The sequence below is a fragment of the Heterocephalus glaber genome, unplaced genomic scaffold (genome assembly GCF_053883595.1).
Source record: "Heterocephalus glaber isolate CG9 unplaced genomic scaffold, H.glaber_assembly_v1.0 deba00001805, whole genome shotgun sequence".
Taxonomy (NCBI): domain Eukaryota; kingdom Metazoa; phylum Chordata; class Mammalia; order Rodentia; family Bathyergidae; genus Heterocephalus; species Heterocephalus glaber.
The window spans coordinates 3,689,377-3,761,465 of NW_028258480.1; the positions used below are offsets into that span (position 1 = coordinate 3,689,377).

The 72,089-nt window shown below is 40.8% G+C and overlaps 2 protein-coding genes and 1 long non-coding RNA gene across 4 annotated transcripts in view; all 3 read left to right on the forward strand.

Annotated features, from left to right (window-relative positions):
* The first annotated feature begins 27,216 nt into the window (after positions 1–27,216).
* LOC147820772 (uncharacterized) lies at positions 27,217–33,773 on the forward strand. Its single transcript, XR_015448253.1, has 3 exons — positions 27,217–27,279; positions 32,423–32,573; positions 33,490–33,773. It is a non-coding gene; the product is annotated as an uncharacterized LOC147820772 (long non-coding RNA).
* Positions 33,774–39,347: 5,574 nt separating this feature from the next.
* Positions 39,348–50,138, forward strand: LOC101716258 (oocyte-secreted protein 2). Its single transcript, XM_004869821.3, has 4 exons — positions 39,348–40,008; positions 41,900–42,081; positions 43,043–43,146; positions 48,661–50,138. Exons 1-4 carry the CDS (start codon positions 39,924–39,926, stop codon positions 48,791–48,793), a joined length of 504 nt encoding a protein of 167 aa, XP_004869878.1. The 5' UTR covers positions 39,348–39,923; the 3' UTR covers positions 48,794–50,138.
* Positions 50,139–64,790: 14,652 nt separating this feature from the next.
* Ms4a2 (membrane spanning 4-domains A2) overlaps positions 64,791–72,089 on the forward strand; it is an 8,567-nt gene continuing 1,268 nt past the window's right edge. The window contains exons 1-7 of one of the 2 annotated variants that reach the window (XM_004869707.3): positions 64,794–64,946; positions 65,755–65,878; positions 66,366–66,500; positions 68,742–68,801; positions 69,598–69,753; positions 70,067–70,165; positions 70,942–72,089. The exon at positions 70,942–72,089 is cut by the window's right edge and continues 1,268 nt beyond it. In XM_004869707.3, coding sequence (XP_004869764.2) covers positions 64,849–64,946; positions 65,755–65,878; positions 66,366–66,500; positions 68,742–68,801; positions 69,598–69,753; positions 70,067–70,165; positions 70,942–71,040 — 771 coding nt within the window. In that variant the 5' untranslated portion in view covers positions 64,794–64,848 and the 3' untranslated portion in view covers positions 71,041–72,089. Of the gene's footprint in view, positions 64,947–65,754; positions 65,879–66,365; positions 66,501–68,741; positions 68,802–69,597; positions 69,754–70,066; positions 70,166–70,941 lie in introns of both variants that reach the window. The other variant, XM_087203594.1, reaches the window with a different exon arrangement.

The window sequence follows — 72,089 nt, forward strand, 5'->3', positions numbered from 1 at the left end:
AGTCAAGGTATAAGCATTAAAAATATAAAGGGCATCTTGGGAAAAGAGGCATGTTTAGAAACTGTCTTGAAGGGACTAAAATAGTGAATGTAACTTGTTGACTGGTAGACCCTCCAACAAATAGAGATCATCTTATCTCAGCTTTTAAAAAAATAGTTTTTCTTAATTTTGACTGTAAAAACATTGAAAACTCTAATAATTTTTAAAAACAATTTTAGCTAAAAAATTTTTAAATTCTTGTTGAACTCGTACAAATATCATCTTCAGGTATACTTTCCAACTGGGTGTTTAAGACCAAGTTACAGAGAGATCTACATTAAATAAAATTAACCTCTTGCTGTCTAACAAGGTCAGTTAAGTCTCCACAGCACAGTCTTCCTGGAACCATGCAGAGAGCCTTTAGCTCCTCTGTCAGTGTCAGCCTTCAGGATACGTCACTCGCCAGACCTGTCTTCTTCTTTTGTTGTGGTTTAATTTTAAATTTTCTGAACTACCAGTAGAGATTGAGTGCATTTCCATCTGATGATTGCTCATAAAATCACATTTATTGGTCATTTGGATGCCTTCTCTTGGGAAATTGTTTCCCCAATTTTCTATTTCATCATCTATACTTTAAACATCAGTTTGTAAGAGTCTTCTATATTCTCTGGAGCTGACTCTTGCTTTATGCATTTTGTGAATAGCTCCCACCACTTTCTAATTGTGAAGGGCAAGTTCGTGTCAATCTGGGCCACAGGATACCAAAGTATTTACTTACACATTATTCCGGAAGTGCCTGTGAGATTGTTTCTCACTGAGGTTAACGTTGGAGTTGGTGAAGCCAGTAAAACAGATTGCCCTCCCTCAAAGTGAATAGGGCATAACGAATACACTGAAGGTCTCAATGGAATTACTCAGTTTTTATTAGGATATATTTGCAATACATAATTGTACTCACTTTGGAGAATGGGTACATGTACACACTGCACCTTAATTATTTGTATTTCCCCTTCTCCCTCATCCTTCTCTCTCCTTACCCAGGTCCCATTCCCATCCCCAAGGAGTCTACCTCCTGTTTCCTACAATCGCTCTTCTGTTTTGCCCTTTACATTATTCATATTTGGGGTCTCTCATTTTAGAGAAACCAGCCGATACTTGAGCTTCTGTATCTGATTTATTTCTTTTAACATTATGGTCTCGAGATCCATCCATTTCCTAAAAATGACCCAAATTTATCCCAAATTTTATCACTCTTTTCTTTTGCTCCTGAAGTTATTTATATGATAGGTCTCTCACAGTAGAGGTACCATGATAGTTAACCTTCTCGGTCTACTAAGAGCTTGAATGAGGGAGATTCCATCTCCCTGCCTGACTGGCTTCAAGCAGGGACCCTGGTGCTCTGACTTGAACTTGGGCTAGAATTCACCATCAACTCTTGGTTCTCCGACTTCTGGAACTGGACTGGGATTAGACCATTGGCTCCCCTGGGTCTCTGCTTTACTCACTAGGTCTTGAAGCTCCATAATCACAGAAGCCAATATGTATATATGTACTTGAGTCTTAGCATCCAGACTGATCCAGTAGAACATTGAGTGAAGAGTTCATTTCTTCATGCTGTATTTTCTAACGATGGGAAACAAAAGAATCAAATGCTGATGTGGTTTATGTGTCTTCTATGCCATAAATTTTTTTTATTAAATTCTTTTATTGGTACATTGTAGGTATACAACACAATTACATTTCTCCTTGGGAATTGTACCTTTACATAATGCATCTTGGTTCTTATTTTTTCCCCATTCCTAGCCCTCCCTTCACACCCTCCACCCTTCCCTATTTACAAAGACTTTATTTCCATTTTTTCCATTTCTCAGCATTTTTTCTTTCCCTTCTTTCCTTTCCCCTGCCCCTCCCACTACCCCTACCCCTTTGGACCTTTTCTTCCTATTTTGCATTATCGATTATTCATTCTAATCATTGGTACATTTTAGGTATACAATATAATGACATTCATCATTGGAAATTTAATGCCATAAAATTTTAATGTAAACATTCACCAAGTTTTGGTCACACTTCCTATGTCAAAGTAGTTTCATTGATTAGAACAAATGTATGACTCAGAGGAGATGTTAACCATTGGAGAGGCTTCATAAGCTTCATAATTATTCCTTTCACAATTGTTTCTTTACATTCTTGGAAAGATTTTGTTCAGTTTATTCCTGGATAGTTGATATTTGATGCTATTGCAATTTTTGCTTCCTATTACATATGATCATTGCCATTGGATGTTTAGATAACCTTCGTCACAATGTGGCAGATTTCTATGGTTATAGCTTCCTCATTTTTATCATCATTGAATATTTAATTTTATCAAATATTTTACTATACTATGGATAGTGTAGTTCTTCTGTTAATGTGGTAACATAACCTGATATATTTTTCTAGTATTAAATTCAAATTTAACTATCAACACAATGTGAGTGATCATTATGAATTTTTAATGGATTTCCTGGCTTGCTCTTTCAAATATTTTATTTGGAAGTTTTACATCGAGCCTTGCTATTGTAATTTATTATTATTATTATCATATTTATTTACTACTCATTTCTTTGAATTCATCTCTTCAAACATCTAGTTTTTTAGCACTATGCTTTTCCACCCTTCTTTTCTAAAGTGCAACTGTAAATTTCTTCAGGTGAGTCTGAGAGGTTTAGAAAACTGATAATGTTCTTACCATCTCTTTGTCACTATCATGCCCTTTCTTTCATTGCTGATTATTTAGAGGTCTTGCTCAATTTCACTACAAGTTAGCTTTTTAAATCCTTTTACTTTTTATTTATTCATCATTTTATCACTGAATTCTAAATTCATCATCAACTATCAGAAAACATATTGTGTACAATTTCAATTTTTATAAGATTGTTCAAAATGTTGTCAATTTTTCTAAATTCGTGTGAGAATAAGAAGGAATATTCTCTACACCGAACACGCTGATCTATACACATCATTAGGTCCATCTTGTTAATTGTGATGTCCAGTTGTCAGAATCCCAAAGCCTTGTGAATAGAGTGTTGTATTATTTACTGTAAAAGGTGCGTTAACACTCTCTTCTCATTGTGGATTTACTTTTTGCTCTTTTGGTGAAGTTTTGTTGATTTTCTTGGATTTTTGATTAACACGTATCAATTGTACATGTGGGTGGAGTTCAGGGTCACACTTCCACACCTACATGCAGCGTGCACTGGTCCAATCAGGGCAGTCAGCATTTCCAAGGTGACTGCTTAGGCTGTGGTCTCCAAACCATTCTCAGGTTTGAGGATCTGCTAGGGGGACTCGCAGGACTAGCACATATTCCGGTCATACTCTTATTTATTTTTCACAGCAGAAAGACACACAGCACAATCAGCGGTGGGAAGGAGTGTAGGAGGCCACGTCCAGAGGGAACCGAGTGCACCCAAGAGTCCTCTCTCAGTGGAGACGCAGGGGACGCGCTGCATTCCTCCTGCGGTGAGCCCTGAGAACGTGTGGGATTGTCTACCAGAAAGGACTTTAGAGATGCAGTGCCCAAGATTTTCACCTGAGGACTCATCACATAGGCCTCCTCTGCCTTCTGTGTGCCCATGTTCCAGATTCTCCAGAAGAGAGCATAAAGCGTGTTGTTTGCACAAACACTTAGGCACAGTCACACCCTATTCTCAGTTGGTCCTCTGGGACGTCTCTCAGCTCTCAGCTCCTAGGTGTGAGCCAAGGGGGCATCCTTGCAAATGGGCCTTCCAAGGGCAGCAGTCTCAGGCCCGCTGGTCTTAAATCCTTCCTGCACACCTTTGAATTCGTGAAATGAAAATCCTGTCTTTTTCAAAGAGCTGATTAACATAAGGAGTAGGAAAAATTCTAAACTCACTGCCTCTGCCTTCTTCTCCCAGACATATTCCAACATTCGTCTAGGTACTTTACAGGTGTCACTAAGAGGAAGAAATGGAACACAGGGAGATCCTCACATACTGTCCGAGGACCTGACGTAATCCTGTGAGTCCTTAGCAGCAAAGCCCTTTCTCTGTCTGGAGAGAGAAGCGAGACTCTCTCAGAAGGAGAAGTCAGAGAGGCTGAAGTGCATGATGCCAGGGTTTCGTCCTGCCATGGTTTCACAAGGGTCCATGTGGGAAGAAGTGTGAGCAGCTGAGAACCACCCCAGCCACGAGCCTGCAGGAGACCAAGGTTTCAGTTCTCCAATTGTGTGGAACTCAATTCTGCCAGTTTGAAATCGTCTAGACATGGAGACACAGCGATGATGAAAAGTTGGTCCCCGTCCTCTGAGACTTAGCCAAGAATCAGGGAGCCAGGTGGCACCTGGACTCCGACTACAGAAACCGTGAGTTAACAGCGGCTGTTATTTAACCTCCAAACTTGTGGTGATTTGTTACAACACCAACAGAAAACTGATTCCCAATCTGTATTCTCACACAGGGAATTTATTATATTTTCCCAACTTTTGCAAGAATTTGGGATTGTAATTCCTGGCTTTATGCTCCAATATCACATTTATGCTAGAGGATGAAAACTCCTGATATCTTTGCTCTCTAACTTTATGTGCACATACATTTGTTTTTTTGTGGCTTGTGGTTTAATAGTTCTTTAGGAGGAGAACAGTGTTGTTTATTATAATTCTTATTTGGTTTTGGTGTTGGATACACACATACACACACATATATCCCCTCAGAGGATAACCAAAGCTAGTAATGCTTCAAGATTATAAGTATTTTTAATTTCATTTTTCCCTCACAAATGAATTGTAGATAGCCTGAATGAATATGAGAGAAAGATTAAAATAAAATTGATTGAAGTTTTAATGCTATTCTTTCATGCACTTCTAGCATCTAAATCTACCAGTAATACTCAGACTTGTAAATAACCCTTTCTAATATGGGTTCACTGTGGCCTCAGAATATTCATCTGTAAATGCAAGAAAACAAGAAAGTGGTGTAAGGTCGTTAGAAGTAGCAGAAATAAACAGGAAACTTGTGAAACTTAGACAAAATTAATAAGATGTGTTAAATACAGGTGAAGGAGTTCCTCACCGGTAAGCTAACAAGGAGAGGCAAGTAGAACATATGGAGGAAACAGGAGTGGCATTCCAAGGGGAAATGAGGGGAATCTTTTTCTGCCATGGCAGCACTGACAGCCAACTTTATAATGCCCAGCCTTCACTGGCGAGTAACATCTAGTGTGGTCCCATTCTGCCCCTCTGTGTCCTGCCTCACAGCTCTCAGATGCACCGGGGAGTCCCTGGTGTTGGGCCACACTGACAGCTGGTGACAGGACTCTGCCTTTGGTAACAAATGCGTCCCTGAGCCCAAGCAGCTTCCATGCTCAGCCTTTTTGCTCGGCCCTCAACAGTGGTCCTGCAAAGCTCATCATCCATCATGCCCCAACCCATAGAGAAGGGTGAAGTAGCAGAGAGAGTAGAGAGCACGTGAACAGGCGTACCCAGGACACTGATACCTCGGTACCTCTACCCTCCTGCCTCCCACCTGTGGCATCTCTCACCTGCCTGCTTTGCTTTTTCCTCACTTTCTTCTGTAATGTGTGCACGCTGTCATGGCAGCATCAGTCATGGACTCTGATCTTGTAGAAGTTCTGTGACTTCCAGAGGACATGGCTTCATACACCTAATTTCCAGTACCATCCTTTTGTTTTCTTTCAGATTTTGATTCTATTAAATATTTTATGAGTCCTCTCCTTTGCTTTCTAGAATTTCAGCAAGCTCAACCTTACTCAGAGATATCACTAGATTGAAAGACTTAAGTAGGTAATAATTAATTTTTAAGCACAGACATTTATTTCCAGGAATCAGCAACTCCTACAGCCACCATATGTTGTGTTCAGTCTCGTCACAATGAGAGACTGGTGAGGTTTACTCCCCAGAGAAGGAAAATGAAAAATAGGCTCTCACAAATTGCAATAAAAATATCTCCTTATGTGGAGCATTAGGGATACTCCATATTGTGATTGTGTCAACACAGCCAGCCCACATTTAGTTGGAGAGGAAAAGGGCGGTGTAGAAATTCGAGAGGAGGAGGATAGCAAGGCAGGGAGGTGTGGGAGGAATGTGCTTGCCTCCTCTTACTACTCAAGAAAGAGTGCATTGGAAACGCTTCTGGACCCCAGTTTCTCAAGAGAATTTGATCCTCGTTCCCTGTTTGGGAAGGAGGAAGAAGTCCCTCACACACCTAGCTTTCCGCTGGCTTCTCCTGCACTCTGCCTCATCTGTGTCTTCTGCATTATGGAAATCCTGCGGCACAGGGGCCCATCCTGGCGTTCATTGCTTGTGTCTAAAAGAGCACAGATTTTCCTAAAAAGCTTCGTTTTTGTCCAAGAGGTCAATAATCTCAGGTTTTGCAAGAACTGAGAGATATTGTGTGATTAGGGTTTCCTTGTCCCTTCTGTGAATTGATTTATAATCCAGAGAGAAACTCGGATCCAGGTTCAAGAGAACTCCTCAGAGCAGATGATCTTTACAGAATATTTTCAAAGATTGTGAATTAATCCTTTGCTTTATGGCTTTTATGACACATAAGAAATTGAGCAAGATTCATTTTTGGTATAAAAATATCAGAAATTGGGCATCAAGTAGGTTCTGTCTCCCCCTCCCCCGCAAAACACAGATCTTTTCATAAGAGCAAGATGGATGAGTCCAAATTCCCAGACTTACTTGAAATTACTATCATATAAAAAGGGAAGATGATACAGAAAAGGAAAAACAGAAAGGCTAGAAGTAGGAAATGCAATAGTCCACTGTCCTCAGCCTTCTGGAGAGAACTCTGGTTTCATCTCATTTCACACCCATCATGAGAGGGAGATGAATAGGATGAACCAGAGCTGCACCTTGGTATAATAATTGCTCAGTTGCCACCCAGATCGCTGCGTCATGAGTTTACCTTTGCCCTTCACAAGTTGCAGTTGCCACAACGACCCTGTATGTCAGGATTTCGGCTTTCTGCACAGAAAAATACCTACTCAGTATTCAAAGTTTTATTTTTTAAAAATAGCTTTATTACAAATTTAAAAGTATGCTGAAGCTCTTTTTTCCCTTCCCAAGGAGTTCATAAACGTGTGCAGTAGAACCAACTCATTTTAAAAACAGTATCATGAGGGCTGAGGATTTAGTTCAGTGGTTCCGCCACCTACTTTGCAAGCGCAAGGTCCCAAGTTCGATCCCTGGTACCAAAAAAAAGGAAAAAAACCCCAGTATCATGAAGGTAAATGATAATATCCATAGGCATTAATCCAACTTCTAAGATGTAGAGAAATCCCCAAGGAGTTGGCATCAAGGTTAGTTAAGGTTGTCTTGATCATCAGGATTTATAATTTAATTCTTCCATGTGACAGCAAGGAGTAGATATTACTCCATCAATGGGGAAACTGCTCCAGTGATGAAGGAAAAGAAATTCGAAGCACTACTGATAGGAAACTTCCGTAGAAATTCCTCAGATGTTTCACTGTGTCCAGGTGGGAAGGAATAACAAAATTGGGAAAGAGAGTACTTATTGTCAGGATTAAGTGAGCTAAATCGGACACAGATGTGTATCACATGGTCCCTTTGGTGGAGAAACTGGAAGTATAAGTAAGAACAAAACTGTATAACAGATAGTGTTAAATAGGAAGAAAATATTCAAAAGGAAAAGGGGAGGGCTGGGGTTTAGCTCAGTGGTTCGCCTCCTGCTGCACAAGCACAAGGACCCAAGTTCCATCCCCGGTGCCAAAAAAAGAAAAAGGAAAAGGGGAAATAGGGAGGGGGGAGAAAAAAGGGGAAGAAAATATCAGAAAAGAAGGATAAAATGGAAACAAAGGTTTGTAAATCAGGAGGGAAATGGGGGTTGAAACTGGGGAGGGGAACCAGAAAAAAGAGGAATCCAGATGCATCATGTACAGGTGCGAATTCCCGATGATGGATGGAGACCACTCTGAGCCAGCTACAAAGTCATAAATTGGCTTTTCAGGTTAAAAGTCTGAGCTTGCCTATTATCCCACAGTGGCTGCCTGAAGAGCCAGCAGTGGGGTGTGGGAAGGGAACATCTCCCCACACCACTGGTCACAGCAGAGGTCTCAGTGATCCGTGATGCAGTGATGACTTGGGTAGCAAGACAATGCTGCAGCTAAGGGCAGCATGAGTCATACAGAAAACTCCTATAGAGGCAAAAATGAATCCATGCAAAGAAACAAATTTCCCATCTGCCTATGAGCTGCTCCTGCTAGAAAGTTTCGTTCCCTTGTTTCTAGGACCCTGCTCGCTTCAGTGCTCTCCACTCCACTGTTCCCTGCACTGCCCCTTATCTATTCTAAAAGCTCCATGGTCAATAAATAGTGGCGAGCTCTAGGAGACAGTATCTTAGCCAGATAAGAGCTCTGACCTTCCTGAGCCCCCCATTTATGCATTAAGATCTTCTCTTGTCTTTTTTAATCCTGCCACTGGACCCTTGGTCATGTGATTGGGAGTTTGTGCAGCTTCCATTATATGATGAATGTGATCATTATGTATATCTAAATTGTACCAATAAAAATTTTAGAACTCATAAAAATAAGCATAGTTGATATATATGTATAGTTATGGACTAATAAATGTAAATTTTGTGTGACAATAGTAACTCAAATTTGATTTAAGATGGTTAACAGACACCTGACGTAAAAATGAACAAGGTCTGTCCCTTGTGATGCTGAGGGTCCTGAGCTTTAGGTTATTTGGGTGATTCTTAGAGACCACCTTCCCCTTCAAGAAGAGTTTGCTCTTCAGGGCATTTAACCCTTGCAGAATGAGGTGCAGACTTTTGAATTGATGCACATATTGCTATTTTCATGGAAATTCTTGTAAATTCCTAGCCCCATTCTATATCTATACTACAGTCATCAAAATTTTATTCTGTGGTTACGCTGAGATTGATAACAAGAATAGCTATTGATGATTCATCAAAAATCTACACTTTTCTTGAAAGAGTAATGAATAACACTATGACAACACATATCCCTTGTCATCCTAAATGCATGGCCACAATCCCAAACTAAACTTTATGGGCCCACTGTACAGAATGTGTGGTGAAAGTCACTCTGCACCTTTGCCCTTTTTCCATAAATCTATTGGAAAACACTTCCTGTTCTAAGTCAAAATACTCACCCAATAACACTCCTGATGAACCCAAATTGCCCACTTCAGGTGAAGTTGAGTTTGTCTTTTCCTGTAGCTTTTGGGTCATTTCCCCAGATCCACTGTTATTCACTATCTCTTTTTCTTAAAAGGTGAATGAAAATTCCCTGAAAGAGAGGGTGAAAGATATGCATGGATCTGATTATATATTACTATTACTTTATCATGCCTTGGAGTGAGAGACTATAAACTAAAAGACTGGAGAGTTTTCGTTGGATTATATGTGCAGAGCACCAAATTCAATTCCTTGATTAAAAACAGCCATCTGGTATATTTGTTGTTTCTGTGGGTCTCACAGATATACAAGGAAAAGTTCCTAACACAGTGTTAATTGGGGCTTTCTATTACCTCAGAATTAGTTCTTGTAAACAGTGCTAAAACCAAAGCAGTGTCAAATTCCAAAACTCTTAAAAGAGTGCTGACCCAGCTCTGATGCATCCAATCATCTCACCCCATAGTCTAGAAAATCATTAAAGGTATAGTTGTGTGCCGCTGGGCTGGTGAGGGAGGGCAATGCTCAGCACTCCTACGTTTATGGAGCCGATGAAGCAGATTTAAGTGAACCCTGAGAAGCACCAAGTGGAGTACTGCAGTGGAGACTGATGTTTCACTTCTGAGTGTCCACCTGCTTCTGCAGTAGATGAGTATGTCACATCTCTTTAGCATGGATAAAAAGAAACATTGAGAGAAGAGTAGAAAAAGGAGGACAGTAGAACATCACACACTCTCAAACCTTTGGTAGATGATTTCCTACAAAAAAAAAAACTGGGTTAGAGTTATTTCTCAAGTATACCAACCAACAACACTCATCACCTGTATGTTACACAGGAATAAGAAGCTCAGTGGGGGACAACCGAGATAGGAAGTGGGAGAGGGGATTGACCGTGACATTGCATGGGACCGGGAAGCCCCTGTCTGGATTTCCTCAAAATATACCCAGTGGTTTTCTCTAAAATACCCACAAACTGGAGTGTTTGGAACTAAGCTACATTTAGAGGTCCTGGTGTACTTCTGTGACAAGTGTTTCTGGTCAGTGGAGGAAACTTTACCAGGCTAAAAAATATTCATCCCTCTCTTCTCTTTTATCTTTGTCCTTCACTTTGATGTGCCAGGGTGGTAAGAAAAATAGGAGGGAGAGGATTTACTGGTTATTTTGTACCTTCTCCTGTTCCAATCATCTGTACCTGAAAATGTCTGTAGTAAAAGAGAATAATATTGGGCTGGGGATTTGGCTCAGTGGTTCCGCCGCCTGCCTCAAAAGCACAAGGTCCTGAGTTTGATCCCTGGTACCAAAAACAAAAAGAGAGAGAGAGAGAATAATATTACATTTGATATGAAATTGAAGTTTTCATCAGCCTTACTTTCATTTGCCACAGGCAAAAGGGCCAAAGATGTGAAAGTATGAAAAAGCAAGCTTTTACATAACAAAGCTGAGCTTCATTACTGCAAGATAAATGTAAACATTTAACTGTTGTGTACCCATAGAGCTCAGATTATTCAAAATATAACTGTTTAGATTTATATACCAGCTGGCCCATCCTCAGTCCACGTGAACAACCAAGAATAAGCCAAATTGCCTCACTTCTGCATCTGGAGGCCCTTCTGCCTTAAGTCCCCATTCTAGAAAACGAGTCTTCTTATAACTCAGGTTGACTCTGAGATTTACTAAGTTCTTCTTTTAAACTTTTGAAAGAAAAACTACAATTTTGAACCTCTCAGAACTTCCTCCTCTGTGGACAATCAACTGCAAAGAGGTCGTGTGTGGGCACAGGAAGTTAATAGTTCCTGCCATAAGCTCAGGGCTGAGAAGGTAGCATTGAGGGTTCAAGACTAGGAATGCCAGAGAGAGGAAGGGTGCAAAGCACTTCTAATGCATTCTCTCTGCTGACTCTACTCTCCCAGACTCATGGACCACTGAGGTCTTTATTAAGGGTTAAAACAAAATGCAGGTTCTGTGTGTGTCTGTGTGCTGTGGCAGGAAGCGGTAACCGAAAATGAACCACTTGTCTTCTGATACATAGATAAATCTAACTTTCATCAGCTACCACTAACAGTGACCTACACAGTGTCAACCCACTTAGCCAAGGATCACCACTGTCTCTGATACACAGTTTTCTAGATAGTTAATTTATGGTGGAGTTGAACACTTGGGTTCTGAAAGCAAATAGGCTGGCTTTATGTCACAAGTACTGTCAGCTACAAGGGAAGCCTTCGATGGTAGGCTCTTCTTTTAATTGATAAAATACATCAGAAAGGTATCTTTATGGGTATGTACATGCTCTACAACTCACATTCTACCTACTAACAACTGAACAGAACACCAGCAGTCAGACTGGCTCTGGGCTTCGGAGCATCTTTACTCTCATCAGAACACCTGCAGCCCTCATCTCTGTGGGAGGTCAGGCTTTCCCTCGGTCATTGGAAAGGACTCATAGGTGACTGAACTTTCAGTGGGACTACTCCATGGGTAATCCTGAAGCAAAAAAGAAAAAACAGAGGGAAAATATTTTAGTTAACTCTAACAACTCAAAAAGGCTTTAAATGACAGCAACACACAGGAATTGTCATATTACATGAAGAAGGGGGACAGCAGAGTTCATTGATAATGCCTGTGTTTAGAAAAGCTCCTGATGTCTCGTCAAAGTCATTGTCCTTGGCATTTGAGTCTGCATAGGCAACTGCTGTTGGCCACATCTGCCTAGGAGTGAAGGTCAGGTTGTTGAAAACCCAGGTTATAGGACAGGCTCTGTGCCTGCCTTTCAGCATGAACTGTTATTACATATATGATAATTTCAGAGCAGATTCCATCTTCCAGACTAAAATGGAGATAATCAAGGGTTAGCAAACTTCCTAAAACTGGCCAGAGAATATTTTAGTCTCTGCAGACATCAATCTCTGGAAAATACTCATTTTTACCATGGTAGCACAAGAGCTTCTAAAGGAATGCAATTAGGTTCCAGGAAACAAGAAAACAAAAAAAAATGTAAAGGCATGAGTGGTAGGGTGACTTTGGCCCATGAGCCATAATTTTCAACAGCAGGTATAATTTGTTATTTGTTTTTGTCTAGGGGGGTGGGTACCGGGGATCGAACTCAGGACCTTGAGCTTGTAAGGCAGGCAGCAGAACCACTGAGCTAAATCCCTGGCCATAATTTGTTATTTGTAAGTGACAAAACATAGTACATCTACATAAACAAAAATATAAATATTTCTAAAGAAAAACAATAAAGCTATATAGGTATAAATTATATAGAAACTGCAAGCCAATACCTATGTATCTCATTATAATCTATGATTGTAAGTAATCATATTGTAGAATTGGGACATATAAGACAGTCTCAAATAGAGATCATTCAACCACTCCATACAGTCATCCATAATTGATATTTGACACATTTGAGCTTTAAACAAATACATTGAACAGGATAAGACCACAGAATCACAATCATGTGATTTCTTGTTCTTGAATGTTGGATTTAATTGATAGAACCTCTGAGAATAGCCCATAGCACCGCTCCCAGCACAGAGGAGGAGGCTTCTGGGCCACTGTTCCCCACTTCCCAGTGCAGAGGAGGTGAGCCATGAAGGTGCAGAAGAATCCCTCCCCCCCACCCCCATCAAGATGAGAAAACATATAAACAAACCTCAAAAACAGATTTCAAGATCACCTACAGCAACCCCAAAGGGAAATGAGATGGAACACTCTGATATTCAACCACCTGGACTCCCTGAACTGGCAACAAAAGAGGATCTGGAAAAAATGAAATCAGAAATAATTTCTCAGATAACAGCAGAGATTGAGCCCATAGTGCAAGACATGATTAATAAATCTACAGAAGACACACATAAAAAAATAGAGAAGCTGAGAAACATGATGGAATCCCAACATAGGAAATAAATGGAATCCATAAAACAGTTGCAAACAGATTTCTAGGAGATTAAAAACTCCATTGAAAGTTTACACAGCAAATGAGCCAATGTGAGGACAGAATTTCAGACATAGAAGATAAGACTGCAATTAGTGATCAGGAAAAGAAAAATTGCTTCAAAATTTTAAGGGACCACAAGAAATCAATCCAGCAGCTGCTAGACGATGCAAAGAAAAATAACATAAGACTGATGGGAGTCAATGAAGAAACAGGAGAGAGTGCAGATGACATAAAAAACACTGTTCACGGAAGTGATGGCAGTAAACTTCCCAGGCAGGGGAAAAGAACTTGACATACAGATAATTGAGGCATATAGGACTCCAGCTAGCCTTGATAAAAAAAAATCTACATATAGGCATATAATTGTTAAGATCTCAGAAACCAAACAGAAGAACAAAATTCTACAAGCATTTAGAGAAAAGAAACAAATCACATACAAAGGAAAGCCCATCAGAATCACAGCAGACTTCTCAATGCAAACCCTCAAGTCAAGAAGAGCTTGGAGTAACATATTTCAAGCCCTAAAGGAAAACAGCCTCCAACCCAGATTGATGTACCCTGCAAAACTATCTTTCAAAATTGATGGAGAAATAAGATACTTTCATAATAGAGAGCACCTTAGGAACTTCATGAATACCAAACCAGCACTCCAGAAAATTTTAGACAATATCCTAGGAAAAGACAATGAGGATCACAACCCCAGAAAGTACAGCAGAATGAATCAATTGGGCCCAACAAGAAATTAAAAGCAAAGGGATAGACTTCAACATAAAGAAAAAGTCATGACAATGATAAGTCAATACATATCAGTTATAACCATCAATGTTAATGGTCTCAATTCACCAATCAAAAGAAGTAGACTGGCAAAATGGGTCAAGAAGGAAGATCCAACAATATGCTGCATACAAGAACCACGCTTAATTCAAAAGGAAACTCATAGACTGAAAGTTAAAGGGTGGAAAACAATACTCCATGTGACAGGAACGCCCCCCCAAAAGCAAGAGTAGCTATCCTCTTTGCAGATCAAGTGGATTTCAGCAGGCAGTGAAACCACTGAGCTAAATATCAAGTGGATTTCAAACCAACACTTATTAAGAGAGACAAAGAAGGACACTACATCCTTGTAAAGGGAACAATCAACATAGTGAAAATGGCCATACTTCCAAAAGTGCTACATAGATTCAATGCAATTCCCATTGAAATTCTAGCAGCATACTTCACAAACTTTGAGAAAAACAATACAAAAATTCATTTGGAATAAGAAGAGACCTAGAATAGCAAAAGCAATTCTAAGCAACAGAGAGATGGCGGGGGGTATCACAACCCCCAACTTGAAACTGTACAACAATGCTATTGTGATAAAAAAGCATGGTACTGGCAAAGAAACAGACCTGAGGACAAGTGGAACAAATTGGAAGATGCAGAAAGAACTCCAGGCACACTAAGCAACCTCATCTTTGACAAAGGAGCCAAACACCCTCACTGGAGGAAAGATAGCCTCTTTAATAAATGGTGCTGGAAAAATTGGGTTTCTAGTTGTAATCTTGCCAAAGATTACAACTAGACCTATATCTCTTACCACACACTAAACTAAAATTGAAATGGATTAAAGATCTAAGTATTGAAACAGAAACACTGAACCAGCTGGAAGAGAGGTTAGGTAGAACTCTTGAAGACACTGGTGTAGGAAAAGATTTTATGAACAAAACCTCAGTTGCCCATGAACTGGCACAAACAATCAACAAGTGGGATCTCTTCATACTAATAAGCTTCTGCACAGCAAGAGAAACCACCAGCAGTGTGAAGAGACAACCCACAATGTGGGAAAAAATTTTCACCAAGTGTTCCTCAGACAAAGGCCTACTATCTTCAATCTATAAAGAACATAAAAAGATCAGACCTCCCAAATTTAAAGACCCAATCCAAAAATGGGCATCTGAAATGAACAGACATTTCTCACACAAAGAAGTAAAAGCAGCAAATAAACATATGAAAAAATGTTCAACATGACTGGTCATTTGAGAGATGCAGATGAAAACAACACTGAGATTTCACCTCACCCCAGAAAGAATGGCTGCTATCAAGAAATCAACCAATAACAAATGCTGGCGGGGGTGTGGAGAAAAAGGAACCCTTCTCCATTGTTGGTGGGAGTGCAGACTGGTGCAACCACTATGGAAATCAGTGTGGAGATACCTCAAAGAACTAGGGCTAGAGGTCCCATTTGACCCAGCTATTCCTCTGCTGGGTATTTTCCCAAAAGAATCATACCTCAGAGATATATGTGTATCCATATTTATAGCAGCACAGTTTGTAATAGCTAAAACTTGGAAATAGCCCAAATGACCATCAGCTGGAGACTGGATAAAGAAAATGTGGTTTTTTAATAAAGTGGAGTACTACTCAGCCATAAAAAATGAGAACTTAGAGATATTTATAGTTAAATGGGTGAACATTGGGGGATAATCTTAAGTGAAATAAATAGGACACATATGTATAAATACAGAATAGTTTCTCTAGTGTGAGAAACTGAAAATGTAAATAAGGACTAAAAGGTGTAATAGATAATGTGAAATAGGAAGAAAAAGGGCAAAGGGGAAGTGTGAGGGGTAGAGGAAAGGAAAGAAGGGAATGGGATTAATATGAGAAAATGAAAAAATGGAAACAAAGTCTTTGTAAATAGGGAGGGGTGGAGGGGTTGAAGGGAGGGCAGGGGAAGGGGGAAACATAAGAACCAAGAGAGATTATGGAAAGGTGCAAATTTCCAATGATGAATGTCATTATATTGTATACCTAAAATGTGCCAATGAGTAGAATGAATAACTGGTAATGCAAAATAGGAAAAAAAGTTCCAAAGGGGTAGGAGAAGTGGGAGGGGCAGGGCAAAGGAAAGAAGGGAAAGGAAAAATGCTGAGAAATGGAAAAAATGGAAACAAAGTCTTTGTAAATAGGAAAGGGTGGAGGGGGTGAAGGGAGGGCTAGGAATGGGGAAAAAATAAGAACCAAGATGCATCATGTACAGGTATAAGTTCCCAATGAGAAATGTAAATGTGTTGTATACCTAAAATGTACCAATAAAAGAATTAAAAAAAAGAAAATGATTTTAAGAGTTTATTTCACATTGCACATCAAACTAGTATTTGAAGGACCCTAGTTAGCAAGACAGACTCCATATTGCTGCTTGACCCACCTGTCTGCCCTTTAGATGAACTCAGGAGGAAGCTTACAAACCTCCTCCCCTTAGAAAGTCTCTTTAGAAATAACAATTAATCAAGTATTGTTTTACAAATGTTCTAACAGCAGGATGTTCTGCTTCTGTACCTTTCACTTGCTTTACTAGTTCTATCCCATAGGGGGGCCTAGGAACTGTTGGCCTCAAAGGTGTATAAAACATGTCTGTCAACCCCCAGTCGAGGCTCGAGTCCGATGCTCGGCTCAGGTCCCGGCTGGTAGTAAACTCCTGTGTGGATTTAATATCCGTCTCTGGTTGGTTCTTTCTCATTGAGTGTAACATTCTTGGAGGCCCCAGTGAGATAGCCAGCTGCTCTGGAGCTTATTATCTTGGAGCCTTTGTTTCTTTTTAGGAGAGACCAGGATTGGACATCGGCGGTGTTTGGCCCCTCTGGACACTGGTCTGCGGAAGGAGAGGCTACCCGGACGGTATTCCGGGGCTCTGGGCAGGCTGGTCCCAGTTGGGCCCTATCACTGATCAACTGGCCCACAGGAGTTTATCGGGAAAGGCTCTAAAGGTACGAATCGAATGATTCTTTGTGCACTATGGGTACGTAGGAGGAAGCTGGCCTCGGCACAGGTTCCCCTACCTAGAGTCTCTTCTCGACGGCAAGCAGGCTCACTGGGTCGGAGTCCTCACAAGAGCGACTCCCTGGGTGGGGTCCGAATCCATTCGGCCCCAGAGGCTTTCCTTGGCCAAAGTTTGTCTTTGTCTGTTTACTGTTGTCTGTCCGCTTGCTCTGTGTGCCTTTTGCATTTTCACAGGCTAAAATTCCACAGAAGGAACTCCACTTGATTGTGTTTTGAGTATCTTCAAAAAATTTATTCCACGGACAGAGAAGATGAATATGGCATGAAATTTTCTAAAGGCACATTGCAAACTCTGTGTCAATCAGAACGGCCAAGCTTCGGAGTGAGGTGGCCCCCAGTGGGAACTTATTTTGTGCACATTGCTCGCAAGGTTTGGAATGTGGTCACGGGAGTCGGGGCCCCACAGGTCCCGATCAACCTTTGGCACTCGATCGGGACAGGACTACGGTCCATCAGCCCCGTCTTCCTCCGCCCTTTTCCCTTTAAAACAGACAGAGCCCGGGGGGAGGATTGATTTATGTCCCTTTTACAACTAGTGATCTTTACAATTGGAAACATCAAAATCCCCCCTTCTGAAAAACCTCAGGCATTAATCTCTTCTTGAGTCTGTTTCTCATACCCATCAGCCAACCTGGGATGATTGCCAGCAGCTTTTACAGATCCTGTTCACCACTGAGGAGCGGGACCGCATTGATCAACAGGCAGTCAGAGGCCCTGGGGCCAAACCCCGTCTTCACTCCCGGAACTCTGGGGCATTCGGCCAAGGCTGAAACAGTAGTTCAGGGTGACAATCACCACACATTCTGTACCGTGTGCCCATAAAATTCAGTTCGGGATTGTGGCCATGCATTTAGGATGACAAGGGATATGTGTTGTCATAGTGTTTCTCATTATTCTTTCAAGAAAAGTATAGATTTTTGAGGAATCATCAATAGCTATTCTTGTTATCAATCAGTGTAACCACAAAATAAAATTTTGATGACTGTAATATGAATATAGAATGGGGCTGGGAATTTACAAGAATTTCCATAAAGATAGCAATATGTGTGTTAATGTAAACATCTGTACTTCATTCTGCAAGGACTAAATGCCTGCAAGACCAAACTCTTCTTGAAGGGGAAGGTGGTCTCTAAGAATCATCCAAATATCCTGAAGCTCAGGACTCTCAGCATCCCAAGGGACAGACCTTGTTCGATTTTATGTCAGGCGTCTGTTAACCATTTAAAATCAAATTTGAGTTACTATTGTTACACAAAATTTACATTGATTAGTCCATAAGTATACATAAATGCCAACTATGCTTTCTTAAAGAGTTTTTTTTATTAAATTTATTGGCACAATTTAGATATAATGATTACATTCATCATAGGGAATTCATAGCTGTACGTGATGTATCTCGATTCCTCTTTCTTTCCCCATTCCCCTCGCCACTCTTTAACCCCTCTTCACCTCCTGATTTACAAACCTTTGTTTCTATTTTATCCTTCTTTTCTCATTTGTTCTTTCCCTTCCTTGTTCCCCCTCTCGTCCCTGGCTCCCCTTCCCTTTTGAACATTTTCTATTTAACGCTATCTATTATACAGTTTCCTTTTATTTATACTTCCGGTTTCTCACACTAAAGGGACAATGCAGTGCTTCCACAACTGTGTCCGATTTATCGCACTTCACCCCGACAATCGGTGTTCTCTTTCTCAATCTCCTTATTCCTTCCCACCTGGACACAGTGAAACAGCTGAGGACTTTTTATGGAAGTTTCCTATCAGTAATGCTGCCAATCTCTTTTCCTTCATCACTGGAGCAGTTTCCCCCTTGATGGAGTAATAGCCACTCCTTGCTGTCACATGGAAGAGGTAAATTATAAATCTCAAACCTAATGTTTCTCTCTGGATTCCAAACCACATCACAGAAGTGACAAGGAAATCATTATCACGCAATATTCCTCAGTTCTTGCAAAACCCGAGATTATTGACCTCTTGGATAAAAATTAGCCTTTTTAGGAAAATCTGTGCTCTTTTAGACTTAAGCAACCAAGACCAGGATGGGTCCTTGTGCCGCAGGATTTCCATAATGCAGAAGACACAGATGAGGCAGAGTGCAGGAGAAGCCAGCGGAAAGCTAGGTGTGTGAGGGACTTCTTCCTCCTTCCCAAACAGGGAATGAGGATCAAATTCTCTTGAGAAACTGGGGTCCAGAAGCGTTTCCAATGCACTCTTTCTTGAGTAGTAAGAGGAGGCAAGCACATTCCTCCCACACCTCCCTGCCTTGCTATCCTCCTCCTCTCGAATTTCTACACTGCCCTTTTCCTCTCCAACTAAATGTGGGCTGGCTGTGTTGACACAATCACAATATGGAGTATCCCTAATGCTCCACATAAGGAGATATTTTTATTGCAATTTGTGAGAGCCTATTTTTCATTTTCCTTCTCTGGGGAGTAAACCTCACCAGTCTCTCATTGTGACGAGACTGAACACAACATATGGTGGCTGTAGGAGTTGCTGATTCCTGGAAATAAATGTCTGTGCTTAAAAATTAATTATTACCTACTTAAGTCTTTCAATCTAGTGATATCTCTGAGTAAGGTTGAGCTTGCTGAAATTCTAGAAAGCAAAGGAGAGGACTCATAAAATATTTAATAGAATCAAAATCTGAAAGAAAACAAAAGGATGGTACTGGAAATTAGGTGTATGAAGCCATGTCCTCTGGAAGTCACAGAACTTCTACAAGATCAGAGTCCATGACTGATGCTGCCATGACAGCGTGCACACATTACAGAAGAAAGCGAGGAAAAAGCAAAGCAGGCAGGTGAGAGATGCCACAGGTGGGAGGCAGGAGGGTAGAGGTACCGAGGTATCAGTGTCCTGGGTACGCCTGTTCACATGCTCTCTACTCTCTCTGCTACTTCACCCTTCTCTATGGGTTGGGGCATGATGGATGATGAGCTTTGCAGGACCACTGTTGAGGGCCGAGCAAAAAGGCTGAGCATGGAAGCTGCTTGGGCTCAGGGACGCAGTTGTTACCAAAGGCAGAGTCCTGTCACCAGCTGTCAGTGTGGCCCAACACCAGGGACTCCCCGGTGCATCTGAGAGCTGTGAGGCAGGACACAGAGGGGCAGAATGGGACCACACTAGATGTTACTTGCCAGTGAAGGCTGGGCATTATAAAGTTGGCTGTCAGTACTGCCATGGCAGAAAAAGATTCCCCTCATTTCCCCTTGGAATGCCACTCCTGTTTCCTCCATATGTTCTACTTGCCTCTCCTTGTTAGCTTACCGGTGAGGAACTCCTTCACCTGTATTTAACACATCTTATTAATTTTGTCTAAGTTTCACAAGTTTCCTGTTTATTTCTGCTACTTCTAACAACCTTACACCACTTTCTTGTTTTCTTGCATTTACAGATGAATATTCTGAGGCCACAGTGAACCCATATTAGAAAGGGTTATTTACAAGTCTGAGTATTACTGGTAGATTTAGATGCTAGAAGTGCATGAAAGAATAGCATTAAAACTTCAATCAATTTTATTTTAATCTTTCTCTCATATTCATTCAGGCTATCTACAATTCATTTGTGAGGGAAAAATGAAATTAAAAATACTTATAATCTTGAAGCATTACTAGCTTTGGTTATCCTCTGAGGGGATATATGTGTGTGCATGTGTGTATCCAACACCAAAACCAAATAAGAATTATAATAAACAACACTGTTCTCCTCCTAAAGAACTATTAAACCACAAGCCACAAAAAAACAAATGTATGTGCACATAAAGTTAGAGAGCAAAGATATCAGGAGTTTTCATCCTCTAGCATAAATGTGATATTGGAGCATAAAGCCAGGAATTACAATCCCAAATTCTTGCAAAAGTTGGGAAAATATAATAAATTCCCTGTGTGAGAATACAGATTGGGAATCAGTTTTCTGTTGGTGTTGTAACAAATCACCACAAGTTTGGAGGTTAAATAACAGCCGCTGTTAACTCACGGCTTCTGTAGTCGGAGTCCAGGTGCCACCTGGCTCCCTGATTCTTGGCTAAGTCTCAGAGGACGGGGACCAACTTTTCATCATCGCTGTGTCTCCATGTCTAGACGATTTCAAACTGGCAGAATTGAGTTCCACACAATTGGAGAACTGAAACCTTGGTCTCCTGCAGGCTCGTGGCTGGGGTGGTTCTCAGCTGCTCACACTTCTTCCCACACGGACCCTTGTGAAACCATGGCAGGACGAAACCCTGGCATCACGCACTTCAGCCTCTCTGACTTCTCCTTCTGAGAGTCTCGCTTCTCTCTCCAGACAGAGAAAGGGCTTTGCTGCTAAGGACTCACAGGATTACGTCCGGTCCTCGGACAGTATGTGAGGATCTCCCTGTGTTCCATTTCTTCCTCTTAGTGACACCTGTAAAGTACCTAGACGAATGTTGGAATATGTCTGGGAGAAGAAGGCAGAGGCAGTGAGTTTAGAATTTTTCCTACTCCTTATGTTAATCAGCTCTTTGAAAAAGACAGGATTTTCATTTCACGAATTCAAAGGTGTGCAGGAAGGATTTAAGATCAGCGGGCCTGAGACTGCTGCCCTTGGAAGGCCCATTTGCAAGGATGCCCCCTTGGCTCACACCTAGGAGCTGAGAGCTGAGAGACGTCCCAGAGGACCAACTGAGAATAGGGTGTGACTGTGCCTAAGTGTTTGTGCAAACAACACGCTTTATGCTCTCTTCTGGAGAATCTGGAACATGGGCACACAGAAGGCAGAGGAGGCCTATGTGATGAGTCCTCAGGTGAAAATCTTGGGCACTGCATCTCTAAAGTCCTTTCTGGTAGACAATCCCACACGTTCTCAGGGCTCACCGCAGGAGGAATGCAGCGCGTCCCCTGCGTCTCCACTGAGAGAGGACTCTTGGGTGCACTCGGTTCCCTTTGGACGTGGCCTCCTACACTCCTTCCCACCGCTGATTGTGCTGTGTGTCTTTCTGCTGTGAAAAATAAATAAGAGTATGACCGGAATATGTGCTAGTCCTGCGAGTCCCCCTAGCAGATCCTCAAACCTGAGAATGGTTTGGAGACCACAGCCTAAGCAGTCACCTTGGAAATGCTGACTGCCCTGATTGGACCAGTGCACGCTGCATGTAGGTGTGGAAGTGTGACCCTGAACTCCACCCACATGTACAATTGATACGTGTTAATCAAAAATCCAAGAAAATCAACAAAACTTCACCAAAAGAGCAAAAAGTAAATCCACAATGAGAAGAGAGTGTTAACGCACCTTTTACAGTAAATAATACAACACTCTATTCACAAGGCTTTGGGATTCTGACAACTGGACATCACAATTAACAAGATGGACCTAATGATGTGTATAGATCAGCGTGTTCAGTGTAGAGAATATTCCTTCTTATTCTCACACGAATTTAGAAAAATTGACAACATTTTGAACAATCTTATAAAAATTGAAATTGTACACAATATGTTTTCTGATAGTTGATGATGAATTTAGAATTCAGTGATAAAATGATGAATAAATAAAAAGTAAAAGGATTTAAAAAGCTAACTTGTAGTGAAATTGAGCAAGACCTCTAAATAATCAGCAATGAAAGAAAGGGCATGATAGTGACAAAGAGATGGTAAGAACATTATCAGTTTTCTAAACCTCTCAGACTCACCTGAAGAAATTTACAGTTGCACTTTAGAAAAGAAGGGTGGAAAAGCATAGTGCTAAAAAACTAGATGTTTGAAGAGATGAATTCAAAGAAATGAGTAGTAAATAAATATGATAATAATAATAATAAATTACAATAGCAAGGCTCGATGTAAAACTTCCAAATAAAACATTTGAAAGAGCAAGCCAGGAAATCCATTAAAAATTCATAATGATCACTCACATTGTGTTGATAGTTAAATTTGAATTTAATACTAGAAAAATATATCAGGTTATGTTACCACATTAACAGAAGAACTACACTATCCATAGTATAGTAAAATATTTGATAAAATTAAATATTCAATGATGATAAAAATGAGGAAGCTATAACCATAGAAATCTGCCACATTGTGACGAAGGTTATCTAAACATCCAATGGCAATGAGCATATGTAATAAGAAGCAAAAATTGCAATAGCATCAAATATTCAGTATCCAGGAATAAATTGAACATAATCTTTCCAAGAATGTAAAGGAATAATTGTGAAAGGAATTATGAAGCTTATGAAGCCTCTCCAACAATTGTCATGTCCCCTGAGTGGTACATTTGTTGTAATCAATGAAACTACTTTGACATAGGAAGTGTGACCAAAACATAGTAAATGTTTACATTAAAATTTTATGGCATAGAAGACACATAAACCATATCAGTATTTAATTCCTCTGTTTCCCATCATTAGAAAATACAGCATGACGAAATGAACTCTTCACTCAATGTTCTACTGGATCAGTCTGGATGCTAAGACTCAAGTACATATATACATATTGGCTTCTGTGATTATGGACTTTCAGGATCTAGTGAGCAAAGCGGAGACCCAGGGGAGCCAATGGTCTAATCCCAGTCCAGTTCCAGAAGTCAGAGAACCAAGAGTTGATGGTGAATTCTAGCCCAAGTTCAAGTCAGAGCACCAGGGTCCCTGCTTGAAGCCAGTCAGGCAGGAAGAGGGAATCTCCCTCAGTCAAGCTCTTAGTAGATCCAGAAGGTTAACTATCATGGTTCCTGTACTGTGAGAGACCTATCATATAAATAACTTCAGGAGCAAAAGAAAAGAGAGATGCTAGGCAAACAAAGATACATCTGGGTCATTTTTAGGAAAATGGATGGATCTTGAGACCATAATGTTAAAAGAAACAAATCAGATACAGAAGCTCAAGTATCGGCTGGTTTCTCTAATATGAGAGACCCCAAATATGAATAATGTAAAGGGCAAAACAGAAGAGAGATTGTAGGAAACAGGAGGTAGACTCCTTGGGGATGGGAATGGGACCTGGGTAAGGAGAGGGAAAGGTGGGGAAGAAGGAGAAGTAAAAATAATTAAGGTGCAGTGTGTACATGTACCCATTCTCCAAAGTGAGTACAATTATCATGTACTGCAAACATATCCTAATCAAAACTAAGTAATTCCATTCAGACCTTCAGTGGATCGGTTATGCCCTACTCACATTGAGGGAGGGCAATCTGTTTTACTGGCTTCACCAACTCCAACATTAACCTCAGTGAGAAACAATCTCACAGGCACTTCTGGAATTAGGTGTAAGTAAATACTTTGGCATCCTGTGGCCCAGATTGACACGAACTTACCCTTCACAATTAGAAAGTGGTGGGAGCTATTCACAAAATGCATAAAGCGAGAGTCAGCTCCAGAGAATATAGAAGACTCTTACAAATTGATGTTAAAAATATAGATGATGAAATAGAAAATTGGGGAAACAATTTCCCAAGAGAAGGCATCCAAATGACCAATAAATGTGATTTTATGAGCAATCATCAGATGGACATGTACTCAACCTCTACCAGTAGTTCAGAAAATTTAAAATTAAACCACAACAAAAGAAGAAGACAGATCTGGCGAGTGAGTATCCTGAAGGCTGACACTGACAGAGGAGCTAAAGGCTCTCTGCATGGTTCCAGGAAGACTGTGCTGTGGAGACTTAACTGACCTTGTTAGACAGCAAGAGGTTAATTTTATTTAATATAGGTCTCTCTGTAACTTGGCCTTAAACACCCAGGAGAAACATATAACTGAAGATGATATTTATATGAGTTCAACAAGAATTAAAAATTTTTTTTAGCTAAAATTGTTTTAAAAATTATTAGAATTTTTAATGTTTTTACAGCCAAAATGAAGAGAAATTATTTTTTAAAAAGCTGAGATAAGATGATCTCTATTTAGTGGAGGGTCTACCAGTCAACAAGTTACATTCACTATTTTAGTTCCTTCAAGACAGTTTCTAAACATGCCTCTTTTCCCAAGATGCCCTTTTTATTTTTAGTGCTTATACCTTGACTATGCATGCCATAGTCTCTTTAAAAAGTTTTTTTTTTTTTTGCTTTTTCTCGTCTATAGGTTGCCAAACTCCAAGTGATCATACACATAGTATCACCAACAAATGTGCTAGACGTTTCTTTACCAGTATCCACCAGATATCCTTTATAAAGAGGGTTTTTATTGCTAATTTACAACATGGTTTTCACTGAAGGTCCATTTAGTTAGCTACCTAGAAAGGGCCCCTGACTGTGGTCTTTCCTGTCCATCGACCCTTCTCAGCTTGATGCAGTTGGATGAAATCTGCACCCCTTCTCCCCTATCTGCAGTTGGGTCAGCCCTTTGAGGAAGAGCTATTACAGACAGCTAAGCCAGTTAAACATAGTATAGGTCCTCACAACACAGAGGGACAAGCCATTGCTGGGCATGCTCACTTTTTCCTAAAAGCACACTTACATAAAACAAAAGGAAAGGGAGATATGTCAGGAGAAATTCTACATAATCTTGGTGGAAAATCATTTCACAATTAAAATATGATGAGCTCTAGATCTCCTGCCTACAGGCCAGCTATGGCTTTGTGAGACACAACTCCATTTCGGCCTCTGGTCACAGCTAAAAACTCAATGATCCAGTGATGCTGTGATGCTCTGGGCAAGAAGACATCCTGGGAGGAACAAAATCTTCATCTGCATGGCTCCTCATTTTTCTAGGATTTTCACCACTGCTGCCCTCTGAGTCAAATATTACATTTGTTTCTCCTGTGTACTGAACACTCTGTCCTATGTCATCTGTTACATTTGTTTCTCCTGTGTGCTGAAGTCTCTGTCCTGAGTCATCTGTTACATTTGTTTCTCCCCTTGTACTGAATAAAGATGGGGCAGTCTCTGGGCCTTCTGTTTTTGCTGGCAAGAGCAGCATTGATCAGGCTCAAAGTTAGCTTCTTCTCTAAGTCTCATTTTATTTCCCTTTCCTGTATAATAAGTTAATTTGCTTTGTGCTGTTGTGGCTCACAGGAGACTAGGGCTTGCTGCAGAGGTTCTAGTAATGTCCCCTTTCCCTATTCTCTACAGTTAAGAAATAGTAGAAAGTATAGAATCCTGATAAAGAAAATTCATTCTTGTATGTATAAATATATTTGACTCATGTATTAGCAAATCTAAGATTAGAATATTTCTCATTCTTGCCTTTTGGTAGAACAAATTTATCTAAATGAAATCATAAAAATGTTGAATAATTTTTCAAGCAATAACTTGAAATCAACTTATAACCTAAACAGCAGTAGAACATCGTAGGACTTCTGTAAGACATATGAATTGTACTGCAGTAAACCAAACAAAATAACTATCCAAATTCTAAAGTTCCTATGAAATGTTTTTAAATTTTAGCAGTTTCTCAACTCAACTGAGGCTTTCCAAATGACAAATAAAAAGTACCTTGAGAGGCTGAAGATTTTTTAAACTGTAAAGTGCACCCGCAGCATGATATGTAGCCTCTTTCACGTAACACTTTCCAGTCATCCTAGAAATCCCTCTCTAATATTATTTTCTTTTTAATTCTGTCTCCTATGCTTAAAGAAACAGAATATTTAGGTATATGTGGAGTGTATCTTCATATCAAATGATATTGATGTTTTATATTCATTTCCAGTACTCTCTGATTGGAATGTTCTGTCTTGCTATTAACTTATTTGAAATTATTTCTGAATTACCGAATCCTATGTAATTTTATTGTAAAGTTCCCTATTTTGCTATGATTCACTGATCTGGGCAAATGAAAATAATCTTGAAGCCAGGCCACTCAGGCACATGCAACATTATTGAACTGAACAGGATCAATTTGGAAATAAAGTATCATTTCACCCCCAAAATCCCAGGGGAAATCAATTATTTTTCTCTGCATTTTACACGTATAAATAATGTTCCCTTGTTTTGTTTTATATAATTTATCAAATTGATTCATATTCAAATAATTTCAAATATTGTAATGAGGTCTCTTGCTAATTCTCTTCCATAAATTGCAACTGTTAAAAAGAGAGAGAGAGAGAGAGAGAGAGATCTCGCCAGAAACCACCTGTGACAGCCTTGGGATTCTTGTTAAATCCTAAAGCTTTTCTTCTGTATGATATAAATAGCAAGAAACATACAGGCAGTTGTTATGTAGGTAAATCCCTATACTGTTCCAAGAGTTGTAAGACAAGATTATTATCTTTACTTATACCATGTGTCTAATAGGAAAATAATTTTTGGAAATTACTGGTCAGGTGAACCCAACTGAGACAATGCTAAAAGAGATGCCTTTCAGATTTAATGTGCATGACCGCCCCCTGGGAACCTTGTTGAAAACATTTCATGATTGTTCCTGTATCTCCAGAGCAGGATCTGATGTTCTGGACCTGAGGCGCTGGTAGGTGAAGCTGAGCAGCTGGTGGCTGAGGGACCACACTTAGGAGCAGGACAGCGCTAAGAGGATCGCCTGCTCCCCACTGAGAGGGCGATTGCAGGCAGCTGGTGTGGACTCCTCTTATAATCCGCGAAGGAAGGAAGGAAGCCCAGCTGTGACCGACTCGTGTTCCCAGTGGCTGCTCCTGTCTTGTGGCCTGGCGGGATGAAGGGCTCTGTGCTCCTGGGCGGGTCCCTCCTCCTCTCTCTGTTGGTTTGGAAATCCTGTGAACTTGAACCAGGTAAAACAAGAAATCCCTTAGGAGGATGGCGACATAAGGCTGTTTTCTAAAACACTGTTGGGTGAAGACCCGTTCTGTTTTCTCTCTCCCTGCCTACAAACAGAGCAGGGTTGCCTTTCTCTCAGTGGATTTAGTTTTAAAAGTTAGTGTGTTTGCTAATGACGAGCCCCATCTCTTATAGAACTGGGGTTCATTTAACGTGAGAGAACCAGGAAAGAAAGGCTCTTGTGGCCAGAGTTCCATGAGCTAGTGGGAAAGGAGGGTGGGAGCTCGTAGCTGGGCCCTGGGGCTTGAGAAGTGGAATGGAAATTGTACAGCTGTGAGTCTGTGCATCAGCTGTGAGTCAGCTGTGTGTCTGGGTGGCTGTAGCTCAGGTGGCTGTGAGCTCTGTGCATGGAAGATGTGGGAACAGACAGCCTGAGTGTCCTCCTTGGTAACTGTGGACCAGGGCACCAGAAATAAGTGACCGAAAATGCACTGCACCTTATGGAAAAGCGAGAGAGCCAGTGACACGAACATGCTCGCTGCTTAAATCTAGACCTTGCTACCATTGAGGAGTAACTCAGGGAGTTTCTCTGCTTTGCCTCTGTTGCCAACCAATCTATTTCTTGTGGAAAACCTCTAGCTGTGGCCTGTTACCCTGGGGACACACAAAGCTTTTAGCCCTTTCACTGTAAAGAGCTGGTGCTATGAAATTAATGGATGGCTATGTGAGAGCAATCCTGCTTGCTATTTTTCCCTTCACATCTTTGATTTCCTTCTGTTATACCAAAAACTGTGGTCATTTTGCAGCTGTGAATGTGGGCACCCCCTAGACCAGTTGTTCTCAGACTTTGATGTATATACAGGTCATCTGGGGTCTCGTTAAGTGTAAAGTGATTCAATAGGGTGGGGATAAAATGGAGAGTTTAGTAGTTGAAATGAGTACCCAGGTGACCCCGATGTTGCCCATTGATGGACCAGACTGATTCATTAGGCTTCAGATAAATTACTCGCTAGCTCGTGTCAGTATTCCCTGATAGAGAGTAAGTGATGATGTGTGAGTTGGCAATTTGTGGCTCTGGTCCTTTCTTTCCACTCTGCCATATCCTTTAAGATGCAGCCCTTCAGTGGGTAGAGAGGTGCTGTTGATTACAACAGTGCCTGAGCTGACTCTTGGTGGCCAACGGCAATAATGTGAATTGTTATTAGTGCCAGGCACATTAGTGGTTTGAGCATTTCATTTTTTTCTGGGAAAATGAAGGGATTATTTGTCCTATCTTAGAATATGAGAGAGAGAGAGAGAGATAAAGAAAACACATTACCCAGGAACTCTAGACTTACGAGAAACTCTATTAAAGAGAACTCTATTTATTTTACATGATGACAATCATCTTGGGCGTCTCCAATGGAAAAAAGCTGTGGTACATACAATAGATTCTTTTGACATGAATCATGAACATCATGGAGAAGGATTGTAGGTTTGTTTCATTTCTACCGTAAATCTCACTTCTAAATCTGTTATTTTTGCTATCAATATTTGTTGCTTAGATAAACAATCTATACCATTAATGTTTCTGGCAAAAATACATTTTATGCAAAAGTATCACATTTCTTATTGTATTTGTCTGTCCTTTTTCAGTCACCTCCATAATCAAAAGTGTCGAAGTGTTCAACTTCAGGTTTCTAGCCCAAGTGAGGCTCCCTTTTTAAGCTACTATTTAAAGACAGACCTGTACAGATCACTGGATACTCCCAAGGGTCCCTAGGTCTAAAACTAGATCAATACTTTATTCATCTGTAAGTTAGCTAATTAAAATTCATGTTGAAGATGAAGTGCAAACCATGTGACTGGCAATTAGGTGAAGGGATGATTTTTGTTTTAGGGAGTGATGACAAATGTGTCTTGCATTTACTTATGACAGTTGGGCTGCAGTCACAGTATCCTCAGGTTCATACGAGAATAGCAAACCCTATTGTACTCATCTTTTCTGTAGTTTTCAGATTCTGGTCCAGGTTATTGTAATTTATTGATGCAGAAAATTGATGAATGTCTTTCCAGATGGGAGGGACTTTTGATCACATGTATTTAAGTTGCTTTCCCTTAATATAAGTTCACTGATCCCCTCACTTGTAGGTCATTTTCTAAGTTCTAGGTTGTGTTCTAAAGTTTAAATGGGATTTCTCATTGAATCACAAAAGCTTGAAAAGTAGGTGATAATCAGTACAATCATTTAAATGAGTAAAATGGCTTCAAAGTAAGTAAATAACCAATTTATCTTTTGAGATGGATTTTCATAGCTTTGTAAAATACAGAGCTAGGAAGTATCCACCACTCAGGTAGTTATGGCACACTTTAAATATGTCCAATATGAATTGTGCTACATGGGTAAAATGAAATATACATATAAATATGATACCTGAGTATTTTAATTTGTAAATATGGCTACTAGAAATATGAAAGCTTCACCTAATGGTTTGTATTATGTTCCTGACAGATTGCACTTTTCTGCATTAAGGTAGAGACACACTAACACATTATTCTTTGAATGAGTTTTAGCAGTGACTTCGATGTGTACTGAGGATTAGTTGTTAGCCAGAATGAAAAGATGGCCCTTTGATAATGGCACAGAAGTTAGAACTGAAGATATACACCTGGGAGCCAACTGTTCCATCACAAGGGTATTATCACTCAGCTATGAGTTTTCTTATCCTGTCACTTCTTGTGGGATCAATAAAATTGTAAGTGCTATAATTCACTAAAATTCATGTTGCCTTTTTCTTCAGGGCTACAAAGTTTGGAGTTTTTTTCTTAGAATTTTCAAGCACAGTTGTAATGCTTGTGTGATCTGTTCTCATATAGATGGCAGGTACTGACATAGGCAATGTCAACATTTCAGATCAGTGGTTTTGAAAAGATCCAAAGTTAGGACCTGTGTCTTCTCAAATTTCCGACCCTCACCTGCTGTTATATTTTAATAGTATAGTGAATGATACGTGGATGTGTACAGAAGGGCAGTTTTTCTGGAAAGAGAAAATGTAATTAAAGATGATCCTCAGGCCAAGAGTTTCTCTTATCCCTCCATCTCGTGGTAGAGATAGAGGCAAAGAGGTTGAAGCATCAGAGCAGATGGGAGAATAAAGTGCTTGCCACTCTGTCTACTGTTTTACTTCTGTTAAGTGAGTGTAAGGTGCCATATTGGTAAATTTTTTAGAATTGACAGGTTCTATTCAAATTAAATCACCAAAATTATGTGTCTAGCATTAAGACTCAGAAACATTTCAGGTGTTCCAAAAGAACGATGTTTTCCTGTTATCTGAGATCCAGTACAGATCAGCACTGGGCGATGCCCATACATTTCAGGTGTTTTGCTTGGCAAAGAGGTATGTGTCACCAACCATTATTATATGTTCTTACTTTATCCTTTGACTGATAGATGTTTTTGTAGAGAATGCAGCTATTTAGAGGATGCTTATGGCACAACTAGAATTTCTGAAATTTGGCTAATTCCTTTCTGGAAAAGTTTTAAATATATAGAAGAATTGAAAGAATTTAGTGAAACCATGTATCTATAACCTAGAGGACCAGTTTTCTAAACTTTATCACCTATCCACTTTCCCATCTACCAATTTCTAGGTACATTTCTCATGGAAGGCGTGAGTATATTTTCCCTCATGCATGTCATGAGTTAGGGATCAATATTCATATAAGGCTATTTATTTGAAGAAAATTTAGCTATATTTCATAAAGATTACACAAGTATATACATTTGTCTACTCGGCTATTTGTTTTAATCCAAAACCTTTGTCAACATCCTTCCCCTCCACTTCTGATGCTAGCTGTCATTAGATTGTATAACATTAGAGATGAAAACAAGTGTATGATGATTTGAAGGATGAGTGATAAAAAATGAAGGAGAACAAAGAACACTTCTGAGGTTTTGGGCCTTCTCCATGGTGGGTCTAAACATTGGTCATCCTTACTACATGACTTTCTGAATGGATCTATAATGAATGGCAGATTAAATCTTTCTATTTCATGCTCACCTTCTAAAGGGGCTCTTAAGGCGTTTTGATCCCAGCTACTTCATGGGTATCCACCAAGTTCTCAACTATTCATTATTTCAAAATGAAATATGGATGTAGCCTAATATACCTTACCTGCCTGCAGTTCTTGTTCTCTCGGATATACAGGCCAGGCACATCCTACCCTTGTAAGTTCACAAATATGTAGAATATTTGAATGAGATTTTAGCCTTCTTCTACATCAGCACTTGGATTCTGAGTCATTCTCCTGGAACTGCCTATGGATTGGCATTGGAGATGAGAAGCCACCTCCCTGTCTCCCCTGCTGTGTGGGAACAAAAACAGCCACAGAGAGAGGGGACCCTGAAACTCCCAAAGTACTACAGTGATGAGTTGGGATGCTAGTTCAAGATGGTGGACCAACTGCTTCTTGTCTTTTGAATGGGGAACCTACATTTCCCGCCAGACTAAGAAATAGGCTGTTGAAAATTTTCCCCACACATTTTAGTGTCTTTTCAGTCTCCGATCTTGAGGTGGGGGATAATTCTAGCGGGTTTGATGTTGAGATTCATGGTCCATTTAGCTCTTAATGGAATGTTTGTCACATCCAACAGTCATTTTGATTTTTCAAACTCTATAAGTTTGGGGATCTAGGGCCAATCCTGGATCAGTATGTTTCATTTTAAAATCCTATCATAACTTTTTTGAGATTTATTGAGCTAACTTGCCTTCCTCTCACCCGAAGTCAATTGTTTTGGATTTTTTATGACTTAGTTACATGAAAGTAATATGTTCTTCACACAAAAATATCAGTGACATTAGAAGGGATATTATCCTGTGTTTCACTTGCTCTGATTTTAGGGTTAGATTCTCATCCATGGTGCCGTTTGGAATGAGTGGGGATACTGTCAACGCCCCGAGTGATAACTCTCAAAGGACAAAAGAAGAAAATCAGCTGCCAGTTTTCAGACAAAGTAATGTACGTGAGCCCAGTTTTGTCTGTTTTAACAAGGTGAGAATAAAAAGTTTGTCTGTCATTTCATGGTTAAGGATAATTGGAGAAGTCTAATTTCACTGAAGGAAATGATACAAATCCGAATCCAAAAATATGTGCTCTAATGTGTGCTCAAACTGCTCAGGTCTAATCTGAACTTGTACATTCAGTGTCTGTCATGGACTGCCCTTGGGTAGAGTCATAGTTTTGTTGCTTGTGTATAAATACCAATAGGTTCCATACCAAACAATTTCCTTAGCTTTTATCTCTACAAATTGTTTTATTTATTTATTTATTTATTTTCTTGTCTACAAATTGTTTATTGTCAGTATAACCTGTGACAAAGTGAAATGGCCAACACCAGGTCTCCAATTTCATGCTAATACTTGCAAAACAAACACGTATACAGACATGTGTATGTGTAAGATAATGCATGAATAATAGAAATAGGGAAATAGGTCAGCTAGGCTTCACATTTTAGAGGAATTTGCTACACATAATCAGCACTTTTCCTAAGAGTAACAGCTGCAGAGAAATCCCTTTTTTAGGGAGGGTTTTTCTGAGTTTATTTTAAAAGTCTGTCAGAAAGCTTGTGTGTAAAGGCTCTGATGTGAATGTGACATTTCATGAGAAAATGTTTTTCTCTAGGGATCTGCTATCCACTTGAAATCAAAGTTGAGGTGGTTGATATAAATTCTTGGTTTTATGAAATTTTAGAAAAGAAGTGATTAGACAATATTTAGATGCTAGTCACTTTAATAGCATATTTAAGTTATGTAATTGAAATAGTGGGGTAATCCTATGAATTATATTGAAGGGTTGAAAGTCGATTCTTCATAGCATGCTAGTTAAACATCTGTGAGTTCTTGGAACAAGTTATTAGGTAAGAGTTACACAGAAGCAACTTTTAACTTCTTTTCTCCTTTATCTACAGGACAGACTACCTGGGAATTACTGGGTTGATAACGTCTGCAGTATGACTTCCTCTCCCTGCCAAGATGCAGAAGGCAAGTAGTTCAGAGCTGCCTGGGGCCTCGTTTCAGAAATGTTCTTGTTCAATGTGATCTAAGATGAGCAGCAACCTGCTACCCATTTACAAGCCTCCTAGGATTTCGGATGGTGTGCATCTAAATGTGAAGCTTAAAATTTTAAATGTGTTAAATATAATTGAAAGGGTCATTCTAACTTTGTACGTGAAGTCAAGTTCATAATAAAGCTGTGCCTGTATGAAGCTTGCCTAGGTCTTTGGTAGGTTTTGGTAAGTTTTGGTTGGCTCCTTCTTCAAAACACAAATATTACTCAAGACTCAGATTATGTTTATCACAGCTTGGTTCTCAGGCTGACAGAGGTTTTCTAATTCTTCTCTGAATTTTAATTACTCAGTACATTTCTGGAACTGAAATTCTGTACCTTTGAGTACATTGTTTGTGCTGGGGCAAAACTCATTCCAGGGGAGCTTGAACAAGAGGATAATACAGACACATACGCGGGGATGTATGCACATGAATGGAAAAATGGGGAGTTTGGAGTAGAACATTGTACCTACATTTCTTGCTCCTAGTGGAAGTGGTAAAAAGAAAACTCAGGATAGATACAAGGAAAGGTGAAAAATATCTTTACTCCCAATTTATCTTTGGTAAACCTGAATGAAACTCTTTCCCCTCGATTGAAAAGGGATATTTTGAACCTCAAAGAACACAGACATGTAAACACTGTCATCTAGAATTTTGGCATGACTTATTTGATCTGCTGGGCTTGGTCAACAGGTCCCCAACCACGACAATTTATTAACCTGAAATCCTTTCCATGATAACAGAAACCAGAGCAGACTTAGATAGAATTTGTTGGAACATCTGAAAACATTTTTAAAAATGAAAATAGCAGTACTTTTATTTCCTTAGAGTGTGAATAAATTAAAGGTACATCATGATTTGTCATAATCTTTTACAAACCTTAGTAGATTTTTGACTACTCCAAGGAAGTACAGATCTACTTGAAATAATAGTAGTTTTGAATGTTGGGTTTTTGATCCTGATGTTTTTGACTTTTAATTTTTGACATTTGTTATTTTAGAAAATATCTTTCAATTTGTTTTTTTAAATATTAGGTAATTTCCCTTAATTATATTAATGTTGATTCCTGTAGTAGATAGTATGCCAGGGGAAAGTAAGCTAATACTTCTGACATTTATTTGCTAAGGATTTATGTACCTATGAAAATGAGGAAACAGGATTTCTGCCATAAAGAACCTTATTAATTTCCTGGAGGCATAAGAGGTTGACTACTTGAAAAGTTGTTATAGCAGATAAATTTGCTATAAATTCTACTTTTCCCTTAATGCTTAGAATCAAGGTGGTATGAGGCAAAATTAATATATTTTAGAGGGTTTAAAAACAATGATCTGGATGTAGAAGTATGAGGCATGCTGAAACTGAAGATGTTTCCTGGGATTGGAGGCTTGTAAGCATACGAATCGTACTTCTTAAGAAACTGGTATCTTTTAGGTCTCACCTTAGGTTTGCTGGTTTTCTCTCCCTGTCCTGAGGACTCTCAGTATTCAGATGAACTTTTTGCTGAATACTCAAAAAGACTGAGTCAGGGTTAGTAACTCTAGGGGAACAATCAGGTTTTGCTCCTCTTAAAGCACCCTTGACAGCTTACAGAGAAAAGGAGATGGACTGAAGCCAGTTGGTTTCTGGGGTGGTCTCCTGGTGGGAGAGTAGGGTGGGGTGGGGAAGTCTGTGTCTGATGGGTGAACAGAGTTGCCACAGTTGTGGGCTCTGTAACAGTCCTAATAAAGGTGATTAAGGAATGGGTTCTTCATATTTCTCTGCTTCTAATATATAAGTGCATAAACAGTCAAACCTAGTTAGTTGTAGAGAAAACTGCAAGATTTGTGCTTTAACTTTTGGAAAGTTAAATTTTTACACATATGAGTTGATTATACTGATATGCTTTGGGCAACACTAAGAATTACACCTGTGGTCATTGCCATGACTACTCTGGTAGTACATTGAGATTCCATTTAACCCCAATCAGAGTGGCTGTCATCAACCGTACAAAAATAATGAATGCTGGAGAAGAGGTGGGAGAAAGGAATCTTCCTGTATTAGTGGGAATGTAAACTAGTACAACCACCATGGAAACCAATATGGAGATTCCTCAAAACAGTAAAATAGCAATGCAATTTGACCCAGCTATACCACTCTTGGATCTATTCCTGATAGAATTAAGGACTGAATACTGTTGGGATACATACACGTGTGTAGTAGGCAATTCCCAGTAGCTAAGATGAAGAAAAGTCTAGATATCTGTCAACAAATAAAGGGAAAAAGCAGATGTAGCCTATGTCCATAATGGAATATTACACAACCATAATAAAGAATGAAATCCTGTCATTTATAAGAAAATAGAGGGAATAGAAACCATCATATTAAGGGAAATTTCTCAGAATGAGAAAGGTAAATATATTTTTCTCATGTGAGAAACCTAAAACACATAAATAAATAAATAAATAAATAAATGAATGAATGAGAGATAACAGGACCCTAGGCGCTGACTTTAAGATATGAGGAAGAGGATGAACAGGAGGGGAGAGGAAAAGGATGAAGGGGTGATAGTTGGATTGACATTGGTTAAGATATGTTAAATGCGTGCACCAACTTCCCAAAATAAACCCCCTCATTATGGAATACTACAGGCATCAAGAAAACACAATAAAAAGATAAATCCCCCTTGATCATGTTGAATTATCTTTCTAATGTGAAGCTGCATTCATTTTTCTGGAATCTTGTGGAGGAGTTCACATCTGCCTCCTCATGGAGATCATGCTCTTTCCTTCTATTGCCCTTGTCTGGTGTTGGCATCAGGATAATACGGGGCTTGTGAAAGGAACGTGAAAAGATTCCCTTCTTTTCACTACTCGTTTGGAAGAGTTTTGTCACACTATGTGACTGTGGTGGGGCACAGAATGAAAGATTACTTGGATTGGGCCGGGGATCTAGCTCAGTGGTTTCGCTGCCTGCCTCGCAAGTGGAAGGACCCGAGTTCAATCCCTGGTACCAAAAAAAAAAACAAAAAAAAAGAAAGAAAGATTACTTGGAGATGAGACTTCAGTTCAGTCACAGAGGGGCCCCAGAGGGGCTGATCCTTCAGCTTAAGAGAGCATCAGGGAAACAGCAGTGAGCTGAGACCTCTGGGGTTGTATATTGTAACAAGGACATGATCAGGCAGAGGGGACACAACGGCCAAAGCAAACATCTCTGAGAACACACTGCTTTTCACTCTGCACATCTTACATCTTTACTCAAAAGAATGTCAGACAACCAACCATTGCTCAGCTCTGGATAGGTGACATACATTCTTGAGATAGAAGGCAATAAGCTGGTCACTTCAATGAAAATGACAGTCCTTATAAATTTACTGATAAAATTCAAACTTAGAGCCCAAAATTAAAATCTTAGAAAACTTATTTACTGCCACGAGTTTGACAGCTTTCTATCTACTCTAACCAGTGTGACACATCACACTGACTAAAGAAGCACAGAGGAGGAGCCAGATGATTTCCACCAAGCCAAACAATAAACTTGCAAAAATATAAATGTAAAACAGTAATGCCGCTCTGCTATTTTTGGGAAATAGTTATTTTTTATTAAAATGTATTTTTTTTTCTGTTAACATATGATGTTTACTAATTCTTTTAAATTATTTAATAAATAGTTTTTTATACATAGCTTCAATGAAAAATGAAAAAGAAGGGAAGACAATTCCTTTTACAACAACTTCAGAAAAATTAGGTACCTAGGAATTGACATAACCAATGAGATGAACAATCTCTATAATGAAAACTACAGAACTTAGAAAAAAGAGATGGAAGAGGACATTGGGAAATATAAAGACATCCCTTGTTCTTGGATGAGCAGAATTAATATTATTAAAAAGCCATATTGCCACTTTAATAATCTATTAAAGTCATAACAGCATTCTTCACACAACTAGAAAAAATAATCTTAAAATTGATTGAAAGCTGAAGAGACTCGGAATAGCCAAAGCAATTCTGAGCAAAGAGAACAATGTAGGAACTATTAGGATACCAGATTTCAAATTATACTATGAAGCTATAGCAATAAGAATACGGCACTGTCACATAAATAGACATGTAGACCAATGGAACTGAACAAATGACAGAAAAAGCCTCAGTACTTTCAGCCTTCTAATTTTTGACAAAAGGGTCAAAAATGTGTTGGAGAAAAGACGTTTTTAACAAATTTTGCTGGGAAAACTGTATATCCACATGAAGAAATCCAAAGTAGATCCACACCTCTCACCATGTACTAAAAGCAAATCAAAATGGATCAAAGGCCTAGATACAAAAATAGAAACTTTGAAACTGCTGGGAGATAATTTTGGTGAAACACTTGAAGCCATGGACATAGGCAAGGACATCCTGAACAGAACTCCAAGAATAAAGAAATGTTTGATTACATCAAATTAAAATCCTTCTGCAAAGCAAAGGAAACAATCAACAAGAGTGAAGAGACAATCTACAGACTGGGAAGCTTGCCAGCTACTCTTCTCATAGATGACTAATGTGTAGAATATATGAGGAACTAAAAACAATATCAACTTCCCCCAAACAAATGACCCAATCAAAAATGGGCAAATGAATTGAATACACACTTCTCAAAAGAAGTGCAAATGGACAATAAGTAGATGGAAAAATGCTCACACTTTAGCTATTGTGAAGAAGCAAATCAAAACAACTCTGAGATTCCGTTTCTCTCCAGACAGTATGGCTATCATCAAGGACACCAAAAGCCACAAATAGTAGCGAGGATGTGGAGAAAAGGGAACTCTTCTACTGTGCTGGTGGGAATGTCAAGTAGTAGAACCACCCTGGAAATCACCCTCCACCCTTGTGGAGATTCCTCAAAAAGCTAAAAGTAGAAATTCCATTTGACTCAGCTATATTTCTCCTAGCTGTATTTCCAAAAGAATTAAAGAAACTGTACATGTGCTTGCTAAAATTGAAACTATACATACCCATATTTATATTGGTGCAATTCACAGTAGCTTAGCTCTGGAAACAACCTAGATGTCTATCAAAAGAAGAATGGATAAAAAAAATGTGGTATATATACACAGTGGAATATTATTCAGCCACAAAGAGGAATGAGATCATGTCATTTGCAGGAAAATGGATCGAACTTGAGACCAGAGTGTGAAGTGAAATATGTAAGACTCAGGAAGCTAAATATCACATGGTTTCATTTATATGAGAAACCTAAAATATCAATCAATCAAGGGAGAGATGGGAGGAAACAAAAAGGCAGAATTTCTGGAGATGGAGAAGGGGATGGGTGGGGGAAGGCAAATAAGAGGGAATAAAAAATCAGAAATGATCAAGGTAGATTAATGTTCTATGCATGTACCAGTTCCCCAAATGAATATCAGTATTATGCATTGGAAATGTACACTAATGAAATTAAAATGAATAGCTGCTAATTAAAAAAATAAACCAATAATTTCTCTGTGTCTCTCTGTCTCTAAAAGAACACAATACTAACAGTTTGGTATTGGTACCACTGCCTTGGTCGGTTCTCAGGGGGCAGCAGTGTTTCCCAAAATTGTGTTTCCACATCCGTGCAAATGTCAACATGATAAAAAGGTAAGCAATGTCAGCGTTATTATGAAAATCTTTTTGAGCCTAGGAGCCCCCATCACCTAAGGAACACATACTGAAAAGATGGCAGGGCTGCTTTTGCTATTCTGGGTATCTTGGTTGCACACAACTTTGGGGTTGTTCTCTCACGTTCTAGGACGAATGCTGTTGGTATGTTGATTGGGATTGCATGTGGGTTTTTGTGATACCAAAAATTTGATTTTTCCTTTGAGCCTTGCTCTGCTAAGGATTTATGTTCTTCATCAAGTCATTTTATTATTTCTGCTGTGATTCTTCCAGCCAAACCCATAGAAATGAAGAAATAATAGTTTATTTCAAATATGTATTATTTAGGCTGTTCACATATCAGATAGAAAGTGACATCACCTCATCACTAACTGGTAAAAGTGTTCTACAATTCATTAATTGTGAGAAGCATCATGTATCCCCCTAGTCTCGCAGAAGACATTCACAGACCCTGTGTAGTCATCAAATGACACATTTCCGCCTGATGAGCCTTTCTGAGCTTCAGTGTTGGAGGAATCGGGGCAGGAAGTCTCCAGGTGGCTCACTCCCTGGTAAGTGAAGCCTTGTGGTGCTCAGGTAAGGAGGAAAATGGAGGCAGCTGAGCAGGGAATGCCGCCTAGAATCGCTTAAACTTGCTGCGGGCCATTCCCTGAGCCAAGCTGTTCTGGAGGTCCGCCCAGATGAGGGTCTCCTCGGCGTCGGAGGGCTCGATTCTCCTTGCTGTCTTGATTTGGCCTTGCTCTGGCCTTCCTGGGGAGATGGACGGTAAAGGGCCATTCAGGGAAGGTGTCCCTGAGGGGTGTTCAGAATGACTGCTTTCCATCCTGGTGGCTGCCTGAGGAGATGGGATCTTGTTTTAGTTTGCTGGAAGAGAAGTTGTGTTGACACAGTGGCCACGTTGTGTTTTCCTGCCTAAATGTCTGAGTTCCCAGGGTGTTTCTGGCCCACCTTCTCCATCTCTCTCCCTCTTGTCTGTTTTGGTCTTTGTCTTGATCCTCATTTGCAGAAAGTCCTTGGGTCTGAGTCTGCCTACCTTTGCAAGCCCACTGCCCATTGCTGGTACTTGATTGGACTGTAAGAAACTTGGTTGTATCTGAACTGGAATTCCTGCTTTTGGGCTCTTCCTATTTCCGCTCTTGATGATATTGCTTTGCCCTTCATCCAGGGCAAATTCATCAATGGTCCACAAAGCCAATAGGCTAAAGCTAAAGCAAGTCCATTCTGCAAGTTGATTCTGATAGATCTTTTCAGTTTTTCCTGATATCCAAATGCTTCCCAGTCTTAAAACCTGATTAAATATCATCTACTCTAAGGCAGTATTTCAGTATTCCTTTTCGTGTTAGTTTTTCCTTTTTTGCTTATTTATTTCATAGTAGACTTGTCTGTTTTATTCTATTTGAAGTGGGGTCTTTTTTGAAACTGACATATGAATTTCTTATATATCCACTTGACATCAAAGGCCTTTGTGAGCAAGGACCAGCTGTCATTACAGTTTCTTTCCACTTTATCTAAGATTAATCCTTCACAATGCCTAGGCCAGTGCAGCACCGTGAAGCTGCTAATTACTGATCTGCGGAGCACCTGCTGGGTGAGGGCGGTGGCTGGTGACTTCCGGCCGTCTGGGAGGAGGAGAAAGGGCGTTCAGGCCTGGGTCCTAGGGTGATTCTGCCTCAGTGGATGCATCCAGCAGCGGTGTGGGGTTCCCAGGATTCATCCCAAGTAACTCCTGCCATCTTTGAGAGCCCACCACAGAACGCCAGAGTGAAACTTGACTCCATTGGCGTAGGCAGCAGCAGGGAGTCAAGAGCGAGCTTCCTGTTCTCATCCATCTAATCCTACTCATTCAAACTTTTTTCTCTAGGCAAGATTTCCCTGAGCATTTTGTCTAGGCGATGTTAGAATACCGCTTTAAAGACGTGAAGAGATGTGACTCAGAGGTTACGGTCACTGATGTAGAACACCTGACTTCTTTCTTTCAGAAAATTGTTTATCTTCGGGTTCCAATATTGTTGGAGGTCTCAGTGGCCACCCTATCCCTAACTATATTTGTTTCATATTTGGAGGACTCAGCTGTCTCAAATGAATCCATTGAAAATGATGATTCTTGGCTTCTTGAAGATTTCAGTGTAGAGCAAAGAATGAGCTTCATAACAGAATGTGCATAGAGCTTCCACCCTAGGTAGCAAATGTTCTCTTTGGCTGAGATTCTTTCTAGTTTCTGGTGCTCTAGGTATGAATTCCACCATCACTGCCTTACCTTTCTCCTCCTCCTCCCTCTCCAAAAAGTATTCTGGGAATGTGTCTCTCCCAATGCATCATGGCTCCTTCCTTTATGCTCAGCTCTAGATATAGCACTTTCTATGAAATCTAATTTATTTAGGAGGAAGTAAGGGGGTTATCAGATTTTTATAATCCTTGCATGTTGATCATCCCCGAGCCCCCATGAAATACCTGAAATCTAGGTATTTGGATGCATATTTTGGGAAAATAATGATAATATGAAAAACCATTGTATGCTATTTTTTAAGCCATAGTTACCCTTGGCAGGAGGAGAAAAATGCCTCTTCGTTGTTACAAAGGGCAGAGTTAAATGTTCTTGGAGATCATCCTGGGAGTGGATCACAGCTGACACTTTCGTGCATGGCTTTTTCCGTAGTGAGAATATATTGTTCTCTGGAGTGGTTGGTGGTCTCTGTCAGCCCACACAGGTATAGCAGAAGCAACCCTTATATGTTTGCGGATGAATTAGCTCTGGGCCAGAGCTGCCTGGCGACGGAGATACAAACCTATGTGTATCGTTTTGTGTACCTTGTTAGTGCTTGTGGCATCAGGACACAGGTGAGCATGGAAGTTACTTGTAGAAATGCTTAATGTTTGTCACACCTTTGTGCCTTGTGTTAAAGTTATTGTCCTTTTGCAAAGTTTGTCTTTGCTCCTGGTTTTAGTAACTGACAGGCAGATAACAATGGAGTTCTTTACTAACACTGGGCCATGACTGAGAGTGCACAGGACCCTATAGCACAGGTCTCCAGCCTGGTTAGAGGGCTGACCATAAGTGCTCCCAAGGCAACACTCCTCTATCTCACTGAAGCTTAGGAGGCAGCTTTAAATTTCATTCATTACTCTGATGTGCAAGGCCATCAATATGAAGGTGTCCAAAATCTACCCATGCTCCATGAGGATATATATCACACAGGAAGATGGCTTTCATAAGACTAAAACCTCTGTTGGCTATTTGGTTAGGCAAGAATATTAAACTGTGTTTTTATTCTGGGATATTACCTTTTTGTAGATTCCCAAATTTCAACAATTTATATTTATATTACATTAATTTTTGTCCCAATAACTGATTATGTAAGTAAAGTCTGAAACTAGAGTACTGAAGATTTTTTAGAAGGTACTTTAACAATTTTTCCAGGGTTGCTCAGAGAGTTGGTGGAGATTAAGATACCAAATCAGAATGATTACCTCCAAAATTTGTGGTTTAAATCACTCTATTTAATGTTCCAATCATCTTTCTGTTGAAAACTTTTATTAACAAACCATAAAGTTAGTTCTAAGTGTCAGTTCAAGTTTATTCCTATGTACAGTTAAGATTTCCCTGCCCAGAAGGACTTTAAAACCACACATATGAGTAATGCTCATCTTCTTAATTTGGCCTTGCACTGGCCTTTGCAGGTATCCAGGAGGGACACAGCCACATCTGAGATTGCGAGTGTTTTCCACTCGTGTTCACGTTGTGTATGGTTCTTCTGTTACTAGAAAACTCTTCTCCTGTTTCTCCTGTGTGCTTCCCCAGGTGATCTCCGAGAATGTTCTTCTTATTCAAACGGAGCTGTACTACACCCCAAGGGATGGTCACAGCAACCCCGAGAAGGCCTTCTTGACGTGTATCACCTCTCAGTGAGTTCTGCACACTCAACTCATTTGAAATGCTTTTCATCCACCCGGTTTTAGCCTTAGGTTTTGAAGAAGTATAGATTTTTGAGACTATAGCATGAGACTCACCTATAATCACAACTCAAACAAATCCCAAACATAAAAATATTTACAAGAATATTTCAGTGGATACTCTTTTTTAAATGTAATATTTATTTTTAAAATCAAAACATAGTTGGAAGTGTCCTCACAAACAATCTAGTGTAACTAGGTTATTTTAAGTAACTCAGTGACAAAGCAAAGTCACAAACCTTTGGTAAATGGGACACTTGGGCATCGCCCTGTGATGTTTCCACCTTCATAATACTCTGCTGATACATTTTGTTGTTTAGTTCCATGTTAGAACAGGAGGTGGCCCGAGCCTCCATAGGAAACCAGTCCTTCATTTTCCACCACTGGCTGAGGGAGATGTACGGAAGGAGTAGCAGGTCAGCCCGATCCCTAAATACATCTGCTTGCAGCCTGTGAAGCTGAGATATCGAACGTTCCAAGGACCCTGTACAAACTCCGAGTCTAAGTGGAATGTTATCTTTTTTTTTCCCATTAAGTGTATTGGTACATTTTCGGTATAAAATACAGTTACATTCATCATTGGGATCTTGTACCATTACATGAGTCTCTTGGCTCTTATTTTTTTCCCCTTCCCTTGCCCTCCCTTCACCCCCTCCACCCTTCCCTACTTGCAAAGACCTTGTTTCCATTTTTTTTCCTCTTCTCATATTTTTTCCTTTCCCTTTTTTCCCTTCCCCTACCCCTCCCAATTCCCCTGCTCTTTTAGACCTTTTCTTCCTGTTACACAATATCAGTTATACATTTTTACAGGGGATAACTTCAATTCCTTTGCACTTACTTAAATATGTTCTGTGAGCGAGTATGTGGTCTGTTTTGGAGAATGATCCGTGTGCAGCCGAAAAGAATGTGTATTCTAATTTTGTGGGGTGAAACACTCTGTAAACATTTGCTAGGTTCATATTTTCAACAGTTTGATTGAGTTCTAGTATTTCATTGCTTGTTTTTTGTCTAGTTGATCTATCTATTTGTGACAATGGGGTACTGAGGTCCCCCACTACAATTGTATTAGTGTTTATATGGTTTTTCATGTCCATTAGTATTTATTTTATATATTTGGCACAATAGTGTTTGGTGCATAGATATTTATGATTGTCATCTCTTCCTCTTGGATTGTTCCCTTTAGAAGGATATAGTGTCCTTCTTTGTCTTTTTTTTTTTTTTTTGGATTTTATTTATTTATTTTTTCCCCATTAAGTATATTGGTACATTTTAGGTATAAAATACAGTTACATTCATCATTGGGATCTTGTACCATTACATGAGTCTCTTGGTTCTTATTTTATTTCCCCTTCCCTTGCCCTACCTTCACCCCCTCCACCCTTCCCTACTTGCAAAGACCTTGTTTCCATTTTTTTCCCCTTCTCATATTTTTTCCTTTCCCTTTTTTCCCTTCCCCTACCCCTCCCAATTCCCCTGCTCTTTTAGATCTTTTCTTCCTGTTACACAATATCAGTTATACATTTTTTAAATTACAATTTTGAGATCTAGGAGACATTACCACAGATTTTACAGAATTTAAAAGGATATAGAAAGCATATTACAAAAATCTTTTTTGAAATAAATTTGACAACTTCTAAGAAGTAACTTAGAAGACAAATTAATGAAACTAACTCTGGAGGAAATATAAAATTTGAATAGCATCTATTAAAGAAAGTATATTCCTACCTTGAAAACCTACCTATATGACAACAGCAGGCTCATAAACATTTTAACTGATAAATTATATCAAACAATTAAAGCAGAAAAAAGAAGGAACACTTGTCCCCTCATTTGAGGAACTCAACATTGTGCTAATCCTAAAACTGGGTAAAGATAATAGAAGAAAAAAGTATGAACATAGATAGAAATTTGTTTAACAAAACAAACTGTTGGAAGTCAGATCTGGCAGGATGTAGAAAGTGGTTTTGTTATAGGGATGGCAGTGTCGGTTCAGCATTGGAAGATCCACCCCCAAAAGTCATCATTTAAACAGAGGAAAGGCAAAGGCCATATGATCCTGTCACTAGTTGGAGAAAAAGTATTGGACTAAATTCTACAGCTGTTCATGGTAAAAGCTATCAGGAGCCTAGAAGTAGAACAGAAACTTCTCAACAGATTAAAGACATGTACTCCATACTTCCAGCGAGAATGCCTTATATAAATGGGGAAGATCCAATGCTTTCTCCTTAAGGTGGGGAACAAGGGCAGATATGCTTATTCTTTATCTGTCCATTAAACTTTGAAGCCTAGTCCCCACCAAAATAGTCTGGCAATAAAATGACACAACTAGGATAGGATTGGCACGGCAGAAGCAAAATCTTTATATGTAGATGAAATGATCATCTACAGAGAAAATACTAAGAAATCTCTAGGAGCCCCTAGAACTTGTACTTGAATTTAGCAGGATTAGAAAACACAAAGTATATATAAAAATTCAAGTCTGTGTATACTTGCTATAAATGAAGAACTGGATATTGAAATTTAAAAGTTATGTAGAAGTACAAATGACCTAGAAAAGTTAAAAACAAAAATCAAAAACAGTGTTGGAAGACATTTAGTACCTAATTTTAAGACTTCTTCTAAATCTACAGTAATCAAGGCAGTGTTGGTGTAAGGAAAGACATATAGATCATTTGAATAAAACAGAGAATCTAGAAATAGAACCACACATATATGGTCCACTGAGTTTTGAAAGATTATTTAACATCAGCATTTTATAGAATATAAACTCAATTCAAGAGCCGAGGAAGAGATAGTGTTTTCAGCAAATGGCACTAGAACACCTGGTATCTGTATATAAAAAATTAACCTCAACCCTTTTTTTCCATACATGAAACTAACTTGAAGGGATCTATGAACCTAAATAAGAAAGCCTAAAAGTATAAAACTTTAAGAAGAAATTATAAGGGAAAATATTTATGAATTCAGGGTAGGCAAGAACTACCTAGGATACAAAAAACATGATGTATAAAAGAAAAAAATTGATAAATGAGATTCTATCAACATTTAGAACTTTAAATGACATCACTAAAATGAAAAGTCATCCTTAAACAGACCATATTTACAATGCATATAACCTATGAGCAGAATATGTAAAGAATTCTTAGAGCTCATTAATAGACAACCCAATTAAAATGTAGACATAAGATGATAAGTAGCCAGTATAGCACAAGGAGTGGTGTGCAACTCTAGAATCAGAAAAATACTAATCAGTACAATAATAAGATTGAATTATACACTCATTAGGGAGATGAAGTTAAAAGTTTTAAAAGCCTTGTCATGACTTTTTCTTTTTGTTGGATTCTCCCCCTTTGTGTTTAATTTGTCACGACCAATGGATTCATTCTGCTGGGTTTCCTGGGGTTGTGATCCTCATTGTCTTTTCCTAGGGTATTGTCTAAAATTTTTTGGAGTGCCAGTTTGGTATTCATGAAGTTCCTGAGGTGCTCTTTATTATGAAAGTATCTTATTTCTCCATCAGTTTTGAAAGATAGTTTTGCAGGGTACATCAATCTGGGTTGGAGGCTGTTTTCCTTTAGGGCTTGAAATACATCACTCCAAGCTCTTCTTGCCTTGAGGGTTTGCATTGAGAAGTCTGCTGTGATTCTGATGGGCTTTCCTTTGTATGTGATTTGTTTCTTTTCTCTCACTGCTTGTAGAACTTTGTTCTCTGTTGGATTTCTGGAATCCTAACTATTATATGCCTATGTGTAGAGTTTTTTTGATTAAGGCTAGCTGGAGTCCTATATGTCTCACTTATCTGTATGTCAAGTTCTTTTCTCTTCCTTGGGAAGTTTTCTGCCATCACTTCTGTGAAGAGTTTTTTGATGTCATCTGCACTTTCTCCTCTTTCTTCATTGACTCCCCAATCAGTCTTATGTTATTCTTCTTTGCATTGTCTAGCAGCTGCTGGATTGATTTCTCATGTTCCCTTACAATTTCAAAGCAATTTTTCTTTTCCTCCTCACTAATTGCAATCTTATCTTCTATATGTGAAATTCTATCCTCACAGTGGTTCATGCTGCTGTGCAGACTTTCAATGGAGTTTTTAATCTCTTGGAAATCTGTTTGTATCTGTTTTATGCATTTCATTTGTTTCCTATGTTGGGATTCCATCATGTTCCTCAGATCCTCTATTTTTTTATCTGTGTCCTCTCTAGATTTATTAATCATGTCTTGCACCATGAGCACAATCTTTGCTGTTATCTGAGTAATTATTTCTGATTTCGTTTTTCCCAGTTCCTCTTTTGTTGCCAGTTCAGAGAGTCCAGGTGGTTGAGTATCAGATTGTTCCATCTCGTTTCCCTTTGGGGTTGCTGTAGGTGATCTGGAAGTCTGTTTTTGAGGCTTGTTTATGTTTCTTCTCATTTCCACGGTGGGTAGCGGGGTGCTTCTGGTGCCCGAATGGCTCACCTTCTCTGCCCTAGGAGCTTGGGATGGCAGCGGGGAGCTTCCTTCCGGGTGCTGGGACCGGCTCTGGAATGTTATCTTGATACACTTTTATTGTCACCAAAAGATTTGCATTGTGTTATAAATCTAAGCAACGAATCTTGGAAACCACCTGAAACCACAAGAAAAATGACATCCTTGTGTAATATGTAAAATAATTGACATCAAAATATGAATTTAGAGCTCAGGACATCTTTTAACATGACTAGAGCACTTTCATAAAACAAGATTTCCCACTTTAACCATCTTTAAGTATGTAGTTCAGTGGCGTTGTATACATCCACACTATTCATACTTTTGATCTTCCCTTTAATTTGTTGTTATAAGGCAAACCAGGCTGAGAGATTTAGTGATAAGTCTGGGAAGTTTCCCAAATGGAAACCAAACCATAAATACCCGACACACAGCATGTACATACATAAATGGTAACCACTATGTTCTTTGCAGCTTACCCTCCTAAGGCAAAATGAAGACTATCCAGACAAAACCATATGATTAGGTATTTGGTGTATGAGTCTTAAGGTAAAATACACACACACACACACACACACACACACACACACACAACACACATGCTCATTCACTCACTTTCACACACAGACCTTTGGCCCGAGTACTTTGAGGCAGTTCAGCTCCTGGGGCTTTGACTTACTGGTCTTGGATCCATTTGACTAAGTCTATTTTACTGATTACTTTGTTCCTCTACTAATGTAAGCATTACAAATCATCTAAGAGTCTTCATCTTTCTACTTGCTGTTTTAACCATGGGAGATTGTATGAAGCTAACTTTTTTCTAAGCATACCTGCTTTAGTCTTACACCGTACCCAGAAGGTACAGTGTGCTGTAGTCTGAAATTACCATGTTGAAAATAATCATTGTAAACAGTTGTTAAAACAATATGGCCCCGAGTTTAGATTCAGAAAGACTCAGTAACACATATGCTAACCGTATTTACTTTCTGTTTATTTTTTCCTTAGGAAATCAGTGTGGATTACTCCAGTTTCTACTGAGGATGATATAAAATTGAAGACCAGTCACTTTATGTCTGACTTTCAGACTACACCAGAAGAGTTAGGGTTATTACATTCCAGTGAAATATGTCCCCTCTGAAGACTGGTAGTTGGGATGATAAATTTTGTTGGAGAACAATTTCTTATATAGAAATATGGTTGATATAAATTTCTCTTTAGGTATATGATTCCTTAAAATTCTAATTCAGTAAAGACCATGATTAATGAAGACATATTTTTAGATAATTTTATTCAAGGCATATGGCTGATTAATTTAATGTTAACTATTCAGTAATTTGTAATATCCACTTACATTTTTCTGTTCTGTATAGTAGATTCAGTAATATGTTTTCAATGACAGGGATTTGATCTAAATGATATGAACTTTCAAGAACTGTTTTAAATATTTTTCAGTAATAAAGAATACTGATAAGCTTGTATGCATGTCAGATTACAAACTTTGAGCATAGTATAAAATTGAACATACTAACTCATGGGAAATTAAAAAATCCTATGTGCCAGTACCTTAGTGTGAGCTTTCCTAATCCATCAGTGAAGTCAAATCCTGGAAGTAATTCAACATACGATAACATATTTGGGTAATTATTCCAGAAGGACATTCGATTCATACTCCAGATTTTAAGCAATCCTTCCTTGACTAAAATTTGGTGTCAGATTTTCCTTTTTCTCCAGTCTGATTTCTCCACCTTTGAAATTGTTGTACTCAGTCATGAAATCATGGTGCCAATTAGGGAGCAAGTCATTACCTGGTTATTTGACACTTGCTATTCTGTGTTGTTTTTGTTTTTCCCCAACAAGGAGTCTGCCCATGTAATACACCAAAACTCACTTCTGGTTTTGGGAGATTTCTTCTATGAAGTGTAAGAATTGAACTGTCTTTGGCTATTCTGTTTTATCAAATGTACATTTTGGATGTTACATTCTTTTGGGAACAGATTTTTGCCAAGATAATATTTTTCATTAAAGGCTTTATAAAAATTAAAGTGCTGTTACCATTTTCAGTACAATATTGCCTGCAGTTGTTAACTTGTCAAACAAAGAAGTTGACAATGACATCATGGACATCTATCCGTGGAGGTTAGTAGACAGCTGAGAAGTAAAATTTCCGTGGGGCTTAATGAATGTCAGGTAGAATTCTTTATAGCAGTTTAATTCTCTTCACAGCCCACAGGAATATGTATGTATCATTAGTAGCCCAATAAGAACACAAAGGTTAAACCATGTATTCCCCTGAGTCATTTAGCTAGTTTGTGTGGTGTCAAGATTCAAAATTGGGCTCCCTGTCTCTATGCCTCTGTCTGTGCTCTCTTCTTATACATTAGCTACTATAACTCCACTGCCTCCAATCATCTTAAGTTACTGAACTTCAGCCTCTAGAAAATGATTGCTATCAAAGGACTTTCCCATTTTGGATGTTCTTGGCTAGTAGCCTGGTGAGACTATATCAATATAAGATATATATATATATATATATATATATATATATATATAAATAATACTTTTTTCTGTTTCATTCCTTGTAAGTGGTTGAGGGATGAATTAATAACATTTACAAAGCATAATATACTTCACATAAAAACTCAGATACTTTGGGTTTTGGTGTAAGCAAACCTGGACTATGTACAGTTAAGACTGATCAAAAAGTTAGTGTTCATATGCTTAACTGCTTTATTTTCTTCTTGAAGACATGTTCCTATTTTCCTTGGAAAGTGGAGATGGAGGAAGTAAAAGTAGGAATTTTCCTTTATTCAGAATCAGGGTGTAGTGATATGATGTTAGAGATCAATTGTATAAGAAAAAAAGTTCAACAAGCCATAAATTAGTGATGTGTGTTTTAGTTTGATTTGGTAGTGATTTTCCACACATCCGCACACACACACACTTGTCAGAATCCATAGGAACATACAGCTTAGAAAGGAGGAAGTTTACGATGTATCCAAATAAGAACCAAGAGAGACTATGGAAAGGTGCAAATTTCCAATGATGAATGTCATTATATTTTGTATACCTAAAATGTACCAATGATTAGAATAAATAATCGATAATGTAAAATAGGAAGAAAAGGTGCAAAGGGGTAGGGGTAGTGGGAGGGGCAGGGGAAAGGAAAGAAGGGAAAGGAAAAATGCTGAGAAATGGAAAAAATGGAAATAAAGTCTTTGTAAATAGGGAACGGTGGAGGGCGTGAAGGAAGGGCTAGGAATGGGGAAAAAATAAGAACTAAGATGCATTATGTAAAAGTACAAATCCCAATGAGAAATGTAATTGTATCATATACCTACAATGTACCAATAAAAGAATTTAATTAAAAAAAAAAAAGACTTCAGTGAACCTGACCAGAGGGCTCAGTGATCTCCAGCCCAAATGGCTCCAAATGCATTGACATTTATTGAATAGTATGGCAGACTTTTGGCCTGGGATGTATCTGGTTTAACATATGAAACTGTATTTATTAAAAGTCACAATTGTTCTGTGAAATATATACTCTAAAGATGAAAGTGTTGAGAAGGCAACAGGGCTTAGCTGCAGCTGAGTTTGGCTGTCGGCTCTGACCGCGAGCATGGTCCGGACACTCCTGAGGTATGTGTGGGGTTCAGCGAGTGAGTTTCCACTAAGCCCAGAGGAGTGGTGTAGTGCGGGAGACCTAGAGCCAGGTCTCCAGGTTTTCATGCCCAGGGCCTCACACTGCTGACTGCTGGCCTTGGGTTGGTCACATAGTTTCCCTGACCCTCAGCTTCCTCACCTCTAAAATGCAAAGGATCCTAGCTGTAGCACCCGTTCACATGGACGTGTTGAGAGCTGTATTAGTTAACTCGAGGAAATCTTGTAGAACAAATTGTGCTGCCTATGGTGACTCGGTGTGTGGGTGAACCTCACTGGCCAGCCTCTAGGAAGGCCCTGTTTCCCTGATCATTATTGCTATTACCATTATTATTATTTTGTGGGACACAGAGCTAAATTCCTACCTCTCTCTCCCTTTTTAAGAATTTGAGACAGAGACTTGCTGACTTTCTCAGCCTGGCCCCAAACTTGTCATCTGCCTGTTATAGCCTGCTTAGTAGCTGAAATTACAGCTTCACACCTGGCATTCTGACTTCTCTTTAACAGTAAATTGGCCAAATTTTATATGACATAGTTTCTGTTACTTAAATTTTGAAAATTCTCCCTATATTAAAAAGATCAAACTAAATGATGTGAGTAGATTTCGTCCCTGTAGAGCTGCCCTGGTTTGTTTTTCAGCGTGAGGGAGCCCTGTGTTGGCGGGCAGATTTCCCAGTATCATCCATGAAGCATGACTCCACCAGGCTGCACCTAAAGTTTCCTTACTTGGGAACCTGTGTCAGCTGAGTGTCAGTCACATGACAGGCAGACACTGAGCTCCGTACTGCTGTGCTTTGTGGGTACAGGGAGGAGGTGTTGACAAGTGTTATGGAAATTAAGGCTCGGACTGACTAAGGGGTGTAAGAGGGGTGCATAGTTCATGTTGGGTAAACAGTGATGACCCCGCGAAGGACACTGCCAGCCTCAGTTTGAGAGTTCTGGGCGGACCTCCTGGAGTGACTCCAGAGCAGAACCCAAGTCCAGCTGTATGAGCTGGGTCTCTTATGGATATGGTTTGGGGCTGGTGCAATGGACTTAGGTAGGTGAGGTGAAGGGGGTGCATGGGATCGGGGGTGTGAGAATGGCCAAGTATCTGGCTATAGCAATGGGCACTAGGTCCTGGTGGGTGGGGTCAGGGAGTCCCGTCTTAGCAGGGTTGGCATCGTTCCTGGCCTCAGGCTGTGACTGCTCTCAGAACTCAGGACCTTGCGGGGTTGGCCAGGGGCAGACGGGGATCAGAGCTATCAGTGCAGACTTGGCCAGGACTACAAAGCCACCCCAAAAGCGTGACATGGGGACTGAGACTTGGTCTGGTGGAAGAACAGAAGTGACCTAGGTGAAGCCCAGGGGAAATGTGCTTCAGGAAGAGGCAAGTGGTCCTGAGAATGAAAATTTGGAATTCAGGATTGGATGAATTTTATTATTCTGCCCTGTGGCCCATTTGTGGAGTTGTTTTGTTCTCTGGACAGAACTGAACCATCCTCTTATACTGAACCATGTTAGTAGCTTGCAGTGAAAGGGAAACTGTCAAGCCTTTGGATTTCTTTCCCAGGTCAGCCATAAACAACCCCAAATGGCTTTCCACGATGCTCACAGTGGGAAGCTGGGGGTGGACTTGGCAGCCCAGTGAGACCAGAGAGGACGAACGGGTTCTGATTACCAGCCGTGGGGCGGATCTGGAGAGTGTCAGAAGGGAGTACTACAGGCCCTGGGTTTGTCACCCTCGGGTAAAAAACCTGATTTAACAGGGAAGAAAAGAAATAGCATGCAGAAAAGCTTGTGTAGGCCCAGAAGGGGAGATTCTGAGTTGTTCTCCCAGCCCATGATGGGGAAAAGGCCAGGTCACATTGTAGACCTGAAGAGTGGCAGAGAGAGGCCTTCTCTCATGGTACAAATGTCAGCAGCCACCGTGGTGCTTGGCCTGTGTGCAGATGGAAATCGTGTGTGGGCTGCTTTGAAGGCTAAAACCAACGCTTACTGTGGCAGAGCCACACAGACATGGACAGCAGCACTGCATGGAGGGCTCGTCTCCATTCCTGAGCCCCTTCCAGGTTTCCTGAACTTTCTGCTGCCTAAATTCAGGAAAGGCCTGGCCAGCTCCTTCGATGAATCACTGGTATTCTTTTAAAAATGAATTTGGTGGCCAACACTTTTGATCAAGTATTTGTTTTCTTTCCCCTTTTATCTCCTACACTTGGTCTTAGCCAAAAGGCGGAGAAGCGATTCTCCTTTTATCTCCTCAGGTGCAGCTGTGGCTTGTTTCCTGTCGGGCCTCACTGCTCAGCCCTGTCTGTCCCCCCTTCAGTTCCACCCCTGGCTGCAGGGTCGGACGCCTAGGGTTCAAGTCCAGAGCCTGTTCCCTTTTTCCCCTGAGCAAATGACTTAATCTACTTTAAAGCCCTATTTGCTCCTTGTTTTAGGAATATTCTACCACACCTCGGAGAATGGACTCCAAGCCCCTCACTCTTTCTTGGTGCCTCTGCCCCCCTTTTCAGGAGGCTGAGGTCCCTGAAGCTCATGGGCTATGTTTTAAATTTAAGAATTTGTCCTAGGGCAAGGCTGAGCAGAATACTGCTTCGTATCCGTGGGCCTTCGTCATCTTACGGCCCCAGAGTGTGCTGGGGAGATGTTTGGACTTAATTTATAACAAAGGCATTTTCTTTGCACTCCTGCTGCTTTCTTTTTGGAGGGATTTCCGGAATTACTAGAAACGGGAGAGGCAGCGAGGGAGGGGCGTCGCTGGGAGCGGTGGGACAAGTGTGAAGGGCTCTTGTCCAGTTCGCTTCCGCTGGGCACGGCAGCCGCGGCCCGCGGGGGAGGGGAACTTGGTGTGATGCTGTTCGCTTTTCCTCCAAGGCCGTCTAGATCATGGTCAGAGCAGTGACCCCGGCTCTGGGTGCTTCCCTAGGTCTCCTAGGGCACCATCCTGCCCCTTCACACGCCCCCTTTTCTTACCATTGCCACCAGCGGCCCGCTCTAGGGCTCTGTGTTTTTGAGTATCCAGTCCCCCGGCCGTAGATCGTGCCTGAGACACCACGGCCAGAGACATGTTGGTTAGGAAAGCATTGTTAGAGGGGGTTGATGGTGACATGCTATTGTTTAAGTTATAAGTTTTGACAGAAGCAAGAAAAAAAATCTCCTTTCTTTCTGATTAAAAGAAATCACTTTTGCTGAGCAAACATTAAGTTGCACATATTAACTTAATAGCTTTATCTTTAATTTTGGATACTAAAAATTGGAATGGAAAATGAGTGTAGTTGAATTTCTTTGTGGTGCAGCTGAGCATCCTGGCTTGGAGATAAGACATTTACATGTTTATCTGCTGCGTGCGTTCTGTCCGAACATCGAAGAGCCACTTCCCCTGTCTGGGTCAAATGTAACCAAGAAAGTAGGCTTGTGGGGTGGGGGTGGGGGTGCAAGGTGATCTTTAAAATCTATCCACTCAGGTTTGTCATTTATCCTCACTCAGTTTTTAAAGTAGGCAATAGAAATTATTTGTAATCAGCCATTATTTATTGTTATCATTTGTTTGTTTATTCTGGTGCTAAATCTTTGCTCTGAATGGAACACTGAAAATAAAGATGTTACCCCAAAATGTATGATGGGAGTCTTTATTTGAAAATAGTGATCAGCAAATGGCAAAGAAACCATTTATAAGCCTTGGGCTCTCATTTATTTATATTTTTATTTTTTTCAGAATCACTGATCTTTAGCTCTCCTTTAAAGTCTTTACACCTCACGGTCTATGAGTTATATACTTATTTGTAAACCTGTTTTTTGACGTATTCTCAAACAATTGTGTCATTTGTTTTGTTATATTTTTAATTACCTAGGTTTATTTTTCTTATTTTTTATCAGTGTGTGTTTGTGACATACAGTTGAATTCATTTGGGGACTCAGTACATGTACATATCACATCTTGAGCAGTTTTCTTCCCCCACTTCCACCTGCCACCACTTCTCTCTCCCTGTCCCAGGTCCCCTTCCTAGTACCACAAAGTCTACCTCTCAGTTTTCTACCACCTCTCTTCTATTTTCTTTTTACATTATTTATGTTTTGGGTTTCTCATTTAAGAGAAGCCATGTAGCATTTAACCCTCTTTGTCTAATGTACTTCACTTACCATTATGGTTTATATTTAGTTGAATCTGATGTTTCTCTGGATTCAGTGGTATTTTCCTTTCAGAGAGATTTTGTATTTGAATTTCTTCCAGGTGATCAGTGACAGTAGAAGGTTCACTAGTGTAGCAGCAGCATCTTTTTTTTTTGGTACCAGGGATCTAGCTCAGTACCTTGCACTTGTGAGACAGGCAGCAGAACCCCTGAGCTAAAAACCCAGCCCAACAGCAGCACCTTTACATTGTGTTTTTACCAGCTTTGGGTTTTAGTTTCTAGGGATAATGTAAATGCCAAACCCTTATGAAGTGCTGATGCTGAAATGCTGGAGGGGTTTCTTTTCTCTAGTTTCCTAAAAGTCCTTAATTTACTTGTATTCAATTAGTAGATTTCAGTGACATTGTCAGAATTTTGTCTCTGGTTTCTGCTTTCCCTGACTAATTCACAGGGTTAGTATAGAAAGAACATATCTGTCTTTCCAGGGAAATGATTTCCATGCTTTTAGGCAGAGATTGCATTCCTTTTACAGAGTTCACGTGTCTGTGTTTTAAGTCTGTCTGTGGCTCACTTTGTTCCTTTCTGTGGGAGGGAGAGGTTGTGCTCTGGTTTCCTGCTACCTTGTTCCCTTCTGGATGCTCCCACTGTTTGATACAAGGCGTTGTATTCCCCAGGGCCTGGTGTCCCTCATACTGACCCCCACCTGGCTGGAACTGGGTGTAAGTATCTGTGTTTCCCCCATGTGGTGCAAAGCAAAGTGCTCTGAGGCAAGAGAGGTGGGTTTACTTAGCAAGTTCCATGGTCTGCAGACTTCTCTCTAGGATTTGAAGTTGTTTCTGACTCTCAGAATTGGAAACTTTGATGTGGTAATGATTCGTGGGGTTCCCGGAGTTAACGATTGTGTCAGTGTCCCAGGCAGAAGGCAGGCTGCCAGAGAATTCGTATGTGATAATGTATTTAATCCCGTAATGCCTTGGTTCATGAATGTTTCTGTTCGTGAACAATTTGGTTTGTAAACACAAGCATTTGGCAAAATTTTATTTCCTTTCTCGAGTGCCACATGGGGTGATGCATGCAGCCACAGCCATTTTCCCCAGAGCTGTGCAAGGAAACAAGTTTGTGAACCGAGGCACCAGTGTATAGAAAAGCATTCTTTTTGTGCAGCTCAACTGAATTTTAATTATTTTCTTGTAAATTGTCACTTTCCAGCTTTATGACTCTGGGAAAAAAATCACACATTCTCCATCTTAGGTGTCTCAACTTGGAAGTGATAGCAGTATTTAACTTTGCCATGATATCTGTTGTGAGGACCGTGCAAATAATCCTTATGCAGTGTCGAGTGTGATGGTGCTCAATGAGCTGATATCACTGGTGACCATCACCATGGTAACAGAAAAGGGGGAAGCGAGGTTCCAGTGGTTGCAGGTCGCTGCTCTATTTCCAGACAGTTCCCTCACCTGTGCATGCTGTGGAATGAGGAGTACCTCCTGATGGAAAGTAATGCCGAGAGCATGAATACTCAATCTCAAATCTTCAAGAAGTCAGAGCTTTGTCCAAGAGCTCAGGAAGAAGCAAGCTGATAAAACTCAGTCCTTCTACCAGTGCCACCAGTCTCAGGAATCTTGGCATCTGACTTGATCCTTTTTGCCCTAATATAAATTCAATTAGTGCTGGGGATTTAGCTCAGTGGTTCCGCCGCCTGCCTCAAAAATGCAAGGTCCTGAGTTTGATCCCTGGTACCGAAAAACAAAAAATCCAATTAGTGTGTTCTGGACACGGCTGTATAGATACACTCCTTTAGTCATTCTTGCATTTGTAAGTGCTCCGATGACTACTCTGGTGTTGTTCTTAGAAATCAGATGTCTCTCTTCTTTCCCTGCTACTCCATTGCTTTATGCAGTTTAGGGGAGGAAGGTATAAAATGCCCGTTTCATGTAGACTCCATGAAACTCCATTTCCGACCACCTTGTGGGAAGGAAGAGGAATCAGACAGCTTCCAGCACAGAGGGGTGCTGCCTAACTTCAGCTGAAATCAGCATTACAGAAGATGTCCAAAACATCATCGTGATGAAGACCCTTTCACTCCGTGTGAAGTGGGGCCCTCAGCCCCAGCAGCTTTATTTCCCTCGGCTTCTGGGATTCTCATGTGCCCAACACACAGACGGTGGCTGAGTTAGGTGAGTGACTTTGACAGCAAGGTCACTCACTCTTTAAAAGTCCACGAGAAAACGTGAAACAGAAGCAGCAGCAAGAGCTTTAGTGTCCGACAGATGCAGGTTTAAATTCTGACCCTGTCACTCGTCACCTTGGGCAGGTCACTGAGGCTTTCTGACCTAATTCTCTTAACTAAGAAACAGACCCGGGCAGAGATGGGGCAGAAACTGTCACCCTCCCATCGCAGCCCCGCCTGTGTCCCCCGAGAGCCTCCATTACCATCTTTTCCTTCAAGTGCACAGGCTCCTGACACCCCTTCCGGGTTCGCAGACCTATCATGAGGGCTTACACTTCTGACCCACACATTAATCCCCTCTCTTTTATCAGGGAGAGTCACCTACAGGGTCCGGAATCCATTCCCACAAGTTACTCCTAGCTCCTCGTTAATCACAGAAGCAACAATTGTCTCACACTCTGCCGTCCTAACTCTTGCTGTCTACTTCTCCAACACATACCCATTTATCCCTTTATTTTCTGCCTCACCCCACAGCCATTTGCAGAGTCCCTGCTACCTGCCCGGTGACAGAGAATGGGTTGCAGGGGACATCGGCCCACAGGAGCAGGCGAGGGCTATGCTAGGGAGAGCAGAGAAGCCCTGGATGCCCAGGAAACAAATCCTAATATGGGCAGGTGGGCGTGTCAGTGACAACAAGGGCTTCTCAACTCGATGGTGAAGGTGACTTTATATGAGAGGAAAAGACTGAGGAGAGGGTCCGTGCCAAAGTGTCTCAGCTAGGGAGACTTTGGGTTACTCAAGGGACAGATTTAGGAAGTGCAGTGTGTTGCAGTGTGGTGTGTGAGGGCCAGATGGAAAGACATGAGCTTGGAGAGAGAAGTGTGCACATCACAGGAGGTCACAAGACAGGGAGGGAGACTGGGCATTGGACCTGGCTCAGAGGGCGTGGGAGAGCCAGTTTCCAGTTTCAGGGGACACCAGCTGCCCTCATGTGGGAGCCTGAAACTGGTCGTGTGGAAGGGTTTGCGCACGTGACAAGCAGAAGCCCCTTCCAGCCCTGGAAGCCAGCTGTCACCGACACAGCCTGGATGAGCAGGCGCAGACCATGGGCACATTTGAAATTTCAAATATCGCTGTGGTTGCAGCAGAGAGTGAAGTGGAAGGAATAAGCGGAGAGAAATTTGGAGTCGGATGTGGGGAGCCATGCAAACAATGGATGTTTACAGCTTTCAGGAGAAGAAAGGGATTTATGTTGATATTTGTGCTCTTGTTTTTTATTGTCTAATTCTACTTCTTTACTTCTGTTATGTTATAATGAAACATATTATTTATTTGCATCATCCCCAAAGGCATCTGCTAACCAACTTCGATCAACATATAGTGACGGCCTGTAGGGTACACTGATCACCTCCCCTGCGTTGAGTCTGCCCTAGGTCGACACAACCTTGAGATTTTCATGGATTTAACCTTAGTCTGAGCTCCTGAGACACAGCTGAAAGGTCTAACCCATCAGGATTACCCTGTTCATGGTTGTACTGCTCCAAAATACTTTCCTGGCCATAAGGAAGCCATCACCATTAAATCGGAGGCTTTTTTTTGGACAAATGTGAAATATGACTTTCTCTCTCATAACATGAAAATTCAAATACAACAGATGTTTGAAATTTAAAATGACATTGGAATCACCAAAATTCACTCTAAAGGCCAGAAAGAATGGAGTGGATGATTCTGAGTAAAAATATTTTCTAGTTCTAGTTCTACATATCTAAAATTCAGCCAAGTTACAAGGGTATGAAAAAGAAATGTTCTGATCAGCTAGGCCTCAAGAACTCTCTTTCTCTGGAACCTTTTCTTGGATGTATCTGGAGAATGCACCCTAACAAAGATCAAGGGACTAGAGAATCCAGCATAGAGAGGTCGGCCAGGTGGTGAGGGCATAAAGACACGAAATGCAACAGGAGAAACGGTGACACATGAAAGGGCACCGACAGGCAGCTTACACCACAGAGGAAGGTCCTGCAAGATAAAATTAAGCTTTCCAAGACAAGTCAAATAAGAATGAAAATTGTTCAAAGCTTTGGAATTATACTGAAAATTGTAAGAGTGGATTTAATCAAACACTCAGATATAAACTATGAAGATGGGGATGAAAAGAATGAGTTTAAGAAAACTAATATGGTTACTGTCCATCACAGGAGGAGGACACCTCAGATCCACACCTTGCCTGTGATGCTGAGTGTTTTAGAATCCTCTTCCCATTAAGTAGATATTCTTGGGCCCGAGTGAGCAAATATATTACACATGCTTTTCCTTGTCCTTGTGAAAAACACCATCATGGAAGGTAGAGGGGACTGAGGAGATAAGAAACAACATGAACTGGTCAGTTGCCCACAGCCTGTGATAGCAGGTGAATTCCAACTGCATGGAGGGTCCGAGGGGATTTTAAGTTCGAGCACATCTGTGTAAATCTCACTCCATGTGTCTGAACTCACATCTATGAAGAGAGAGAGTGGTTTTTCCTCAAGGGTGCACATGACCCTAGATCTTTCGGCACATTTGTGACTGTCAGTCCTCATGTGTCACCTTCACTAGATTAAGAAACGCTGTGCAGATTAGCAAAGCATGCTGCTGGGCACGTTTGGGTGGTCACGGGGAAGTGACTTCACCTGGCTCCCCATGCCTCTTTCTGGTCCTCTTCCTTTGCTCTGCTTCTGGGCTGCCTGCATGCTCCCTTCTGCCTTGGAACCTGCCAGCCATGAACTGAATCCCCTAAACTGTGAGCCAAGCCAAACCTCTCCTTCAAATTGTGGATGCCAGGTATTGTGTCTCAGTAACAATAAAGCTGACTAGAAAGCCAATGCACCTGTCATCTTGTTTTATCAGCAGTATTTTTTTTTTACCTTCTTCTTCTTTTTCTTTTTTTGATACTGGAGATCGAACTCAGGACCTTGCACTTGTGAGGCAGGCGTGGTGCCATGAGCTACATCCCGGCCCTTTACCTTCATTTCTGGGATGTGATTTCCCACAGGACAATAGGAAATGATGTCAGTCTTAGGTTCTCCCAGTCTCCTAATCCTGTTATTTAACCAGACTTGGCTCTGGGATGTGGAAATGAGAGTGACAGACAGGAAAGAAGATGTGGAGTGGGGGAGAGAGAAAACTGAAGGCGGAGAAGAGGGCAGGGCACAGAGGCTCTGATTCCCTTGGGAGGCTCAGAAAAGACCCCTTCAGAGACAGTTTACCTTGTCGCATGCGAACTCATCCATATTTATTCTAAGTGAACTGCGTACCCAGTTTCAGAACACAATTGTTCGTACGGGATCGGAAAGCAAAGTGAACTTGAGTTTGTGGGAATAAAACTGGGACGTAACTGACCGGTGGAAGGACGCTTGCTGAGCTGAAGAGGAAGCGGGACTGGAGAGAGTGGCAGGGGCGCGCCGGGGCTGCGCCGAGGAGGAGCCCTGCGGCGCTGGCCATGTCAGCTCTGCTGTCTCTCCCGCCCAGCAGAGGTGTGGTTAAAACTCATCTCGATGATGTTGCCCTAGCCAAAAAATAAATGTCATTTTGTCATATTTTTAAATATTCACTGCTGTGAAAGAGGAAGTCAAGGGGAGGGGGAGAAGCAGCCCAGAATGGCGAGAGGAAGATGCCGGGAAAACTGCGGTAGAAAAGAAAGAATTGGGAGCCCATGAGGCGCCTCGCAGTTTCTGATTGCATTCTTCAAGGTGCTGTTAAAATTGCTCAGGAAACAGGGTCATGTCCCATCCCCGTGCCGTCCCACCTTGCTTCTGTCCAGAGATCCAATCCGACTTCTGAGGCTCTGCCACACATAATGAGCCCCATGACTCTGGACCTCGCCCAGCAGAGCTGGGTAATTTCGCTAAAACCCCGGAGAATATCAGCTTAAGTCTGGGCTCAGATTTCACCTTCTCTGGGATTCTTTGCCTCAGTGCCACGGACTCTTTATCAGGTAGAACTGTTCTCCTCGACGTTTCAGCTGGTATTGTACAGTGGCTTGTGGCCTCTCGGACAGACTGCGGGCTGGAGCCCGGCACTGGCACTTTCTCAGTGATCAGAACAGTCCGGGCATGGGGCTGAAGTCCCTGCCAGATGAGTGTATAAGCAAAGTACGTTTATTTCTTAATTCACATGGCATATTTGTTAGGTTCCCTAATTCCTGATAACACTGTAGTAAGATGGCACCCGGCTTGGGACAATTTTGTTGTAAATGATATGTCAATATGTCGTTAGTTTTCCTTGAGATATTTCCTTACATCTCAGAAAATACCCCAAGACAGTATAACCTCACACATGCAGTCCATATCCATTCACTCTAAGTAAACTGAGCATTCTGTTTGAGAAAGTGGTTGTCATGTGGAATCTGACAGCCAACTGCATTTGTATTTGGGGAAATAAAACTAGGGTATGACTGACTGGTGCAAGAAACTTTGCTTGCTGAAGAGGAAGCCGGGGATGGAGAGCGAGTGGCAGGTGTGGGCTATGGTCAGGATGCAGTGTGGGGAGCAGGAATCAGTGTAACAGGTGATTGTGATACACCGTGCAGTATCTTTCAGTTTGTTCAACAGCCCCCAAGGCCGTGTCTACAGTGAAACTGCAATATAATCAGTACAAACCTTTGGTGGAGCTGGTCATACTGTTAGAATGAGCCAAAGGGCTTAAGTGAGCTAATTAAGCATATTGCCCAGACTCTCACACTGCTTAGATTTGCTGCTAGGATTCCTTAGTCAAGGGTTTCCAAGCTCCATTCTGACCGGAGGTCTGAGCAGCAGAAGGGAGCCTAGCACTTCTGCTGACAACGGAGATCCCAGTGTGAAAGCTTCTTTGCTTTCGCTCTCCACCAGGCATGGCTCTCTGCAATCAGAACTCTGCCTGCCCTGTTTTTCAGGGCCACCTGCCCTGGATGGCCATGCAGATGGGCCTGCAAATGGCAGCAAGGAAAGATGAAGTGAGGGCAGACAGAGTGAGGGCCACTGTGAGGAGCACTCGGTACAGATCCCCTTTCGGCCTCCAGCCCTGCAGGAGGTCATATGTGCCTTGCATGAGAAGACAGGCTTTCCAAAGGAGAGCTATAGCCCTTCAGGCACAGAAATGGCTGAGCTGGAACCAGTGGAGAAATCACAGTGAGAGGGCTCATGCTTTTGGCTTCTGCAGTTCTTCTTTATCTTTTCAAGTCCCATTAAAATGTTTCCTTTTTAGGAGATTGAGGAGGATATAAGAAAATGGAAAGACATTCCTTATTCCTGGGTAGGAAGAACCAATATAGTGAAAATGGCCATACTTCCAAAACTACTATAAAGATTTAATGCAGTGCCAATTGAAATCCCAACAATATACTTCACAGAACTAGAGAAAACAATCCAAAAATTCATTTGGAACCAGAAGAGACGTAGAATAGCAAAAGCAATTCTAGGAAACAGAGACATGGCTGGGGGTATCACAATACTCAACTTGAAGCTATACTACAAAGCTACCACGATAAAAACAGTATGGTACTGGCAAAGAAACAGACCCAAACATCAGTGGAATAGATTAGAAGATGCAGAAACAACTCCAGACACACTCAGCCACCTCATCTTTGACAAAGGAGCCAACCACCCTCCTTGGAGGAAAGATAGCTTATTTAATAAATGGTGTTGGAAAAACTGGATTTCAACCTGCCCAAGATTAAAACTAGACCCATACCTATCACCGTGCACTAAACTAAGATCGAAGTGGATTAATGAGCTAAATATCAAGACAGAAACAGTAAACTTGCTGGAAGATAAGTTAGGTAGAATTCTCAATGACATTGGCATAGGAAAAGACTTTATGAACAAAACCTCAGTAGCACGGGAGCTAACACAAAGAATCAGCAACTAGGATCTCATCTTTCCTTGATCTTAGCCAAAAGGCTGAGAAGCAATTAGGATCTCATTAAAAAGCTTCTGCACTGCAAGAGAAACTACCAACAGAGCTAAGAGACAACCTACAATATGGGAAGAAATTTTTAGCAGCTCTACCTCAGACAAAGAGCTACTATCTAGAATATATAAAGAATTGAAAAAAAATCAGATTCCCCCAAATTCAACAACCCAATTCAAAAATGGACATCTGAAATGAACAGACATTTCTCAGACAAAGAAGTAAAAGCAGCAAATAAATACACGAAAAAATGTTCAACATCACTGGTCATTCAAGAGATATAGATGAAAACAACACTGATATTCCACCTCACCCCAGAAAGAATGGCTGCTATCAAGAAATCAACCAATAACAAATGCTGGTGGGTTGTGGGGAGAAAGGAACCCTTCTCCATTGTTGGTGGGAGTGCAGACTGGTGCAACCACTGTGGAAGTCAGTATGGAGATACCTGAAAGAACTAGAACTACAGGTCCCATTTGACCCAGCTATTCCCCTGCTGGGTATCTTCCCCAAAGAATTAAAAGAATCGTACCACAGTGATATATGTGCTCCCATGTTCAGAGCGGCACAGTTTGTAATAGCTAAAGCTTGGAAACAGCCCAAGTGCCCATCAACTGGAAACTGGATAAAGAAGATGTGGCTTTTTTTATAAAATGGAGTAGTACTTAGCCATAAAGAATGAGAAACCAGAGATATTTATAGCTAAATGGAGACCATCCTCTTAAGTGAAATAAATAGGACACACATGTGTAAATAATGAATAGTTTCTCTAGTGTGAGGAACTGAAAGTGTAAATAAGAATTAAAATGATTAAAATGAATAATTGATAATTTGAAATAGGAAAAGGCCTAAAGTTGTAGAGGAAGTGGAAAGGAAAGAAGGGAGAGGAAAAATTATAAGAAAAGAAAAAAAATGGAAATGAAATCTATGTAAATAGGGAAGGGTGGAGGGGGTGAAGGGTGCACAGGTAATGGGGAAAAAATAAGAACCAAGATACATCATGTACAGGTACAAGCACCTGATGATAAATGTAAACATATTTTATACCTAAAATGTACCAATAAAAGAATTAAAAAAAAAGTTTCCCTTCTGGGTTGTATACATCCTGCTGGGCTCAGAGAGCATTATACTCCAGAAGCTCAAATGTCCTCATTTTCACTGTCCTTATTCGGGGGACTTCTCAATTTTGTAAATTCATGCTAAGAAGAAAAACTCAGTCACTCGGTATCAGGTGCCGACTTATCTGACAATGGTTGTGTACGAAGATAACCATCTGTGTCATGAGCCAAGACCTTTCAGCTGCCTGCCAAGAACCAGCCGGGGAGGAAGTTCATGCTGCTCCTCACTCCGGGTGGCGACTTCAGTGACATGGACGCAGAAGCCAGGAGCAGAGCTGACCTTGCTCTCCCAGATCCACAGGAGCAGGCAGGGTAAGCAGAGCTGTTGTTTTCTACTCTCAGCCATTTACCTGGCCAGAGAGAGTGCTGGAGAGAGAGTTGTCAATTAATGGCTTGTGCACGGACTTGCATATTTAATGAATACTTTGGCTATAGAGAAGCTGCTTGCCGTGCCTGCCCTGCGATTCTCTCTCACTGGTGGGGAGGAGGGTTTCATGCAGCTTATAAAGTGGGGATCATAGGCTTTCTAACACCAGAGGCACATGTTTTGGGTATGAAATAAGAGTTTGTGTTGTTCATATTGATCTCTTCCCTCTGTGTCGGGAACAGCAACTTTACACAATGACCTCCTTCCTGGTTGATCTTTGCAAGGCTCTAACTGTGCATTCTTGCTCTGAGGATGAAAACAGAAACACAAATCCATCCATCTACACCCTTGAATCCATTCCTTCCTTCTGTCTTCAGTGCATAGGACTTTGTGTGTCACTGATGAAATATAGTCAGACTTGTTTCTATATTGGAAGGACTACAAAATGCTTAGGTAAATGGCATTTGATTGTCTTCAGTTTTGTTTACCAGTGGGGATCAACTGGAAAACATTTGATGGTGATCTGGTATTAAAAATAAGAATACTCAGCATGATTTTTGCTCTGTGCTGTTTCATCAAATCACTTAGTGTTCACATCTTCTTATTCACCCACTACAATCCTGTGAGCCATAATGTCTCAGTCAGTGCAATGGAGATTTCAATCATGGGATTGTTTTGAAAAAAATAAACACGACTCTCCTTCCTGTCAGGCAGAATGTCTTGTTACGGCTGTATTTCTGCTAAATTTCGCAGTGCACCTGAAATAGAACTCTTGGAGGTGCCTCCCCAAGAGGGGACTCCACGGGAGAAGTTGGCCTCAGCCCCACCACGGCAGACATGGTCATCGTTTCTGAAGAAAGAGCTGGAATTCCTGGGGGTGAGTGAGTCTCTTTGAGCCTCAGTGAGTCAGGGCTGGCTCAGGAAAGAGTATTTGGTTACATCAGTGGTTTCCTCTTGAGGTTCATGAGAAATGAAACCTTCAAACTCTGGGCAGCTGAAGAGCTGATACTTGTTGGGTCATGTTGAGGAAAAGGCACGAATTTTCTCATGAAGACTGTAAATGATTGCAGCAGGATTGGCACATAGGAGTGATTCTGTCTCTCAGATGGGGAGTGTAATTACTGATGTCTAGCAGGACTGCATGAAGAAAGGTATATGGCACATGTATTGGCCACTCATCCAATATATCATACTCATAGTCAGTCCTGACAGTGGCCAGGGAATTACTAGACAATCTCACATTCAGAGGACTTCTCAGGACAGCCTAAGACACTAAAACAATATTTGGTCTCAGTTGTAAAGGAAATTGAAATAATCTGGAGAAATAGCTTCTAACTTCATAAAACTCATGTGTTTTTCTGCAGGTCACACAAATCCTGGTTGGTTTGCTGTGCCTTTGTTTTGGAACAATTATCTCCTCTGTACTCAATACTTCAGACTTTGATGGAAAAGTATTTTCATCATTCCATGCAGGCTACCCATTCTGGGGAGCAGTACTTGTGAGTGTATACTTGTTTTTTTGGGGGGAGATACCAGGGATTGAACTTAGGACCTTGCACTTGTGAGGCAGGTGGCGGCAGTATATAATTGTTTTTGAAATAACACAGAGCATAGATTTTCTTTTACTCCAGTTTAACCAATCATCTACGTCCAGATTAAGACAATATAATTATTCACATATATGCATAATATATATTTTCATTTTATAAAACACATTTTCATGTATGTGGTAATTAATAGCAACAACAAAGGATTCTTATTAAAGTTAGCTATGGGCTACACATTTAACATACTTCTACTAGACAAGAAATTGCATTCTAATAAATGTTAAATGTCTTGCCCAAGGGACTTTTAGCTAATAGAAATAGAACATGAACTTCCAGAATCCAGTTCTAGGAAAATACCCTCACTATTCACCAATAACTGTTACACTGTTATGTGATCAATACATACAACTTAGGTCAATTAAAAATAATTGAAAAAGTTATTTTTAGGAAAGGTGTGGAGAAGAAACTGCTAAGGTGAAAAGAAGCACTTCTACTACCTCCTAGAACGCTCTTGTTCTTGTTAGTACATGTGTGACGATGTACATGACCTTCACATTCCTCGTGTGGGGTTGGTGCATGTACATAACACATCTTCATTCCTTCTTTCATCCCCTTCCCCTCTTCCCCTCCATCTGTCAACCCCCTTACTGTAAGAAAGATCTATCTTCTCTACTTCCTATTACCTATCTTTTATTTTGCTCTTTATAACCTGGGTTTCTCATACAAAAGAAACTAAGTGATTTTTAAGCTTGTGTGTCTGATTTTTTTTCCAATTAATATTATGGTCTCAAGGTGCATCCATTTTTCTACAAATGACTCAAGCTTATCCTTCTTCATGACAGAGTAGTACTCCCCTGTGTAAATACCACATTTACTTTATCCATTCATTTGTTGATTGGCATATAGGCTTCTTCCAAGATTCAGCTATCATGAACTGTGCTGCCATAAACATGGGAACACACTTGGGTTTTTCCCATTGGATTCCTTTTAATCATTGTACTCACTGGAAACTAGATGGTCCACAGATATAACAAGGACATAGAGCTTATTGAGGTAAAATTGACATTCAATAAATGGAAAATACTGAGGGTGTATAATTTGATGAATTTTTGACTCATACGTGTCCACATATAAAAATGTCAACACATCAATATAATGAGCCTACATATCATTCCGAAGGTTTCCTGTGCTTCTGGAAACTCCCCCTCACCCTCTCTGTGCCTGTCCTCCTTCTCAGTCACCGGTCTCCTTTCTGTGATGGTAACTGAATATGCGTTTCTAGGTCTCTGTAGAAATGGAGTCACATAGCATGTTCTTTCTCCCTACTGTCTGCCTCCTTTTACTCCATATAATTATCAGGCAATTATCTATGTTTTTTGTATCAATATTTTGTCATAAAGATACATTTTAACTCAGTGAATATCACATCAGTGTCTCACTCTGCTAAATACTCAGTACCCAGATCACTTGTTCAAGCCTTTTCATGAACCTCTGTCATATTTTATTTGAAATTTCTCTCCACTGCCTTTTTAATTCCAAATATTTAGCTCATTAAGTGTCTTTCCACCCATATACAAGCTGAATATTTCAGAGATTGATTTATGTTTTTCCAAGTCTTTCCTTGTGTATGTTTTTGTAATCAGTACATGATTATAGGATATATGTCAGATTCTGGAGCTGTACATGACAGAGGTACATAGTTCTTGCCTAGAGGAGTTGACACAAACAAATAATGACAATAGGATGAAAGTACTATTAAAACAAAGTTGTGCACCAGACACTGCCAGCCCCATGACCCACGGATTCTCAAAGTCAGCCTCGCTTGGAAGCCAGGTAAATGTGAAGAATTTGGGGCCCCATCGAGGAGCTGATGAATAAGAGCCACAGTTTCACAGTCTCTCACATTTAACTTTGAGGTGCACTCATGGGGAACATCAGTAAACAGCTTTAGAAAGTACTCAGAATGTTACTTTGTATATGGAGGATGGGGATAGAGGAGCAGAGCAGAGACCCGATACATTGTTTCCTCTCTCTCTCTCTCTCTCTCTCTCTCTCTCTCTCTCTCTCTCTCTCTCTCTCTCTCTCCTCTCTCTCTTTTGGTACCGGGGATCAAACTCCGGACCTTGCACTTGCGAGGCAGGCAGCGGAACCACTGATCTAAATCCCCGGCCCTGCCCCTTCTCTTTTGGACAGTTCCTTATCTCTGGAGTTTTGTCAGTTCTATCTGAAAGGAAAAACGCCACTGTGTACCTGGTGAGTTACATTCTGCCTTTGTTCATCCTCAGGAACTTGAGGCAGATTATTTTATTATTTCATATTATAATGTGGATATGTAATTGTTTAAAATATATTTTGCATTGGAAGTTTTTTCGGGCAGCAGAACTTGGGTGTAATCAGTAGAAACATAAATTGCATGATTTAATATACAGTGAAGTTTAACTGCTTCGACACTAGTATTTTATAAATTTTTAGACATTTTCTGTGGTCTGCGTTTGCAGTATATGACGATGACATAGGTCGTGGGGAGTTGGTACAGGCATAGGACACATCGTAATCTTTTCATTTTGCCTTCCCTTCCCCTCCCCGCTCCATCTCTACATCACGTTCCCACTTGCAAAGGTCTGTTGCTGTTTCTTATTATTTATTGTTTCATTCGCTCTTTCAATCGTTTATCCTTCGGGTTATTTGAGCTTGTGTTAACCCTAGTTCTAAAAAGTCCTCACTCTGGCTCTGGTCCTCAGCTGTGGCAGTTTCCAGTGAAGGAGACTCTGAGAGCAACCAAGCATCTTCCTGTGGTTTTTTCTGCTTGCTTGTTTGTTGCGGGTGTGAGCTAAGCACGTGCCTTCCCACTGAGCTGCATCCCTCCCCCTCAGCCCCACCTCCTTGAATGCAGCCTAATCAGAAAGTAGTGGATGCTTAGTCAACAAGGAGTGGCTGTCCAGGATTTTCCTTTGCAGGGAATACTTTGAGCCACTGCAGTGTGCTGGATGTGACCGCCCTGACGCTGTGCTGCAGGCACAGGCTCAGGTGTGTGTTCTCCTTTCATCAGGCCAGGGGCAGACTGGGGGCAAACACCCTCAGCAGCATAGCTGCGGCCGTGGGAATTATCATCCTGGTCCTCAGTCTCAGCAACAGCTCGGCCTACATCAACCGCTGCAAGAGACTGGATGAGAATGACGACTGCCTCGTGGCTTCCTTCACCATTGTACGTACTTCTTGTGAAAAGGCTAAAATTGGGGTCCCTCTCTTTTCCTGGAGCACTGTTCCATCAGCGGGGACCGCCATCCCGCGATGTTATGTCCTGTAGGCTCGTGCTGTGGATTAGGAGGACACTGACCGGCCCTCCTCCTGTTGCTGGACACATTCCTAGTCTTAGGGCCCCAAGAAACCACCTGCTATTTCCCTATGTGCATGTCGCTCGGTAGCAACTGGTTACGTGTGGGCTGTGAAGGAAGGGACTTTGGGACACCTGTCACGTGACTCTGTCTTTGTGAGTCTCGCTGGTTGTTGTCTAACAGGAAATTGTGGCCATGATGCTGTTCCTCACCATCCTGGGGTTTTGCACCACTGTGTCACTCACGCTGTATGGGATTGGAGAAGAATGCAAGGGGAACAAGGTAAGCAGAAGCCTGGTGTGGAACGCTGGACGGGAGGCTAGATGGCTTGAGCTCCATCCTTCACCAGTATGGTCTGGATTTTCTGGAACTTAGTTTTTTCTGGAAAATTGTTTCTCAGCTTGCTGAAATTGGCCCCCATGATTTATACTCAGAAGTAGCAAAACTCTGACAGCACAACCTGCTGAGGGTTAGGAGAAAAGGGTCTTTGATTTCTAGAACTGAGGATGCCGTGAAGCGTGCAGCAGGCCCTCTGGTCTCTGGCCTTAGTTACTGTACCAGCAGAACTTCTTATGCTTGTTCTTGTCTCCCTCCTTTTTCCTTCTCTGACTTTCGATTGCTCCAAATCCTCCAGTTTTCATTACTTTGTAATTCACGAGTAAACTGCATTTCCACTCACTCCATCCACTCATCGTGTCTTTGGTGGGAATCAATGGGGCATGCTGCAGACATACTCCAGCCCCGGAGACGGAGCACACGTCTCTGTCTGACCACCTCCCCCCACATGCCAGGCTGTCCACCCTTGCTGATCGCTTTCCTCAACAGATGAATGAGACAGCAGATGTACCAGAGTTTAGGCACAGAGCAATCTCCTCACCTGAAATCGCCCAGCTCACCTGCCAGTCTGGTTTGGTTTTCTGGAGATGGAGGGAATAATTAGTGTAATGAGAGAAAGTCTGAGGGTGCCAGACAGAAAAACAAAGGCGATGTGGCTCTTGAACGAGTCTTTCAGAAGTGGAAAGTTCTGTGATTGATACAGAATGGCCTTTTCTCTCCAGGTTCCGGATGATCGTCTTTATGAAGAATTAAACATTTATTCCCCAATTTACAGTGAGTTGGAAAACAAAGAGGAAACATCTTCCCCTGTGGATTCATAAGAAGTGTGTGGCAGGACTTTCTGATTCACAGTAAAGGATCTGAAAGTCGAAGTCTATGCTTGTGAGGCCACCGGCCAAATTTCTGTTCCCTACACAGTCTGTCAGTTTTGCATTGGATTTCTCCTCTGGATATCAATATTTTGTTTGCTGCTTTTAAAAACCCATCTTATTTTTACCAGTGCATGTTTTCAGTACATAATGATTACATTCCCAGTGGGGAGTTGGTACGGGGACATCACACAGCCTAATTCTCTTTTCATCCTCTCTCTCTCCCCTCCCTGTTTTATTGCTTGTAATCGCCTATGTGTTCCTGTCCCTCATTTGTAGATACCCCAGACTCCCTTTTTTCTTGCTGTCTGTTACGATCTCACACTCACGCCTTCTGGGAAATCCACATGGAGTAAGTGAGGTTTACTGTGCGTCTGTAACTGGGAAAGCAAGGAGAGGGCAGGGCCGAGCCAAACCGACCGTTTGCTAATAGCTGCTGCTTAGTTCTTTTCAGGGTTCACGCAGCTCCAGCTGTGTGTGATATGCACTGCCCTGTGCATACCCCACGTGTATATGCCTCACAGGATGGTGGTATTCTATATGCCAATGTGTATATCCCTCAATAACATATTTTTTCAGAGACACAAAGTTTTATAAAAATCTTTGAATTGCCTGAAGCTCCAGGGCTTTCACTGACATGGTATTGTTCAGTACTGCTGGGAGACTGGTGAATAGGTGGTGGGAGTTTTATTAAGTTACTCGGTATCTGATGAAATGGAAAGGCAAAAGCAGAGAAGCTGTAAATGCAGAGTTTGTTTAATAAGACATAAAAGATAAATCAATTTACGACAACCCTAGCGGAAATTGATTCAGTGGGAATGGGAATGATCGTAGCTAAGAGGAGTATAAAAAGACTGGTAGTTTTTTTATCATGTTAAAATTAAAGGGAAAAGTTGGACAATTATTTGACTAATACAAAGCCCAGCAGAACACTTAGTAGTGCTACAGGTGGTGGACGTTCAGAAACAGGAATGATGGAGAAGGAGTACAGTGAGACCTAA

Bases quoted from the DNA above. Each gene is read 5' to 3' on its own strand.
- LOC101716258 (XM_004869821.3), top strand. From the start codon at position 39,924: ATGAGGGTCTCCTCGGCGTCGGAGGGCTCGATTCTCCTTGCTGTCTTG. The intron at 40,009-41,899 runs GTAAAGGGCCAT...CTTTTTCCGTAG, and splicing joins CCTTCCTGGGGAGATGGACG to TGAGAATATATTGTTCTCTG. The intron at 42,082-43,042 runs GTGAGCATGGAA...GTGCTTCCCCAG, and splicing joins CTTGTGGCATCAGGACACAG to GTGATCTCCGAGAATGTTCT.